The following is a 72,089-nucleotide window of genomic DNA, read 5'->3' as shown; positions in this document are numbered from 1 at the left end:
GCCATACGTAGATCATTTATCACTGACCTGGGAGTATCAAAATCAATATCCCAAGTAAAGAAGACACCAAGCCTATCGCCGACATCAGTGTGTGTGCTGTAAGCTGGATGTTCGGCTGTTGTAATAGGCGTTCAGTTAATAGTTCATCATCCGTGTATAACACCGGTCGACATGTTACGATCGTGAGTCTTTGTTCAATTGATTAGTTAGGGATAAAGAGGCTCCTGTAGACATTTCTGGTGCATGTTGCACACTGCGTGAACTAATTGATTAATCGCATGCAGAACGCGCGGATGCGGATGAACTTCCGGTTGTGCGATGCCTCGTAAAGTAGATCCCTACACGGCGAGAATGGCGGAGCGTGCGTTATTGTGAAGTAGAGTGTATGTACTGTTGATATAGAGGTGGAATAATTTGAAACAGGTTGTGAATCTGTCAGGCTACAACGCACCATTGGTTGCCATGCACAGGTTGTCAACAGGGTGAAGATGCACTAGGCACCGTGGTGCTATTTTTAGTGTTTTATAATATCAATCGTTTAATGTATCGATCACTGATTTTAAAATCGATCTATTGATACTACAAATACAATGTTATACATTTGTCGAAAGATGTCAGAAATGTTGCCTGCCTGCCTTGAATGTTAGAAATATGCGTCCTGTTTCAGGTCATCACGTTAGGGCTACTGTCTCGACAGAACATCATGTTAGGGCTACTGTCTCGACAGAACATCACGTTAGGGCTACTGTCTCGACAGAACATCATGTTAGGGCTACTGTCTCGACAGAACATCACGTCAGGGCTACTGTCTCGACAGAACATCACGTTAGGGCTACTGTCTCGACAGAACATCACATTAGGGCTACTGTCTCGACAGAACATCATGTTAGGGCTACTGTCTCGACAGAACATCACGTTAGGGCTACTGTCTCGACAGAACATCACGTTAGGGCTACTGTCTCGACAGAACATCACGTTAGGGCTACTGTCTCGACAGAACATCACGTTAGGGCTACTGTCTCGACAGAACATCACATTAGGGCTACTGTCTCGACAGAACATCATGTTAGGGCTACTGTCTCGACAGAACATCATGTTAGGGCTACTGTCTCGACAGAACATCACGTCAGGGCTACTGTCTCGACAGAACATCATGTTAGGGCTACTGTGTCGACAGATCACGTTAGTGCTAATGTGTCTTTAGGTCATCACGTTGGGGACTCGGTGACTTAAATGAAATGAGGGTAGGGAAAGTATGGAGGACAATTCAGCGTCCGTTCGACCAGCCTCTTGTTTCTCAGGCACAGCCATAAACAAATCCTAACGTTCAGAACATACATTCCCGACCATCCCACTACAGTCAGTCCGGTTGATGTAGACAGTCGGCTTCTGAGATAGGAAACCCCAAGACAGAGATGTGCTCCATCGCATTTCAAGTGATCACCTGTTGAGTTGATAGCGGATAGTGTTTCCCCAACAACAACTGTTAATAATGCCAGATCAGGAGGTATGTGACGACTTCCCTAACAACTGTTAATGTCGGAATGTCGATGTGAGGTGTCTGCGTGTCTGTGTAAGGGTGCCCAGGTGTTTGTGTGTGCGTAAGGGTGCCCGTGTGTGTGTGTGTGCGTATGTGTGTGCGTGTTTGTCTACGTGTGTATGCGTGTGAGTGTGTGTGCATGAGTGTGTGCGTGGGTATGTGTGTATGCATGTATTTGCTCCCCTGTGTGTGTGTGTGTGTGTGTGCGTGCGTGTTGCTGTATGTATGCGTGTGTACGTGCGTGCGTGGGCGTCCAGTGACAGTGACATCTCGACGCCTCAAATAACCACGCCCTTCTCGAGTCAGGGGTCGGGATCCTGACCTGCTCTGGGTGGGTGTGGCCAACTGGAATCGCTAAGGTGATCACGTTACTGCCCCCACTGTCCCCCTAGGCAATTCGCCCGATCTTTATATCTGGACTTGGTGCCTGGAGAATGTGCTTCTGTCAGGATTCATCTGCCGGTTTGTTTAATTGCTGATCACTCAGATCTGTTCTGAATTCACTGCGGAGACTTGTAAATATAATGCCTTGCCATAGTTGTGCCTGTTTGTCCTGACAACGTTTAATTTCCCCATGAACACTTCTTAACTGCGTTGTTACTGGTTTATTTCCCCACCACGTGAAATCCTACGTAATGCACGTGCACAAGCAAGCCATTGAAGTACGAAGTATGTGCGAGACCACCCAGTTTCTCTGTGATGTATGGAAGATGTATGAGGACATAAACTATATCCTGTCCGGCAGAAGCAAAGGTTTAGATTTTCGGCCTTCGGATAAACAAGGGCGAAATCTAAACTGACCACACGTGTAGGTGTGTGATCAGTCAGTGAAGGGGCTGCCAGCCAAAGTTAACGAGGTTTCCTTCCAGAATGCGCAACCTACATGGCACTTCATGTATATGTGAGGGCACGGGTGGCCCAGTCGTCTAAGGCGCCGCGATTCGCTGTGCAGAGTTGCGTCCCTTGGGCACGCCAGAAACCTATGATTGTGGGTTCGAATCACGGTTCGCCCCGATTATGTTTCTAGGTTTGTCAGCACCATACCCGTGCTCGTGGGTTTCACCGAAGTGGTAAACGTCTGAGACCTGCATCACTTCCGGCTTTCCTCCCACATTAAGCTGACACGCCGCGATATAACTGGAATACTGTTAAAAGCGGCGTAAAACCATACTCACTCACTCACTCATGTATATATTCATACAGAGTGTTGATATTTACATAATATCAAATCTTATTTTACAATTGACACTTAATACTTCTAATATGGATGGCGAATATGTATGCAATGTAATGTAATGTATACGTTGTGAAGTTGCCCAGACTGGGCACCCGTCTATATATCAGCGTGACTGGCGGGTGAGTTCCACCCTGACCAAGGTTGTTATCCAATAATCATAGATAATCATATACGACCTGCTGGGTAGCTCCCATGTGGGATTCCGGTGCTGGGTAGGTCTCCAATACTCCCTGCTTGTCTCCCTGTAGGGTTTCCGGTGCTGGTAGGTTTCCAATACTCCCTGCTTGTCTCCATGTAGGGATTCCGGTGCTGGTAGGTTTCCAATACTCCCTGCTTGTCTCCCTGTAGGGTTTCCGGTGCTGGGTAGGTCTCCAATACTCCTTGCTTGTCTCCATGTAGGGTTTCCAGTTCTTGGTAGGTCTCCAATACTCCTTGCTTGTCTGACTGTAGGGTTTCCAGTTCTTGGTAGGTCTCCAATACTCCCTGCTTGTGTGACTGTAGGATTTCCAGTTCTTGGTAGGTCTCCAATACTCCCTGCTTGTCTCCATGTAGGGATTCCGGTGTTGGGTAGGTCTCCAATACTCCCTGCTTGTCTCCCTGTAGGGTTTCCGGTCCTGGGTAGGTCTCTAATACTCCCTGCTTGTCTCCCTGTAGGGTTTCCGGTGCTGGGTGGGTCTCCAATACTCCCTGCTTGTCTCCCTGTAGGGTTTCCGGTGCTGGGTAGGTCTCCAATACTCCCTGCTTGTCTCCCTGTAGGGTTTCCGGTGCTGGGTAGGTCTCCAATACTCCTTGCTTGTCTCCCTGTAGGGTTTCCAGTTCTTGGTAGGTCTCCAATACTCCTTGCTTGTCTGACTGTAGGGTTTCCAGTTCTTGGTAGGTCTCCAATACTCCCTGCTTGTCTGACTGTAGGGTTTCCAGTTCTTGGTAGGTCTCCAATACTCCCTGCTTGTCTGACTGTAGGATTTCCAGTTCTTGGTAGGTTTTCAATACTCCCTGCTTGTCTCCATGTAGGGTTTCCGGTGCTGGGTAGGTCTCCAATACTCCCTGCTTGTCTGACTGTAGGATTTCCAGTTCTTGGTAGGTCTCCAATACTCCCTGCTTGTCTGACTGTAGGATTTCCAGTTCTTGGTAGGTTTTCAATACTCCCTGCTTGTCTCCATGTAGGGTTTCCGGTGCTGGGTAGGTCTCCAATACTCCCTGCTTATCTCCCTGTAGGGTTTCCGGTGCTGGTAGGTCTCCAATACTCCCTGCTTGTCTACCTGTAGGGTCTCCAATACTCCCTGCTTGTCTCCCTTTAGGGATTCCGTTGCTGGGTAGGTCTCCAATACTCCCTGCTTGTCTCCCTGTAGGGAATCCGGTGCCATGTTTCTGGTAAGTTAAAATAAGAATGGAACGGGTAATGTGTTATGTTGATGACGCTTGTGTCAACAAATGTGGCCCAGTTTGTTTGACATAGGTGGATCCAGCCTTCAACCTCAGTCGTCTAAGGCGCCGCGATTCGCTGTGAAGAGTTGCGTCCCTTGGGCACGCCAGAAACCTAATTATAACCTAATAATTGTGGGTTCGAATCCCGGTTCGCCCCGATTATGTTTCTAGGTTTGTCAGCACCATACCCGTGCTCGTGGGTTTGACCGAAGTGGTAAACGTCTGAGACCTGCATCACTTCGGGCTTTCCTCCTACATTAAGCTGACACGCTGTGATATAACTGTAATACTGTTAAAAGCGGCGTTAACAACAACTCACTCACACATTATTCCCGCATAGCGGAATCGAGTGGTCCGGCTCGCTGACTTAGTTGATGCATGTCATCGTATCCCAATTGAGTGAATCGATGCTCATGATGTCAATCACTGGATTGTCTGATCCAGACTCGATTATTTACAGACCGCCGTCATATGGCTAGAATGTTGTGGAGTGCGGCGTTAAGCAACAAACAACAACGACAACAACATGTAATAACGTCCAGTTTCAGAGACATGCGTATACAATGCAACTTGCGGCCTCGCATCTTCATCGCCGACAGAAATAGTAGGTATAAAATGGAAGCTTGTTCTGAAACCTATTCACAAAGTTGCATTGGCCGATCTTCTCTTTACACGTAACATAAAACTTGAGATTAAACTACATGTCTCGGAATGGTTGCTCTATTCAACATTTGATATTTAATGGTGGCATGCGTTGTGCGATGCACATTCCACGACATGCGATACAAACAATCCCGTGCTTCGCGAGTTTCCTCTGGGAGACAGCGGCGCTTATCTCGGCAGAGATTTGAAGCATGTGAAGGGTATTTTGTGGTTTACACTTGAGTTCAGTGTTGAGATCTTCATCTTCGACTAATGAGGCACAGCTGCCTGGATATGATAACGAGGCTAACCGCCTCACGCCGTCATCAGGTAACCAATCAGGAGCCAGTATAATGTAACCCGATTCAATTCTTTTAAAAAAACCGAAACATTCTTTGGTGTTTTTTAACACGAAATTACTTATAACAAGACACTTTCTGATACACAACTGTAATGTCATAAAACGTCCTTTGAATAGTGACATCACACAGGTGGAAAGTGTCAGCAAAGACCCTATAATAATAATATATAAATCTATTAAAATATTATGGTCTCTGCTGTCAGCTTCCCCTTGCTTCCCAAAAATCTTCAGCCTTGCTCTAAGGTTGTACTGAAAGAAAAATCCATGGGTGTGAAGGAATCGTATCCTCCAAAAAGGCAAGTCTAGATACGCGGAGAGCACTAAAGACTCCAGTCTCTTATAGGGACAACTTGTTATTATCATTTACATAATCTAGAAGTTAGGATTTCAACAAATAATTATTCCCTTAGAGACTTGCGCAAGTCTTGTGCACCACAGTGTGCGAGTGTGCGGCGGCCATATGCACCTCCTCACCGACAGAACACAGCGCTGGGAGGCAGACCCAGGCTAAACTTGACGGAAGTTCATTCATGTGTCGCTCTAAAGTTTGAGATGTATATATCTATTTTTAAGATTTTGCTAGTCATCATCGTGGAATGTTCCTGAAGAAAATATGAGGTGAGGTGAAATGGGGCTTAACGTCGCGTCCAAGATTATTGCACTTATATAGCGACGTGCATGCACGTATGTGTGTGGCTGCTTGTTCTAGTCAGGACTGATGCCGATTTATAGTGCTAGCCCACTGAGATACCATGCCGCATTTTAGCATGAATACCCCACTCAGACACACTATACTGACTCCGAGCCAACCAGTCGTTGTTTTAGCCCCTTAATGTCGAACGCCAGGCAGGGTAACAACAAGTACCATCTTTTAACGTATTTTGGTATGACGCGGGATCGAACCCCGGACCTTCCGCTCTCCTAGCGGATGCTCTACCACTAGACCACGCAGGCCATCCAAAGAAAATATGAAGTCATGCAAGTACATTAGACTCTAGATGTGTATGAACATACGTTAGTGAACACTGATATTAATATAATATTGTTCCCCTCACGTTAATCTGAGATTATATAACTATTATACTTTTCTTCTCGCATTAATCTGACATAATATTACTACAATACTGTTCGAAGCGGCGCTAAACACAACTCGCTTGAATTAGCTGCCGCATCCGTTGTCACGTGGCTTTTCACACGAACTTGTTCTTATACTCATTCTTATTTATATAGTCATGCGTCGCTCCAGTCTGAATCGCATTTCAACAAACCGACCGCATGGTGTTACAACGTGTTACATTGTGTAAAATGTCATATAAACAGAGTTCCGGCGTGATGACACTCCCTGCACATCTAGTGATTGACATCATGAGCATCGATCCACGTAATTGGTGTTGAAATATGTGTTGAAATTACAGAGAATATTATACTGAACCGCAAAAGAAACGTCACCATGAATAGATATATGAGAAACCTTAATTGTCCAAACACTGTAAACATACTTTGAGACATATTAAAAAGGTGAAACTTAGCAAAACTGATCATCAAGGTTGAAATTAAAGTGTCAAATGTTAAATGTTCTTAAAGTGAAACACAACACTAGTCTGTGAGAAAATGGCATCTCAATTCAGTATCTCGTGTGTCCGCCATGTGCATTGATGACTGCCGTGCAACGTCGATACATGGAATGGATGAGGCGGCAGGTGAAGGCCATAGGCACCTAAGTCCACACTCTGAGGAACGCCTGACGCAGTTCAGCTGCAGTTGTCGGCCTTGGTCGGACGTCATTCAGCCGTCTTTGAATCTCGTCCCACAGGTGCTCAATGGGATTTAAATCGGGACTGAGGGCAGGCCACTGCATGGTTCTGATTCCATTCTGCTGGAGGACGTCTCTTGTTGCTTTCGCAGTGTGGGTACGGGTGTTATCATGCTGAAACTCGTGGTTGCGGCGACGTGCCAAATGAGGTATGGCGTGTGGTCTCAAGACTTGATCAATGGACGGACCTGCTGAGACACCATTGCCTCTCCCTGGACCGATGTTCTGGAAGACCACAGGGCCGACCCTCTGCGCAAGACCAACCCCCCCCCCCCCCCCCCCCCCCCCCCCCCCACCACAACCATGATGCTCGGACCACCCCACGAGTCTCTCTCAACCACACAAGCACCCGAATAACGTTCCCCGCGGCGTCGCCAGACTCTCACTGCCATCTGCTGTTGAGATACAGTAGCGGCTCTCGTCTGAGAAGACCCTTCTCCACTGCTGGTGGCGCCATTGCTGCTGCTGTGTTGCCCACTGAAGATGGGTCCTCGGTGTGGCCTGTGACAGTGGAGGTGTCTGCTCGTCAATCGTCGACTCACGGTGTCCGCACTAATGTGTCGCTGGTGTGTCCCCATGGTCTGTCGAGCAGCTTCCGCATCAGTAACAAAGCGATCTTGAAGATGCTGTTTCACAATCTGACGATACTGACGTCGGGTCGTGACCCTTGGTCTTCTACTACATGGTCGGTCATCTGTATGTTAGTGGTTTTTTACCGTTGCTGGAGCTGAAATGCATTGGCTACTTGCCGGGCGGTTTGTCCAGCTTGCAATCGTCCAAGGGCTTGTGTCGCTGATTTCTTGTCAATCTTGGCATGTGGTAGCAATTCAATTACGAATGAATGTTATCCAATCTGGGTGGATTTTTATAGGGCAAGAAATGGGGCAACGCATGTACATTTCAATTTGCACGGAACTCACGTGCATCGGGTTACCATGGCCGTTGCCGTGATGCGTTTGGGCGATCGGTGTATTGTCTTCTGCTTTGTTTTTTTATTATCAAATTTCATTTTTCCTGACAAGGTAATGTTAAATTTTAGAAAGTATGACAAAAATCACCCAGATATTTACATCACAACTTTTCATGCAATGTTACTTGGGGTTACGTTTCTTTTGCGGTTCAGTATATATACTTGGGTCAGGCCACGGGAGCTAAATAAACATTCTAAATTATATAACCAAGTGTGAATATTGGAGTTTACGTTAGCATCCATCTTAATTAATTATTTTCTGGAGATCGTATAACATGTCTATTCCAAAAACCTATAATTCTCTCAGCTCCTCTGATATTCAGGGGGTTCTGCCTAATTCGCCATAGACCATAAAAGAAGGAGTAGACAAGTTTAACACGTGTCAACACATATCCCGAACTGCACGAGATTAGCACGGGTTGTTTGGTATCACTGCTGGCGTGTTTGTTTGGATGAAACGGTTTCTCCACGTCTTCCGCTGACAGATCGTGAAGTGATGTCACGCAAGTTAATGGGTTGTGATGTTATCCTAACAACAGGTCCTTATCACTATGTCTGCGTCTGCGGCTGTGCAGAAAGTGTCAACACGAGTAGTTAGCAGGAAGGCAGCATACTTACATGCACGTGCCTGTCATGTCGGACTGGGGCAATGCTGCAAATGTGTTGGTTTCCAAACACTTTTGAAATATACATTGTATATATACTAGTATATGCAAGTACTCAGAATGACTCTCAGTTAATCTTACAGGACACCTTGGAGTTTATCACATTGGAATGCTTGACTCAACAGGTGTGAGGGAGAGGGGGGAGAGAGAGAGGGGGAGAGGGACGAAAGAGAGGAGAGAGGGGGAGAGCGGAGAGGACAGACAGGGGGAGAGGGGAGGAGGAGAGTGAGGTGGATAGGGGAAGAGAGTGATGAGAGGGGGAAGAGTGATCAGAGGGGGGAGAAGGGGAAGGAGAGAGAGAGGGGGAGAGAGATAGAGAGAGGGAAAGGGAGGGGGGGGGGAGAGATCACATGCCTACTTGTCTACGACTACTTACACTTGAGCCTTGTTTACTAAATGTTTAGTAAATTTTCAAATACTATGGGACGTTTAACACAATACAAATAGTACATATCAGTTTTAATTCTAGTAACGTGATGTAAACAGCTGCAGTTGTTGATGCGCTAGAAAACATCCCCCCCACTGTCGCTCACTCATCTGTCCATTTAGTACGACGTACAATAACTGTCACTCGTCAAGAAGGGTGTACAGGATATATTGTATAACCTGCATCAACCCTTTGTCTGGGTTACAGCAGGTATGTGGGTATGTACTCGCCCAGCTGGGATCTCAAGGTGTGTGTCCCTTCAGGTAAATTAATTACAGGCTCCCAACTGACATTGATTGACAGCACCCTGTGATGAGTGACAGTATGTGTCTATATCACGACGACCTGCCGTATGTCGCCACGTGCCTGTGTGTCTGTGCCATGTGGATAGCATTAAACGGTGTGCATTTCACTCAGTAATAAACTTTATTGATTGTAATGTCAGCGCGCAATCTGAGGTTGATGGGGGACCAGCTTGGCAGCGAGCAACATGTTGTCATTAAATGATCGTGTGAGGCAATCTGTCTTACTTTTAATCAGTGTTCTAGACAGGGTCTTGCCCTACTTTGTCTTTAATCGTGTAATGATTAACTCGGGGTAGGTTTAATGTTAGAGGGGTTTACCTGTCATCTGATATCAGCGATCAGATAGGATCTCAACGATTTGGCGACTCTTTCTCTGACGGAGCGCGTGTGTAGAACAGAGATTTGATTGGTTTAGTTAGTTTGTTAGTTAGTCGCCTCTTACGACAAGTATGGTCGCCTTTTACGGTAAGCATGGGTTGCTGAAGACCTATTCTACCCCGGATCTTCACGGGTCGATTGGTTGAGAACGGGGCAATATTATTCACAGAAAGACAGATAGATATCACCACCTCCCTACTAAAGAATATATTGCTACCTCCCAGCTATTTTACATATCGGGCTTGTGATGTTTTGCAACATCACCCCCACCCCCACCCCACACCCCACACCCCACAGGATCCGCCCCTCACTATTAAGGTTGAGGCGACTGCTGTTGTTCCTTTCAGTGTTAAAGAGGTCGCCTTCTGCCTTTGCAATTTCGGCCCTTCTTTGGGACTCGCGTGTGTGAGTGGGGTACACATATCTATTGTGACTGCAGCGATAGACGACAGACTATATACATATATACCTGTGTGTACAATTTCGTCCCGTCTCCATGGGCCCCTGTTATGGCTGTGTTGATCTTAATGTAGTGGCCTGTCTCTTAACAATTAGGATCGGCGACATTTACTCCATGACATGCTCACTACGCTCAAATACCCCCCCCCCCCCCCCCCCCCGCACACATTCACACACACACACACACACACACACACACGCATACACACACACCACCCTATCCCCCACCACCTCACCTCTCTCTGCTGACAAGCCGCCTCGGGTGCAGGCAAGTTGTTACGTCACGTGACGACTGTGTCCTATCTGCCTGAGTGACTGAGTGAGTACGACAAGAATGTTGATGTTTGTGAAGTGTGTTTACTGCACCCAACACGTACACGGCAATATATTCCTTGTTTATGACAGTCCTCGTTTCGGTCATAAAGACATCCAACGGCATAGACGAGAGGTATTTCTCACAGCCCTGTGTCGTGTATCATGTCTAGAGTTATCAATATCCCGACTTTCAGAAAAGCACTTCAATCTCATTAAATCTTAGTTTACCGGTAGCGAGAACTGAGGTCTAATTCAAATGAGAATGCACTTTCCTATAAACATTTCTAGATCTATTAATATCACGAGCATCCTAGTGCAGTCCTGACGCCCGTGGTATTAATAGATCTAGAAATATTTGCGCAACGACACCAGGGCCTGTGGTATTTGTCTGGTATTCGAGCTACAACGCAGTCAGTTATCGACTCAAGTCAAGGATGCATCATAATACCATGTTTCATGTTCTGTTGATAAAGCCTAAAGTCAATTTTAACCTTGATTTCCAGGTGTTCAGTGAACCGGGACTGCACGTATTTAAGCCCCCTCATTATTTAACATATGCTTAAAAACGAAAATAAATAGAACGCTTTAAAGCCCATGGGCTTGAATTAAATTGAAAAATGATTGATCTCCTCTCATACACGCTTCTTTATGGCTGCTGTTCAACAATATTGCCCCTTCAACGCAGTTCTTGGTTTCCACAGGTACAAGGCCGGGGTAGAATAGGTCTTCAGTAACCCATGCTTGCCGTAAAAGGCGACAAAGCTTGTCGTAATAGGCGACTAACGGGATCGGGAGGTCAGGCTCGCTGCCTTGGTTTATGCATGTCATCGTATCCCAATGGCGTGGATGGTTGCTCATGATGTCAATCACTGGATTGTCTGGCCCAGACTCGATTATTTACAGACCGTCGTCATATAGCTGGACAATTGCTGATTGCGGCGTTAAACAACAAACAACAACATTTAAAACGCACATTGGCCCCTCAATGAAGGTGATTTTCTGGATATTCAGTGTCACATTAAACGCATATGGCAAACACGCATAACTGCGATTGTGGTTTGTTGTTGTTGTTTTGACAGGTAGCGATTCAAGATAGAAGGTGTTCTTGACTCATAATGTTCCAGTTGAAAAAGAAAATCATGTCTTATGTTAAAGTGTTGCTCCCTCATTCCATTTGTGAGAATTTTTGATTACACTTGGGATATTCATTCTACCTATCATTATTTCGTCCTTTTTTCTATTTTAAGCCTTTGGCATAAATTTGGCTAAAATGTTACTCAACTTAAAAAGGAAAATTCCGAAAGTAAGACCAGGGTTTAAAAACGTGCAGTCCCGGTTAGTTCGCATCAATGCTTCTGACTTCACAGACACTTGAGATACGACTTCGGAGGTACTGGCGACGCCGATGGCCCAGTCGTCTGAGGCGCAGTGATTCGCTGTGCAGAGTTTGGGTTATTTAGGCTGGTCAGGAACCTATGGTCGTGGTTCGAATCCCGGCTGATCTGGATGGTGTTTCTAGCTTTGTCTCACAATAAACGCGTGCTTGCGGGTTTCACCAGAGTGGTAGACACCCTTGCTTCGCTTCGGGCTTTCTCCGCATTAAGCTGACACGCCGTGATGTAGCGGGAATACTGTTCAAAGCGGCGTTAACTCCACGTCACTCACTCACTACTGACAACGCCCCCCCCCCCCCCCCCCCACGAGATAGATAAACAACTCGTCACGGAAGACTGGGTTTTCTAGTTCAGCACGCCACACACAGTGCACTCACTGATAAAGTATCAGTTAAGACGCACACAAGTTCATTTTCATTACTGTCCTCTAACGCCTTGGTTGAAAGGAGCTAAGTCGGCGGTATTGTGTACCCGGGTATAATAGCCATTTATATCCCTCCTGTTTACTTGTTTACTTGTTTACTGACTCATAATGGCAGAATGAATTCCAGTGTCAATTCAATTCAATAACTTGTATAACCATACACACCTATCCCTTTCTGCACTGCTTGATTGTTGAGTATACTTTGTATCACAATAACTGTATCTATGTTGCTGTTCACTGAAGTGCTAATGGTGTATAAGTGCTCATTCTGTTTGGCAATCACACAAAGCAGGGCACTCAAAGACTTGATCGATCAATAACTGGTGTAGGTACATTCGACAGTTATCTGCAGTGAGTGTCCCGGACGGGTGCGGGACGATCCCTGACCCCCGTCATTATCCCCGTGAACCTGTTCACCATCATGGCTTTATAAGCATTGTGGTGCACGGGCTGTGTGGCAGTGTTAGGCGCGAGTAGGGGATAGAGGCTTATATCGTACAGTCACAACCGGACCCGTCCTCCGTGCGGCAGACATGTGAGTATATGCCATATTATTTAAATGTGTGTGTATATAGCTGAGATGAGCGTGATACTATGTTACCGAGATGTTACAGCTGATGTGTATATACTTCATAGCTGACGTACATGTATATGTAGTGAAGGACCTTGCTGTGTAGTACTAGGTAACGTGCTTGTTTGAAGGGCATCGATCCACCGATGAAACACTTGACGATTAGCCAAGACTATTGTTAGAGAAGGAGACCACAACGCTTTAAGATCTCTATACAGACAGTTGGATATCAGACGTCGTCCAACATGACAACTGACACCCTCACCCAGGATATACACGACCGTGGACGCAAACGAAGAATTGAACGCACGGCAGCAGTTACCTGGCTGTGATATCTATAATGCTGGCTCCACCCTTATTCGCCCCACCCCCACCCCACCCCACCCCACCACCCGCTCATGGAAATTCGTGGACACAATAGATCCCTCGCACCAATTCTCGTTTACCCTCGTGGAATCCTTAGTTACCACAGCCATTGCTGGTCGTAAGATCTTAGTAAAGGATCGGGGGGTCAGACTTGGTGACTTGACGGATAAGATGTCAGGGGTCGGTGCTCGTGATGGAAATCACTGGATTGTCTTGTTCAGACTTATAGTTACATATCGCTGGAATATTTCGGCGTTACAGAAGACACAACTATTACCGGTTGTTGTGCCACGCTCCACCGAGTCAATGATTCGAATCATGAAGTTGATTAGCCTCTACCGTATTGACAACAATTAGGTGAATCAGCAGACGATTAGCTTCGTATTACTGAGGTATAATTAGTTACTGGGACAATAGTCCTACATTAACTGTGCACAGCGCCGAGCTACGAGACACAAGCATTACCGATATTAGTCATCAAGCTCGACAGTATAAGACGATTTTCCACATCTGTGGATACTGTAATTACTGCCACACTCATACACCTGGGCAACACATACCGTACTACTATCTCAACTACTTATTATGGTGCCTAGTGACCGTCAAACGGTCGGGGCCGTGTGTGGCTGCATGAGAGGTCACTCGGTGTATACAGGTGTATTATCTAACAGGCTGTACAAATATCGCGGCTTTATACGGGAGCTTGCAGATTTATTGAATTACTTATATTTGGGCTGTCGATATTACAGTCTTCACCGATATGAACAGATCCGAGCGATAAGAAATATAACAATGCTATACTTCTTGACGACCTTTTGGCAATAACGCATTTGGTATTAAAAAATTGCAATACTTATATATAGTTACAAGCGTAGAAGTTGCCCTGCTGACGCTGATTTTCACTTGTATACCGTGTTGTTCACTATGAAGACGCCAGATGTATTGAGGATACGGTATTGTTCGCTGCACATGCTCTTTGACATTACAGTGCTGTTTGCTATTAGTAATCTATCACATTACAGTACTGATCGCTATCAGTAATCTATCACATTACAGTACTGTTCGCTATTAGTAATCTATCACAGTACAGTATTGTTCGCTATTAGAAATCTATCACATTACAGTATTGTTCGCGATAAGTAATCTATCACATTGCAGTATTGCTCGCTATTAGTAATCTATCACATTACAGTATTGTTTAGCTATTATAAATCTATCATAGTACAGTATTGTTCGCGATAAGTAATCTATCACATGACAGTATTGTTCGCTATTAGTAATCTATCACATTACAGTACTGTTCGCGATAAGTAATCTATCACATTACAGTATTGTTCGCTATTAGTAATCTATCACATGACAGTATTGTTCGCTGTTAGTAATCTATCACATTACAGTATTGTTCACTTTTAGTAAACTATGAGATTACAGTATTGTTCGCTATTAGTAATCTATCACATTACAGTATTGCTCGCTATTAGTAATCTATCATATTACAGTATTGTTCGCTATTAGTAATCTATCACATGACAGTATTGTTCGCTGCATGGGCTCTATCACATTACATTATTGTTCGCTATTAGTAATCTATCACATTACAGTATTGTTCGCTATTGGTAATCTATCACATTACAGTACTGTTCGATATTAGAAATCTATCACATGACAGTATTGTTCGCTATTAGAAATCTATGATATACCAGTATTGTTCGCTGCAGGTGCTCTATCACATTGCAGTATTGTTCGCTGCATGGGCTCTATCACATTACATTATTGTTCGCTATTAGTAATCTATCACATTACAGTATTGTTCGCTATTAGTAATCTATCACATTACAGTATTGTTCGCTATTAGTAATCTATCACATTACAGCATTGTTCGCTATTAGTAATCTATCACATTACAGCATTGTTCGCTATTAGTAATCTATCACATGACAGTATTGTTCGTTGCAGGGGCTCTATGACATTACGATGCTATTCGCCTTTATACAGCTGGAATATTGATGGGTGCGGCGTTAAACAAGAAACAAACAAGCAATACTATTCACTATATGTGTTCTATGACATTGCAAAATATTGATAGCAATGAGTGATATTTGACATGAAAATATTGTTCACTGCTGATGCTCTTTGACATTAAAATATTGTCGTTCTCTATGCCATATCCAGATATACCACCGTAACTTATCTAGCACGCCCCTGTGCTCACTGACCCACGCCTATGAGATGATCAGACTGTGGATTATTATTTTTTTTAGTAATTATTTTTACTAAAAGCCTCGGCACGTTTAATTAAAACTAACCAAGTCTAGATAGCTTTATTCCACGTATGAAAACAGCAGAAGAGGAAAGGTTCTTCCAAAGAAAAAAGAACAGAAATATCTTAAAGACATGTTTTCATTAACTAAGTGTTAGTCACTATGCACTGCACCCCGGCACTAGCTATTTCTCATGTCGCTTTATTATAAAATAATAAATATGAAAGAAATTTCTTATTATCGTGACTATCAGTTTGTCTGCCAACATGTTACATCTCGTGCGTGGCACTGCTGGTCCTTTGTCTCAGGAGCTGGATGCATAGCCTTGCTCCAAGGCTGTACTGAAAGATAAGTTCATGGATGTGTAGTAATTCTATTCTCCTAATAGGCAAGTCTAGAAGAGATAAAATAATATTTATTGCAGAAACATTCCATTACGGAACAGATGCAATTAAATTAAATAACAAAACATTATGATTCATATATACAGACATACAATAGTCATACATTCCTGTAAACACAAAAACCAATATTTTTCAAAATCAATATTACATATTTTATCATACATAAGATATGTCTAGATGTGTGGACAGTAAGAACTCCAGTCTCTTATAGGGACAACTTGTTCTCATGATCATTATTCATATAATCTAGAAATTATTTTTAGCGATTATTGCCTTAGAGACTTGTGCAAGTCTAAAACATGCCTTGTAGCACTCGGGAAGCTTCATTTGCCTGGTTTTGTCAATTTCGTGTCGGTCTCATGCCTACATCTCGTCGTGGCTGCATCTGACATGCATGGAACTCCCCACCGGAACCATGGAGGTCAAGTGGACGGTATTTATAGAACAGAGACTGTTGAGCATTAAACATTACTAATGTGCAGATTATAAGCTTTACACGCACAGCCGGGAATGGGGGTACTCGCACGTTTGTGGAATTACGTATAGATCTATATGGTGGACATAGATCAGGGTTGGTATTTAGACATAGATAGGCACGATTTGCACGTGTAGCAGTAGAGGTAGTACTGTCTGTTGTTAGATATATATCTCCATCCCGTGTCAGCAGCCTCCGTATCCGAGCCAGATAGACTGGTTCTATTTATATACAAGGCGTCAGTGTTTGGTGGCAGACGGGAGATGAGGTCAGGGCGGAGTGATATCCATGTGCTGCACGTGCTCTGACCTTCTCACCGTGGCAGATGAAGGTGATCGTACACCTTGGGTCAACTCCCGAATTACTTGTGATATTTGTCGGGGATAATAATACATGACATATCAATTACATCGTATCCCTCCGCCAGGCGAATGAACACACGTCATTCATTCTGTGTTCTTGCGCGGCGTTGTGAAGTGCTCTAAATGCAGGCTATATTTCCAGTGATGGTTCCGGGGATGGCCAGTATGCCAAGGGGGCGGTCGGCTAGCCTAGTGGTTAAAGCGTTCGCTCATCAGGCCGCACCCAGTTTCGAATCCCGACATGGGTGGTACAACGTGTGAAGCCCATTTCTGGTGTACCCCGCCACGATATTGCTGGAATATTGCTAAAAGCGGCGTAAAGCCACACCAGTAGCACTCGGGGCTAATGGCGGATCATTTTGTCATTAATTATTCATTATACACACTAATTATTCATAATACACAGTGGTTGTGAACTTATGACATTTGGTTGTATGAATATTTCAGTCTTGGTTGTTATACGTCATATTGATGTGGAGTCTGACACAGCTTGAATAGCCCGGGGGATACCAGATGATTGATGTAGACTGGGACACTTGCTAGATGATTGATGTAGACTGGGGCACATGCTAGATGATTGATGTAGACTGGGACACGTACTAGATGATTGATGTAAACTGGGACACGTACTAGATGATTGATGTAAACAGAGAATGTACTAGATGATTGATGTAGACTGGGAAACGTACTAGATGATTGATGTAGACTGGGACACGTACTAGATGATTGATGTAGACTGGGACACATACTATATGATTGATGTAGACTGAGTCACGTGCTAGTTGAATGATGTAGACTGAGACACGTGCTAGTTGATTGATGTAGACTGAGACACGTACTAGATGATTGATGTAGACTGAGACACGTACTAGATGATTGATGTAGACTGAGACACGTACTAGATGCTTGTTGTAGACTGAGACAAGGTATTTGGAAGTCCCCATTTGTGTAGTGAGATGAACACGACGCCAGCGTATCACTCAGGGTGTATTGTACTTTACTCGGTCTCACGGGAAATATGAACGTTCGCCTCCTTGCTTCAGACTAACGCTTATTCTCTAAACAATTTCCTAAGCATCTCCATTCTATGGAAAAGGCGACACCGAGAGATGGCCAAAGCCCGACAGTCAGGGTTGGGCGGAAGGGAAGTAATACTCCCTTGCTTGTGTATTCCGAGATGGGAGCGCGAAGCATGTACTGGTTGAAGCGTCGTAAAATCTTTAAATAATAATCGGAATAAAAGCGACGCAATATCCATAAGCACCCTCTGTCAAAGACAGGGGCGATTGTGCGATTCTGACTTTGTCATGTGAGTATGAGTTTATGAATCACTATCACATAGTGATGATACCAGGTGTTCGCGAAAAAGTCAGCGTGTCCCGCCCCATCAATGGCACCCGTCGCAAACACATGCTAAGGCAAGTCAGATTTTCACCTAAAAACAATCCCACGGGAACATATGGTACAAGTAGGTAGGGAATTGCATCGGACATAAGTTTTGTCACTGATGCGTAAAGTGTGGATATATTATCCACATGTCTAACATACAACGTTTAGAAAGATTTACTGAGGCCTTGAATGTTGTAACCTTGATCAAACAACTTCTGAGCAAGAGTCGTGTGAGGTTCTTTGAAATCTCTGGGGAAAGAACGTGCTCGCTCGTACTTCAAATGTTGTGAAATGTAGACACCAAGGGCTGGAGCTGCTGGAATATTGCTTGACAAAGGGGAAGTTGACTGCTGGAAAATTGAAGTCATGTCTGTCTGACATTTTCAGTGGACTCTCCTCTCCATATCACGGTTTGAAGGAATGTCTGCCGTTCACTTTGAACACATATCTTTTACTGTCTGTGGTGTGGCTCGTACAGTGGGTCCTGTGGAGTTAGATGGTACAGGCGAGCGTGTGGTGGTTACGTTTGCATTACGGGAATTGTAGATGAATCACATGTAAGTCTGTACAGATTCATGTGGGTGTGATTTGATAACGCCCCCTAGAGCTAAAGTGTATTGATAACACGCCTAAGAACTACAGAGTCTTGATAACACCTAGAGCTACACGATATTGATAAAACGCAGACCTAACACCTCTTAGAGCGAGTTTTTTTTTATAAGACCTAGATCTACAGTGTATTGGTAACACTTATATCTACAGTGTATTGATAATAACTAGATCTAAACTCTTTTTGTTAGATCTCATGATTAATGAAAGAAGAAAAATGTCCACTGAAAAGAGGTTATGCCCAATATGTCATTCAGCTATAGAAAATGAAAGTCATTTTACCTTTGTATGTCCTTATTATTGAGATCTAAGAAACACGTTTATACCAGAACGCAATCTGTCAAACCATCCTGTACCTGCTTTTATTTCTCTTCTTTCTTCAAAAGATGCTGCTGTCATATTAAAACTGGCTATATATGTTAAAAATGCAATTTCCCCCAGAAACAAATTGTTCAACATGAGTATATATCCAAATATGTAAAACTCCTTACTTGAAACTCTTTTGTATATGACCCGGAGGCCTTACATGCAATACATATCTTTGACCCCTTGCTTGATCCAGTGTATTGTTAACAACTCCAGCCGCGAGTGTATTGACATATAATCTTCTACACAGAGGGGATGAATGTATTAACGCGCTCTCTCCATGTTTCAGGTACTGACGAGCCCCGTGCAACGATATGGCAACACGGATCCCCATCACAAAGGACTCGTTTGGATTTGAAGACCGTCAGGACGACATTTGGCAGAAGATGGAGCACGACATGGAGCGCAGGAGGAAAGAGTGGGAGAATGAGATTGAGAAGATGTCCACGGACTTCTTCTCCATGAGGCCGGACCGGACACAACGCAGCTTCGACCCCATACAGGACAGGATCGGCATCGCCGAGAGCCACGACGACGGCAAGAGCGTCATCGAGAAGAACGAGCATGGCCAACCCGTGTTCAAGGCCAGGTTCAATGTCAAGGACTATAAACCGGAAGAGGTCAATGTCAAGATGGACGCCAATAAGATCATCGTCCAGGCCAAGCATGAAGAAAACAGTGGAGGGGCGTCTGTGAGTCGGGAATACTGCCGTGAGGTCAACATTCCGAAAGAGATCGACCCCTTGGCATTGCAGTGCAGCATCTCGCCCGAGGGGAAATTGACGGTAGAAGCACCTGTCCCCGTTCCCGACTATCAGAAGGATGCGCCCGTACCAGCCCCCGACTATCAGAGGGAGGCACCCGTACCAGCCCCCGATTATCAGAGGGAGGCGCCCGTACCAGCCCCCGACTATCAGAGGGAGGCCCATGTACCAGCCCCCGACTATCAGAGAGAAGCACCGGGTACGCCAACTAAGATTAGCATCAGCCAATCATCTAACGCTTCTCACTCCCCATATCATTCAGGGACGTCTTCCCCAGCATCGTTCCAACATCCACAACAGCAGCAAAGAGTTTCTACACCGCCTTATAAGCCCCAGCCTACACAATTCACACCACCACCTGTCAATCAAGCCCAGCAATTCCAGTCTCCCCCCTCGTCAGGTCAGTTCCAACAGCCATCTTCTGGCTCATCGTATGGTCAATATCCGTCACATCCGGGATCTTCTGGGCAGTTCCAAGTTCCTCCCTATGAAGGACAGAGCCATTCTAAAACACCTCAAGCTTTCAACACATCTGTCGTCAATTCCTCTTCAACACAACGCACAGCATCCCCCGTGGGCTTCCCAGAGAAGAAGTTCAAGGTCGAAGCCGACATTGAGGATTTCAACCCGGAAGATCTTACCGTGAAGACCCAGGATAAGAAGATCGTTATCACAGCCCGGAAAGAGGTCAAAACGGGCAATAGGACGTCAACCCGCGAGATGAGCCGAGAGTTCGCCATCCCTGAGAACGTGGACCCATACACCGTCAAGGCCTTTTTCACCGAGGGCGGGAAACTCATCCTGGAGGCTCCGTACAGGCAGACGACTTCCGGTCAGTATTCCAATGGCGGGGGAATCCACTCCAGTTCGCCCATGACTGGCAGGTAAACATGTGTTGCCTGGAAACTTTGTTAAAGAGAAGGATATTGTTTTCCGAAGGACGAATGACTTGTGGACAACATTCTGGGGGTTTGAACCAGGTGTTAGGTGACGTTGACGGGTGGACACAGGAAGCAGGACCGCCGTGCCATGGTGCTTGTGTATGTGCAATCAAGATTTCAGAGATTCCAGATCGCCCTGTTGATCACGTGGTACCAATAACTTTCACTGCAGATGATATTTTTTGATGCAACCGAATAACCAAAGCAATCACGAGTTATTGCCCTTTGACCATTAGTGATGTAGTTGATGTTGTACCGTTGTGCATTGCTTCTTGCTGTTCCTTCAAGAGTAATGTCCCTTGATCGAACATAATTTTGTGGCACCGCAGATCATATTTTGTTGATACCTTTAAAACATTTGCTATGACTCCATATAAATTATACATACGATAACTTATTTAGACAGACAACACAAAGGTCAGTGACCTCATGTGATCAGTAGCCAAGTATTAAGTCATCATGGTTCGGACACATTGCTATGGTGAACATATAATATTGTCCGTGTATTAGACATTGTATTTTTATTACCGTGTTTAGTCAGTCCTGTTTGTATCCCTTGATTTTTTTGTAGCCCTAGACTCAGAAGGATGAGTGTGCACGTGTTCACGTGGAAATCACGTGACATCCACGCAGACTTGTAAACACATAAAATATGTTCAATGTCTGCAGATTATGATATGATAGAATAGTTGTTTTAGGAAAATATTAATCCAGCCGAGAAAGACACATGCATACATTTTTCGCCTTGGTTTCGACACCATGCTTGCTTTCAAAGAATTTCCAATAGAAAGTGATAGATCTAATATATCTGTCACGACGTATCTGCTACTACTCGCCTGAAAAGGTTAGATCTGTTGATATGAGCTCTAGGTCTGTTACTGGCTGGGTTTCTGAAGTACAGGCTTTATTATGTTAGGTCTATGGAGATTAGATCTGTTCATTACTGCTTCGGAGTCAGGTACTGCTAGACCATTCACTATAGACCTGACACTGCTAGGTAGAAGATCTGCTGCTACTGCTGCTATTGACACTGCTAGGTATTAGATCTGTTACTGTGAGACCGTTAATGTTGACACTGCCAGAGATGAGATCTGACAATACTATTGATTAGAACCGTGCGACTCCCGGATTCCGGACGTGTACAGGGTGTGTCATGTGGGGGCTGCAGCCGAGGTGTCACGTGCTCGCTGCTGGGACAGGTGGCAGCACTCAGACAATATCTTATGCATTTCGTTATTTAGTTTACGTCCAACTGCAGATGCCTTTATTATATTATTTGATACATCTATTGTCACCTTTTGTAAATAAAGTATGTATTCCATGTGTCACGTGTGTCTGTGATGGTGCGGGGCTCTGATGCCAGGGGAGAGCAGACGACCAGTAGACGATCAGCAGACGACCAGCAGACGACCAGCAGACGACCAGCAGACGACCAACAGACGACCAGCAGACGACCAGCAGAAGACCAACAGACGACCAGCAGACGACCAACAGACGACCAGCAGACGACCAGCAGACGACCAACAGACGACCAGCAGACGACCAGCAGACGACCAACAGACGACCAGCAGACGACCAGCAGACGACCAGCAGACGACAGCACACGACCAGCAGACGACCAGCAGACGACCAGCAGAAGACCAACAGACGACCAGCAGACGACCAGCAGACGACCAGCAGACGACCAGCAGACGACCAGCAGACGACCAACAGACGACCAGCAGACGACCAGCAGACGACCAACAGACGACCAGCACACGACCAGCAGACGACCAGCAGACGCCCAGCAGATGACCAACAGACGACCAGCAGACGACCAGCAGACGACCAACAGACGACCAGCAGACGACCAGCAGACGACCAGCAGACGACAGCACACGACCAGCAGACGACCAGCAGACGACCAACAGACGACCAGCAGACGACCAGCAGACGACCAGCACACGACCAACAGACGACCAGCACACGACCAGCAGACGACCAGCAGAAGACCAGCACACGACCAGCAGAAGACCAGCACACGACCAGCAGACGACCAGCAGACGACCAACAGACGACCAGCACACGACCAGCAGACGACCAGCAGACGACCAGCAGATGACCACTTCAGGCAGATATGATCGTTACACTACAGGAAGATATGATCGTTACACTACAGGAAGATATGTCCGTTACACTCCAGGCAGATATGACCGTTACACTCCAGGCAGATATGATCGTTACACTACAGGAAGATATGTCCGTTACACTCCAGGCAGATATGACCGTTACACTCCAGGCAGATATGATCGTTACACTACAGGAAGATATGTCCGTTACACTCCAGGCAGATATGACCGTTACACTACAGGAAGATATGTCCGTTACACTCCAGGCAGATATGACCGTTACACTCCAGGCAGATATGATCGTTACACTACAGGAAGATATGTCCGTTACTCTCCAGGCAGATATGACCGTTACACTACAGGAAGATATGACCGTTACTCTCCAGGCAGATATGTCCGTTACACTCCAGGCAGATAGGATCGTTACACTACAGGCAGATATGTCCGTTACACTCCAGGCAGATATGACCGTTACACTACAGGAAGGTATGACCGTTACACTACAGGAAGATATGACCGTTACACTAAAGGAAGATATGTCCGTTACACTTCAGGCAGGTATGAGTGAGTGGGTTGGGTTTTACGCCGCTTTTAACAGTATTCCAGTTATATCACAGCGTGTCAGCTTAATGTGGGAGGAATGCCCGAAGTGATGCAAGTCTCAGACGTTTACCACTTCGGTGAAACCCACGAGCACGGGTATGGTGCTGACAAACCTAGAAACATAATCGGGGCCAACCGGGATTCGAACCCACAATCATCGGTTTCTGGCGTGTCCAAGGGACGCAACTCTGCACAGCGAATCGCGGCGCCTCAGACGACTGGGCCACCCGTGCCCCCCTCAGCAACCGCCGCCGCTGCACCCCAGGCCTAGCAACCGCACATCACACTGTGTGGTCAGTCGATGGGAACACGTTGTTAACACTCGTCACACTACTTAAAACACACATGCAGATACTTACTTAGATTTCAGCTACATGTATGTAACGGCTGCTTTATCGGGACAATGTGTGCATCATACAAATAATTTTACGGACGTTTGTAACTGGTGGCCATGTTCGACGATCGTTTTAAAGCAACTGTTTGAGGCGTCAGTAAAATACGTTTCGTCAAGAAGAATACTGTTATTGCGTTGTTTCTTTGTTGTTTAACAGATTCCATGTACTGTACAACACGCGGTGGTAAACAGACTCCATGTTCTGTACAACACAGACTCCATGTAGTGTACAACACAGACTCCATGTACTGTACAACACAGACTACCATGCAGTGTACAACACCCGGTGGTACACAGACTCCATGTAGTGTACAACAACCGGTGGTACACAGACTCCATGTAGTGTACAACACAGACTCCATGTACTGTACAACACAGACCCCATGTACTGTAAAACACAGACTCCATGTAGTGTACAACACAGACTCCATGTACTGTACAACACAGACTACCATGCAGTGTACAACACAGACTCCATGTACTGTACAACACAGACTCCATGTAGTGTACAACACAGACTCCATGTACTGTACAACACAGACTCCATGTACTGTACAACACAGACTCCATGTACTGTACAACACAGACTCCATGTACTGTACAACACAGACTCCATGTACTGTACAACACAGACTCCATGTACTGTACAACACTCGGTGGTACACAGACCCCATGTACTGTACAACACCCGGTGATACACAGACTCCATGTACTGTACAACACAGACTCCATGTACTGTACAACACCAGGTGGTACACAGACTCCATGTACTGTACAACACAGACTCCATGTACTGTACAACACAGACTCCATGTACTGTACGACACCCGGTGGTACACAGACTCCATGTACTGTACAACACAGACTCCATGTACTGTACATTACAGACTCCATGTACTGTACAACACCCGGTGGTACACAGACTCTATGTACTGTACAACACCCGGTGATACACAGACTCCATGTACTGTACAACACAGACTCCATGTACTGTACAACACAGACTCCATGTACTGTACATTACAGACTCCATGTACTGTACAACACCCGGTGGTACACAGACTCTATGTACTGTACGACACCCGGTGGTACACAGACTCCATGTACTGTACAACACAGACTCCATGTAGTGTACAACACAGACTCCATGTACTGTACAACACAGACTCCATGTAGTGTACAACACAGACTCCATGTACTGTACAACACAGACTCCATGTACTGTACAACACAGACTCCATGTACTGTACAACACAGACTCCATGTACTGTACAACACCCGGTGGTACACAGACTCCATGTACTGAACAACACAGACTCCATGTAGTGTACAACACAGACTCCATGTACTGTACAACACAGACTCCATGTAGTGTACAACACAGACTCCATGTACTGTACAACACAGACTCCATGTATGTTGATGTTGACGCTGTGCAGTATGGTAATGATGGTTTTCAAGTTATCACACGTACAGATCTGGCTGATGCTTTTATTCTGATGTGGACTACCTCTGAGTGACGTATACACACCTTCACATGGAAGTATACATATGGATGCCTCAGTCGGTCAGCAAAATGGCCAACATGTCACGAACAACAACTGGGAGTCACTGACCCTAATGTTACCATTGGTTTTGTTTTCTGTTCATGTTTTTCAGATTGACAGCTGCCAACACGACCCGAGTCTCAGCAACAAAACTACACCCTACACAACAAACATCTATGCACAATACATTACAGCTAAAAACAACACACACCAGCTACACACAACAAACTACAGCTATTCACAACACACACCAGCTATACACACCACACCACAGCTATTCACAACACACTACAGCTATACACAACACACTACAGCTATACACAATACTACTGCTATACACAACACACTAAAGATATACACAACACACTACAGCTATACACAATACTACAGCTATACACACCACACCACAGCTATTCACAACACACTACAGCTATACACAACACATTAGGGCCATACACAACACACCACAGCTACACATAACACACTACAGCTATACACAACACACTACAGCTATACACAATACTACAGCTATACACAACACACTACAGCTATACACAACACACTACAGCTATACACAACACACTACAGCTATACACAACACACCACAGCTACACATAACACACTACAGCTATACACAACACACTACAGCTATACACAATACTACAGCTATACACATCACACTACAGCTATACACAACACACTACAGCTATACACAACACACTACAGCTATACACAATACTACTGCTATACACAACACACTACAGCTATATACAATACACTACAGCTACACACAACACACTACAGCTATACACAACACACTACAGCTATACACATCACACTACAGCTATACACAACACACTACAGCTATACACAACACACTACAGCTATACACAACACACTACAGCTATACACAACACACCACAGCTATACACAACACACTACAGCTATACACAATACTACTGCTATACACAACACACTAAAGATATACATAACACACACCAGCTACACATAACACACTACAGCTATACACAACACACTACAGCTATACACAATACTACTGCTATACACAACACACTAAAGATATACACAACACACTACAGCTATACACATCACACTACAGCTATACACATCACACTACAGCTATACACAATACACTACAGCTATACACAACACACTACAGCTATACACAATACTACAGCTATACACAACACACTACAGCTATACACAACACACTACAGCTATACACAACACACTACAGCTATACACAACACACTACAGCTATACACAACACACCACAGCTACACATAACACACTACAGCTATACACAACACACTACAGCTATACACAATACTACAGCTATACACAACACACTACAGCTATACACAACACACTACAGCTATACACATCACACTACAGCTATACACAACACACTACAGCTATACACAACACACTACAGCTATACACAATACTACTGCTATACACAACACACTACAGCTATATACAATACACTACAGCTACACACAACACACTACAGCTATACACAACACACTACAGCTATACACATCACACTACAGCTATACACAACACACTACAGCTATACACAACACACTACAGCTATACACAACACACTACAGCTATACACAACACACCACAGCTATACACAACACACTACAGCTATACACAATACTACTGCTATACACAACACACTAAAGATATACATAACACACACCAGCTACACATAACACACTACAGCTATACACAACACACTACAGCTATACACAATACTACTGCTATACACAACACACTAAAGATATACACAACACACTACAGCTATACACATCACACTACAGCTATACACAACACACTACAGCTATACACAACACACTACAGCTATACACAACACACTACAGCTATACACAACACACCACAGCTATACACAACACACTACAGCTATACACAATACTACTGCTATACACAACACACTAAAGATATACATAACACACACCAGCTACACATAACACACTACAGCTATACACAACACACTACAGCTATACACAATACTACTGCTATACACAACACACTAAAGATATACACAACACACTACAGCTATACACATCACACTACAGCTATACACATCACACTACAGCTATACACAATACACTACAGCTATACACAACACACTACAGCTATACACAACACACTACAGCTATACACAACACACTACAGCTATACACAACACACTACAGCTACACACAATACTACAGCTACACACAACAGATTAGAGCTACACACAACACACTAGAGCTATACACAACACACTACAGCTAAACACAACACACTACAGCTATACATAACACATTATAGCCATACACAACACACCACAGCTATACACAACACACCACAGCTTTACACAACACACTACAGCTATACACAATACACTACAGCTATACACAATACACTACAGCTATACACAATACTACAGCTATACACAACACACCACAGCTATACACAACACACCACAGCTATACACAACACACCACAGCTTTACACAACACACTACAGCTATACACAATACACTACAGCTACACTAAACACTTCAGCTATACACAATACACTACAGCTACACTAAACACACTTCAGTTATACACAATACACTACAGCTACACTAAACTGACTAGTTTCTTGCACAAAAACCCTCTGCTAAAACACACGAGCTGCACTACACACACAGATTGATTGACGTACCTCAAGCTATGTTCTTCACCCACTGTCATGCATCGCAACATTCAACACACGGGAACACGTTTGGTACATCTTTTTTCCACTGCAATATCGTCTAGTAGACATAACGCCAACAGAAGCGGTAAGTTTGAGTTTGTAAAAAAATGAAAGATTATTTCAAAAATAAAATGATCTCAACTGCCTTAAGTTGAAGAGGAAAACAGAGCCACATGTTGAAGTTGTTGCCGACTGAAGGCGGGTTGCGTGCCATCACGTGTCGGAATAAAGTAGACACGTAGAGCCAGCTCATACACAAGCATTGATTGATAAGTTCTACGCATCCCACAGAAGGACTTGCGTTATAGTGAAACCATTGTTGTGGACATGATGTCATGGCGGTATATCCTTAAACACTTGTGTCACTTCAGCACATTGTTTCGCTGAGACAAGTCAGTAAAATAAACAGGGGTCTGAAAGTGTCTCTATACTTGATCACTGCACGTTCCCAAAGTTTGTAGCCTAGTGGATTAAACGTTAAAGCATTCGCCAGTCACGCCGAAGAACCGGGCTCTATTCCCTACTTAGGTTTCTGGTGTCCCCCGCCGTGATATTGCTGGAATAACCATACTCACTCACTCCTCAAGTTTGTCCATTTTCCAAAGCTCAACATCAGTTGGAAAACCTTGGGCACGTGCACAGAGGACCCCGACCCCTACTACAGCCCGTGCTGTTGTGTGCTTGCAATGTGGTAACGATGGGGCAAAGTGTTGAGTTTGATCCGCAATTCCCGGATGTTTAGTTAGTATTACCCAATGCTATCAACTCAGCGTCTCGTGTGGCTCACATGTCCGTCCAGGCAGGTGGGCACTGCGATGTTTAATAAATCCAATGAAGATGGGAAGAACAGTTGCCTGTTATAATGTCACTAAACCACCTCTTACAAGATCACTGACCCACTGCTTACAAGATCACTGAACCACCTCTTACAAGATCACTGACCCACTTCTTACAAGGTCACTAAACCACCTCTTACAAGGTCACTGACCCACTTCTTACAAGATCACTGAACCACCTCTTACAAGGTCATTAAACCACCTCTTACAAGGTCACTGACCCACTTCTTACAAGATCACTGACCACCTCTTACAAGATCACTGACCCACTTCTTACAAGATCACTGACCCACCTCTTACAAGATCACTGACCCACTTCTTACAAGATCACTAAACCACCTCTTACAAGATCACTGAACCACCTCTTACAAGATCACTGACCCACCTCTTACAAGATCACTGACCCACCTCTTACAAGATCACTGACCCACCTCTTACAAGATCACTGAACCACCTCTTACAAGATCACTGAACCACCTCTTACAAGATCACTGACCCACTTCTTACAAGGTCACTAAACCACCTCTTACAAGGTCACTGAGCCACCTCTTACAAGATCACTGAACCACCTCTTACAAGATCACTGAACCACTTCTTACAAGATCACTGAACCACCTCTTACAAGATCACTGACCCACTTCTTACAAGGTCACTAAACCACCTCTTACAAGGTCACTGAGCCACTTCTTACAAGATCACTGAACCACCTCTTACAAGGTCATTAAACCACCTCTTACAAGGTCACTGACCCACTTCTTACAAGATCACTGACCACCTCTTACAAGATCACTGACCCACTTCTTACAAGATCACTGACCCACCTCTTACAAGATCACTGACCCACTTCTTACAAGATCACTAAACCACCTCTTACAAGATCACTGACCCACCTCTTACAAGATCACTAAACCACCTCTTACAAGATCACTGAGCCACCTCTTACAAGATCACTGAACCACCTGTTACAAGATCACTGAACCACCTCTTACAAGATCACTGAACCACCTGTTACAAGATCACTGAACCACCTCTTACAAGATCACTGAACCACCTCTTACAAGGTCACTAAACCACCTCTTACAAGATCACTGACCCACCTCTTACAAGATCACTTAACCAACTCTTACAAGATCACTGACCCACCTCTTACAAGATCACTTAACCAACTCTTACAAGATCACTGACCCACCTCTTACAAGATCACTGAACCACCTCTTACAAGATCACTGAACTACCTGGGGATGGTGTGGGGATGGTTGTTCACCCTATCGACCACTCTGCTGGTTACTTCCGGTTAATACACTCGGACACGTGAAGATCCGGGGTAGAATAGTTCTTCAGAAACCCATACTTGCCGTAAAAGGCGACAATGCTTGTCGTAATAGGCGACTAACGGGATCGGGTGGTCAGGCACGCTGACTTTGTTGATGCCTGTCATCATATCCCAATTGCGTGAATCGATGCTCATGATATCAGCCATTAGATTGTCTGGTCCAGACTCGATTATTTACAGACCGCCGTCATATAGCTGGAATATTGCTGAGAGTGGCGTTAAACAACGAACAAAAGAAAACAAACAAACATATAATTTAAATCTGAACGACTGCAAGCTCCCCACACGGACGAGGATGTCCAGGAGTTATGGGACTGTTTCTGCCAGGTAAAGACATGTGTTAACAGTCTGGGGAACAAAAACTCCGATCTGGCCAACACATCTCCACAATTAAGTTTATTTTCGTATCACCTCTACCGACAAATCTATCTCAAACACAAAGATACGTAGCGAGCAAGTCGAGATGCGATAATAAAGATACCGGTGCTGTGGGCGCAGTGTGGAGCTCCAGCTGGGAGATGTAGGGAGCTTAACCCTCATCGTTCTGCCGGCGGAAAGCGCAGCAGAATAAAGTGTTATCAAGAGAGCAGTTAGATAATGCCTTCAACAAAACCCACCTGAATCCGGTCAAATACGTGGCCACAGAACACGTCGTTAGTACGCATTCCCGAAACATGTTCCCGTACAAAGCAATGCATAAAATCAGACCATTTAACGTGTGCAGGGGGACCGGGTGGCCCAGTCGTCTAAGGCGCCGCGATTCGCTGTGCAGAGTTGCGTCCCTTGGGCACGCCAGAAACCTATGATTGTGGGTTCGAATCCCGGTTCGCCCCGATTATGTTTCTAGGTTTGTCATCACCATACCCGTGCTCGTGGGTTTCACCGAAGTGGTAAACGTCTAAGACCTGCATCACTTCGGGCTTTCCTCCCACATTAAGCTGACACGCCGCGATATAACTGGAATACTGTTAAAAGCGGCGTTAAACCCAACTCACTCACTCATTCACTATCAATGAAATAGATTAATTAAGGCCAAAGGTCAAGCCAGAATCTGATGACCGCCTGTACTAACGAGACGATAAAGGTTGGATCAGCAAGGTAAACAACCGACTCACCGCGCCCCCTGGCGAAAGGTCAACTACGGGAGATAACTCCATGTATATTAGTGTGCGGTATCTTTTAAGTGGAAGCACAAACAAACTCAGTCTCGACAGCGGGACTCGTGTCAGAACGAGGCGGAGCTGTGTACTGCGGCTGTGTCTGTCATCCCGATCTTGTTCGTTCTCACATCAAACGCCTGGCGTCAAAAAATCAATCTACACATTTAGCGGCTCTGAGTTGAAATGTTTTGATCAAACCGTGTGTTATCTCCCTTGCCCATTCAGTCTTTGCTGTGTGATTACGTCTTTACTCCCTAATGCACTGACTTAATTAAACAGATGACTGGTCGCCCTGTATAATCCATACAATCAGAATATGACATCTGCTGGAATTGCAGGATGCCAGAAAACCAAGCTTGCCCGGATGTAAGATGGCATTCTCTTTGGCTCAGAGCATTGCTACGATATCACCATTCGTCACGGTTCAAATTTCCTGTCCGAGAGTACCCAATAGTTACGTGCTGTCACCATGGAAACTGGGATGCTGAGAACTGGTGTGGAGTAGGCGAGAGCGGGGTGGAGTGAGAGCTCGCCTCCCCACTGAGGGCGCATATGTTTGTGTGCTGGGGCGTGGCTGTTGATACAGACGTCCACGTATAGAGCAAGTAAAAATACTAACCGTAGCCGGAAACTGAAACTGAAAATTCACTTTCTGAAATATAAAGTGAAGTTTTTAAGTTAATAAATTAAGATTGTAATAATGATTACAGATTAAAACATTGCCATTGTGTAGCAACACGTACAAAGAATATAGGTAATATTTAATGCTGACTGTTACTTATCAACAATCCTGCCAAGCCAACACAGCAACAACCACCAGGCTATATGCTACTTCAAGAGTTCCAGCAACGTGTATCAATCTTCAGAACCATTTACTTATCTGCTTACTCAAATTTAACTGTCAATATCTTCAGTTTTCACGTGAATCACCCGGATAGAGCCATGGCTACACACTACAGCGCCACCTGGAGCTAGACACATGCTGTAATTGCGACGTGACTGTGGATGATGTCTCGCGTGGCTGTGCGGGAGATGTTGTGCGTGCAGATGTCTTGAGGCTCAACCCTACACACTTGCACGTGAGATGGGTGAACTCTCCCGGTGTGCGAGGAGAGCAGACATCATCAACATCTCCAGCAAAGGGGATACAGGCTCCCGACTGGTTCACAGGACTCTTAAATAGTTACAGTCAGGTAGGACGTCAGTTATGGGTATAGGTATAGTCAGGTAGGATGTCAGTAATGGGTATAGTTACAGTCAGGTAGGATGTCAGTAATGGGTACAGTTACAGTCAGGTAAGGCGTCAGTAATAGGTATAGTTACAGTCAGGTAGGATGTCAGTAATAGGTATAGTTACAGTCAGGTAGGACGTCAGTAATGGGTATAGTTACAGTCAGGTAGGATGTCAGTAATGGGTATAGTTACAGTCAGGTAAGGCGTCAGTAATAGGTATAGTTACAGTCAGGTAGGATGTCAGTAATGGGTACAGTTACAGTCAGGTAAGGCGTCAGTAATAGGTATAGTTACAGTCAGGTAGGATGTCAGTAATAGGTATAGTTACAGTCAGGTAGGACGTCAGTAATGGGTATAGTTACAGTCAGGTAGGATGTCAGTAAAGGGTATAGTTACAGTCAGGTAGGATGTCAGTAATGGGTATAGTTACAGTCAGGTAGGATGTCAGTAAAGGGTATAGTTACAGTCAGGTAGGATGTCAGTAAAGGGTATAGTTACAGTCAGGTAGGATGTCAGTAATGGGTATAGTTACAGTCAGGTAGGACGTCAGTAATGGCTATAGTTACAGTCAGGTAGGACGTCAGTAATGGCTATAGTTACAGTCAGGTAGGACGTCAGTAATGGGTATAGTTACAGTTAGGTAGGACACCAGTAATGGGTATAGTTACAGTCAGGTAGGATGTCAGTAATGGCTATAGTTACAGTCACGTAGGACGTGAGTAATGGGTACAGTTAAAGTCAGGTAGGACGTCAGTAATGGCTATAGGTACAGTCAGGTAGGACGTCAGTAATGGCTATAGTTACAGTCAGGTAGGACGTCAGTAATGGCTATAGTTACAGTCAGGTAGGACACCAGTAATGGATAAAGTTACAGTCAGGTAGGACGTCAGTAATGGGTATAGTTACAGTCTGGTAGGACGTCAGCAATGGGTACAGTTACAGTCAGGTAGGACGTCAGTAATGGGTATAGTTACAGTCAGGTAGGACGTGAGTAATGACTATAGTTACAGTCAGGTAGGACTTGAGTAATGGCTATAGTTACAGTCAGGTAGGACGTCAGTAATGGGTACAGTTACAGTCAGGTAGGACGTCACTAATGGGTATAGTTACAGTCAGGTAGGACGTCAGTAATGACTATAGTTACAGTCAGGTACGACGTCAGTAATGACTATAGTTACAGTCAGACTTGACCTCAGTAATGGGTATAGTTACAGTCAGGTAGGACGTCAGCAGTGACTATAGTTACAGTCAGACTTGACCTCAGTAATGGGTATAGTTACAGTCAGGTAGGACGTCAGCAGTGACTATTGTTACAGTCAGACTTGACCTCAGTAATGGCTATAGGTCGAAGAAGGACGTACCCAATTGTCAGTTTGAAATGCCAGCCACCACTTGGCATACCCTAAGTTCCTACCTTATGAAACATGGCAAGAGTGTGTTAAAGTGACACTGTGTCACTTCTCCGTGGTCTGAATGCTGTTAACTAACATTAATCCTTGTCACTCATCGTCCTACCTCGATTGTCCAGGGTACTACATACATTATGATAAACATCCTGTACCCATTCAGCATCGAAGTGACGGCACCATCTCTCTGATCACTAACTGTACATATAATTGTTGTCGCCATCAGTGTAATTTGATTGGCCGGCAATTCTTAGCGTTTGTCATTTGAATTAGGCTTAAAATGAAGCCAAGCTAAAACATTTTGCGCAATTACGATTTCAAGCACTCCCGTTCATTTTCAGATAGGAGTGGCATAACGTTTACGAGGTGTGGCCGTCAACAACGTTGCATTTCAAAGTTAAACATTTCTTCAATCTAATCTGAGTTTGAATTGACTGTTCGCCGTGCACTTTGGATGTGGGACGAATTTCTTACTCATGGGATTTTTTTGCATGCAATGACCGAGATGCACGTGCAGTTTCTGGGTCATCATTGGTAACCATGACAAAGCGTTTGCACATGTGATTATCATGCACGGTTCTCAAAAATAACCATTTTGTTATATCAGAGACCATATAATCTTTTATATGGTCTCTGGTTATATTGTGCATAGGAACTTTCTCCGCCAGTATAGAATGGATCCAGCTGTAGTACCCTGGATACTGGAGAACGCAACTCGTCCTCACACCGGTTTAGAATGAAACCGGTTGTACTCATGTGACCATCACGTGACTACGGGGTCAACTAACAGATAAATACCTCCTCCGGGATCACCTGCACGTGGAATTACAATAACAGTATGCACTATAACACTGTGTTTACATACTATGTATACACGGCTGTGCTGCACGTGTCGGACACATGATGTGACCACGTGGGAATGTGCGGGTGCCCCCACCATTCATACTTCTCTGTCTGTCTGTCTGTCTGTCTGCACCCCACTGGCGACACCTAAATGAGGGCAGGGTGGGTGTAGGATGGGTACTGTGGACTGTGTGGTGACCCAGGTGGGGGTGGAGGTGTGTGAGTGTCGGGGGGTGGGGGTGGGTTTGGGATCGAGGAGGTGGTCGGGTGGGATGGGATGGGATGCGGCGGGATGGGGTGGGATGCGGCAGGATGGGATCTGGACGAACCAGGGGACTTGACGCGTACGTGACATCTTCACCTGCAGAATGTATGACAGCACGTGTGCACTTTGTGCCAAGGAAGAGACACAGGTATGTTTCTCAATTACTGATCTCGGAGGAAAATACGTTTGTGATGTCATGATTTCATGATGTCCAGTCACACACGTGTCATGTGTCCTTCACACACGTCTCCTGGTGTCCTATCCCACACGTCTCCTGGTGTCCTATCACACACGTGTCCTGTGTCCTGGTACACACGTGTCCTGTGCCCTGTCACACACGTGTCCTGTTATCCAGCCACGCACGTTTTATTCGTGTCCTAGCTCGTGTCTTACATCCCATCTCCTGCTGTTCTGGACCCGTGAAGATCCGGGGTAGAATAGGTCTTCGCAGCAACCCATGCTTGCCGTAAAAGGGATCGGGTGGTCAGGCTCGCTGACTTGGTTGGTCATCGATCCCAATTGCGTGGATCGAGCCTCATACTCATCGATTATTTACAGACCGCCGTCATACAGCTGGAATATTGCTGAGTGCGGCGTTAAACAACAAACCAACCAACCAACCTGCTGTTCTGTGATATCCCAGTCTCTATCTCTTCCAGCCACAAGACAGCGAGGACACCAACAGTCTCTGTTTAATTCTTCCAGACACAAGACGGCAAGGACACCAACAGTCTCTGTTTATACTCTCCCAGCCACAAGACGGTGAGGACACCAACAGTCTCTGTTTATACTCTTCCAGACACAAGACGGCAAGGACACCAACAGTCTCTGTTTATACTCTTCCAGCCACAAGACGGTGAGGACACCAACAGTCTCTGTTTATACTCTCCCAGCCACAAGACGGCGAGGACACCAACAGTCTCTGTTTATACTCTTCCAGCCACAAGACGGTGAGGACACCAACAGTCTCTGTTTATACTCTCCCAGCCACAAGACGGCGAGGACACCAACAGTCTCTGTTTATACTCTTCCAGCCACAAGACGGCGAGGACACCAACAGTCTCTGTTTATAGTCTTCCAGCCACAAGACGGCGAGGACACAAATAGGCTCTGTTTATACTCTTCCAGCCACAAGACAGTGAGGGTACCAACAGTTTCTGTTTATACTCTTCCAGCCACAAGACAGCGAGGGCACCAACAGTCTCTGTTTATACTCTTCCAGCCACAAGACAGTGAGGGTACCAACAGTTTCTGTTTATACTCTCCCAGCCACAAGACGGCGAGGACACCAACAGTTTCTGTTTATACTCTTCCAGCCACAAGACGGCGAGGACACCAACAGTCTCTGTTTATACTCTTCCAGCCACAAGACGGCAAGGACACCAACAGTCTCTGTTTATACTCTCCCAGCCACAAGACGGCGAGGACACCAACAGTCTCTGTTTATACTCTCCCAGCCACAAGACGGCGAGGACACCAACAGTCTCTGTTTATACTCTCCCAGCCACAAGACGGCGAGGACACCAACAGTCTCTGTTTATACTCTTCCAGCCACAAGACGGCGAGGACACAAACCGTCTCTGTTTAAACTCTTCCAGCCACAAGACAGTGAGGGCACCAACAGTTTCTGTTTATACTCTTCCAGCCACAAGACGGCGATGACACCAACAGTCTCTATTTAAACTCTTCCAGCCACAAGACAGTGAGGGCACAAACAGTCTCTGTTTATACTCTTCCAGCCACAAGACGGCGAGGACACCAACAGTTTCTGTTTATACTCTTCCAGCCACAAGACGGCGAGGACACAAACAGTCTCTGTTTATACTCTTCCAGCCACAAGACGGCGAGGACATCAACAGTCTCTGTTTATACTCTTCCAGCCACAAGACGGCGAGGACACAAACAGTCTCTGTTTATACTCTTCCAGCCACAAGACGGCGAGGACACCAACAGTCTCTGTTTAATTCTTCCAGCCACAAGACGGCGAGGACACCAACAGTCTCTGTTTATACTCTTCCAGCCACAAGACGGCGAGGACATCAACAGTCTCTGTTTATACTCTTCCAGCCACAAGACGGCAATGACACCAACAGTCTCTATTTAAACTCTTCCAGCCACAAGACGGCGAGGACATCAACAGTCTCTGTTTATACTCTTCCAGCCACAAGACGGCGAGGACATCAACAGTCTCTGTTTATACTCTTCCAGCCACAAGACGGCGAGGACACAAACAGTCTCTGTTTATACTCTTCCAGCCACAAGACGGCGAGGACACCAACAGTCTCTGTTTAATTCTTCCAGCCACAAGACGGCGAGGACACAAACAGTCTCTGTTTATACTCTTCCAGCCACAAGACGGCGAGGACATCAACAGTCTCTGTTTATACTCTTCCAGACACAAGACGGCAATGACACCAACAGTCTCTATTTCAACCCTTCCAGCCACAAGACAGTGAGGGCACAAACAGTCTCTGTTTATACTCTTCCAGCCACAAGACAGTGAGGGTACCAACAGTTTCTGTTTATACTCTTCCAGCCACAAGACGGCGATGACACCAACAGTCTCTATTTCAACCCTTCCAGCCACAAGACAGTGAGGGCACAAACAGTCTCTGTTTATACTCTTCCAGCCCCAAGACAGCGAGGGCACCAAGAGATGGAGTCCACCTATTATACCCCCTTGGTCTACGGTGTGACGAACTGGTGCTTGAGTGCATAGGGTGAAGGGTATCGGGAAACTCATTTTCAGTAATTTCCCCTGAGAAATATTATAATGTATTAGTTGTTTACCGCCCCATGTTTGGTTTGATTGTTTGTAAATGCGACGATAAAAAAGTGCATTGTTACAAATAATTCAATAATATGATATGACCATGTTCGGGGAGGACATTGATTGAATAACTGAGACAGATAATCCGGAAATTGTCAAGCCAGTACATTAAAGTCCATTTATATACAAACAACATACTCCAACAGTATTCATGGCTTCTTATGCCCCAGCTTGCTTTGTCTGTCACTCACTCACTCACTCACTCATTCACTCTTTCACTCACTCACTCAAAGCCCTATCCCTCTATGGTCGATCTCGCGACAAACTGCTGTGCAGAGTTGCGTCCCTTTGAAGCCAGGATCTGCTGGCAAATGTCAGATATGACCCTGGTTTCATAAATAAGCTAATGCGCACGACCTTAGGCTTCTTGCGAATTTAACATTCAGACGACACGTTTGAAACATATATTATCTTCTATATTTGAGATAAGATTAAATGGCTCAAGCTTCTTTTATCTAAATCAGTCCAATCAGCAATTTGGATTCAACGATCAGCGTATATGTTGGTGCAATATTTGTGGAGGCGTTCAACAAGCGGGATACACGCCAGAATTCTCAGCATTTCTGAGATTACTATATCCTTGATGATATCACAAATGCGTGTCATTATCAACATAAGCGCCCAATTTATTCCCCACAAGGGCAGGCTGGGAGGTCGGCGTCGAAACCTTTACCATCTCTGGTTGATGGTTGTCTATATATACAACATGCAGTTTTCTCCTCTAGGGCAGGTACTATCAGTGGCTGAAACCGCTCGGGGGCAGCTTTATCTATCTGAACGCTGAGAACGCATACAACCCTGTATAGCCCGCTCTCATCCTCTCTCCCCTTCTGCACTCTTTCACACATTCCCTTTTCTCTTTCTTTCTCTCTCTGTGCCTCGGACCTATATACTTCCCTGGACCTAGGCTTCCTCGGACCTATGCTTTCCCGGACCTATTCTCCCCGTACCTATGCTTCCTCAGACCTATGCTTTCCCGGACCTATTCTTCCCGGACCTATGCTTCCTCAGACCTATGCTTTCCCAGACCTATTCTTCCCGGACCTATGCTTCCTCAGACCTATGCTTTCTCGGACATATTTTTCACAGACCTATGCTTCCTCAGACCTATGCTTCCTCGGACCTATGCTTCCCCAGACCTATTCTTTCCGAACCTATGCTTCCTCGCACCTATGCTTCCCCAGACCTATTCTTCCCGGACCTAAGCTTCCCCAGACCTATTCTTCCCGGATCTATGCTTTCTCAGACCTTTGCTTTATCGGACCTATTCTTCCCGGACCTATGCTTCCTCAGACCTATGCTTTACCGGACCTATTCTTTCCGAACCTATACTTCCTCAGACCTATGCTTTACCGGACCTATTCTTTCCGAACCTATACTTCCTCAGACCTATGCTCTCCCGGACCTATGCTTCCCCAGACCTATTCTTCCCGGACCTATGCTTCCTCGGACCTATGCTTTCCCGGACCTATGCTTTCCCAGCCCTATGCTTCCTCAGACTTATGTTTCCCCAGACCTATTCTTCCCGGACCTATTCTTCCTCAGACCTTTGCTTTACCGGACTTATTCTTCTCGCAGTCTCAAAGAAGCTCCCTGTGGTAATTATGGTAAAGATACTAAGTCAAGATGGCATTTCAAAACAGCCAGTCTTATCTAAACACATGTGACAAGACGAAATGATTGTCCATTTCAAATTACAAATTGTCCGTTGCAAATGTTATATGTTCTGATTGCTCATCACATCCGACATTTTCTGTTTCTTCAATTTGTTCTTTCGATCTCCGGCCGTGTCATACCAAAAGAGGTTAAAAGATGGTACTTGTTGTTACCCTGCCTGGCGCTCGGCAATAAGGGGTTGAAACAAGGACTAGTCGGCTCGGATCAGTATACTGTGTCTGAGTGGGGTATTCATGTTAAACTGCGGCATGCATCTCAGTGACCTAGCACTATAAATCGGCATCAGTCCGGACTTGTACAAGCAGCCACACACACACACACACACGTGCATGTACGTCGCTATATAAGTGCAATAATCTTGGACGCGACGTTAAACACCATTCCATTTCACATCATTTTGTCCTACCCAAAGGTGGTACTAATGCTTACTAATTACTGACCTTTTTCCATCATTTAATCTTGTTTGATAGAGTGATGACGGGCAAAAACAGTCCCCTTCTGTACTTCTGGGTCACTCAAAGATGAACATGTCACGTTATCGCCTTCAGCAGCAGATCACAGCAGACGACAACCACACCATGTTCACGCCATATGTGCACTAGCTTCGTCCACGAACACAACGTAGAAATAAATTATGAAATATAAATATATTTCACTATATGTCAAAATTACTCGTTTAATTTATTTATGCAAATCACCTTTATTATGACGTCACGATCAGTATAAAGCGTATTGTGTTCAGGTCCTACCCATATATCGTCTGCCCCCGCACGTGCCGGCCGCCATCTTGGATGGGTGCAGCGGTAGCGGCTGTTTCGCAGAGAGTAGTGACAGATATCAAAAACGCGAGAATTATTCAGCATTGCTCAGATTCCACGTAGGGAGGATCCCAAACCACATCCCTCACCCCCTACTTTTACAAATAGACTGGCCTAGCTAGCGGTTGCACCCAGCAAAATACGAGTAGGAATCGGTCGTCTGCTAGCGCCCCAACAGGTTTACATTTTACTGGATTTTTCTCGGATTGGATTGTATCGACACCGACAAGGAATACCCTACAGGTAAGAATCTCTCGGTCGTCTCCGCGTCTTTGAGTGACATGATTCTAGCGCTTAGGAACAGGCGTTGATTTCACGCCTGCCAAATAACATTGGTTCCGATCAGATGCTGTTATCGATTTTATGGCTGTCACGTGACTGTGATGCGAGCTCGTATAGCCCGTTTTTCAGATCGGTGGACAACAAGACTATCATTTGATGGGAAGGTTGAAGGTGATTTGACCGCAATTTCTCTTTATGCAGCAATAATGGTTAAATGACATAAGATCATGTACTTTTGTTGAGCATTTAACCACATGATCATGTAACTAATAATGATAATGAACAAACTCGCAGACGAGCCCGAACCAGCAGATAAATAAATCAGTTTCACAGACATGCGAAATGTTCTTTATCGACTGAAGAATTCAAGACGCATTACATCACGTAGAGAAGCTGTATATCGCCACAGTCGTACTAGTTTACTGTCTGCTGTCAGTATTTGTTATATCGGAAACTAAAGAATAACTTCGAGTATCAAATAATATTCCCATTTTCCCAGGATTCCTCGACATGCAACAGACTTGCATCCATACTTAGCTTATCGTTATCGGGTGTTCCAGTGTTCCAGGGTCAGAACATAAAGCATGTTTACAGATACTGTTTCTGTCAGTGGCGACATTTCCCGGACAGTTTTCACGCACTGCATTGTTTCGAGTGTGCTGGCTGCTGCGGGCGGTTTAGTCCGCCTGAGAGAGGGTGTGCAGTGGGTCAGTGAGAGATATCTATTCTCATCTCTCCTGGGCGTGATACTCGACAAACACGGAACCAGCCCCTCGCTGTGATAACGGCGAAGTGGGATGCAGCAGGCACGTTATCTGTCTTTTTTACATTTTTTATCTTGTCTATAAAAACTCAGGACTCTTTAGGCATTTCCTTGGGGTATGGAAAACTGGTAAAAATATATTCCTCCTTTATGTACAGGTTAGGTGAAAAAAAATAAAAACATAGATGAATGTCACAATTACAAGGTTTTGTCACCTGTTTAATAGTTTGATGTCAGCTCCACTTCCGTACCTGCGCAGTGATGCATATTGCCTGGCGAGAAGATAAACTACGGGATACCCTTCGTAGTGAAGAAATTCGGATTAAATAATGCTGATCTTTGGCCAAAGTTAAACAATCTGCTGAAAAACAATTCGCCTTCGAGTGGGGGTATACTATTACCGACTCTGGAAATTGTTTATTGTTTATCTGTCATGCCGTGGCAGATTAACCATACTGATATGAGTGAGCATTGTTTTACGTCGTTTTTAGCAATGTTCCAGCAAGATCACAGCGGGGGACACCAGAAATGCACTTCACACGTTATACCCATGTCGGGAATCGAACCCAGACATTCGGCGTGACTAGCGAACGCTTTAACCACTAGGCTATCACTGCCCCTTACAGTAATATGAAAGAATCGGGTGTTCTTTAATTTCTCTTGAGTAGTGTGTTTCGGAAATTAGCTCCTTTGTACGCATGTTGAAAAAGCTTCATTGTGTTTTTACGCGTGCTGTTTTTACACATTTGAGTTCTTCATTTAATACATACGTTTCTGTACGCAAGTTAATTAAAAGTAATTGGGTTTGAATATTTTTCTGGGGGTATTTAACGCAAATACGCTGCTTATCTGTAGCTCTGACTGGTGGTGTTCAATGCCTATGTGTACCCGCAGTGATGGTGTGTTTCTGCAATGCCAGTATATTACCACGCACCTGTTGTGTGGGGAGCTGTCGGCCGACTGTCTCCCGGCTGGGGGGGAGACGTACCTATGTTCCGTGTGTCTTTATTAGGCAGGATGGAGTTACCCAGAGTCCTTGGAGACATGATCAGGAAGTTTCAGTGACAGCGAGATGTCGGTGGGGTCGGAGATGGTGGAATGAGTGGTTTGCCAAGGGCGGTGTTTAGGGGTGGGTAGTTCGGGGCGGTGTTTAGGGGTTGGTTTTTTATAGGATGGGTAGTTCAGGGTGATGTTTAGGGGTGGGTAGTTTAGGGCGGTGTTTAGGGGTGGACAGTTTAGGGTGGGGGGTTCAGGGTGGTGTTTAGGGGGTGGGTAGTTTAGGGTGGTGTTTAGGGGTGGGTAGTTTAGGGCGGTGTTTAGGGGTGGGTAGTTCAGGGTAGTGTCGTGAGGTGGGTAGTTTAGGACAGTGTTGAGGGGTGAGTAGTTCAGGTCGGTGTCGAGAGGTGGGTAGGTTAGGGCGGGGCGGTGTTTAGGGATGGATAGTTGAGGGTGGTGTTTAGGAGTGGGTAGTTTAGGGTGGGTAGTTTAGCGTGATGATTAGGGGTGGGTAGTTCAGGGCGGTGTTTAGGGGTGGGTAGTTCAGGGCGGTGTTTAGGGGTGGGTAGTTCAGGGTGGTGTTTAGGGGCGCGTAGTTGAAGGCCATTTTATAAAATATATAGGAGCCAAGAGACTTTCTTCATTTTCTGATACTGCAGTAATCTAGACTTGCCAAACATTTTAGATTTCTATGGGTTGTATTTGTTTCAGGGTCTGTATTGCAAACAAGTGAAACATATTCCGGTCCTGTGTAGTAAGTCCCTGAACACGACGGTAGTCCTTATTCTGAGTGTGAAGTCACGTGTCAGGTCACCGAAGTCACGTGTCAGTGGCAGCGGTCTCTCGATGTTGACCACGACCTTTTTGTTTCGTCGGCTACCATGACATAACCAACAGTCACCGAGCCTGACCACCCGACCCTTTTAGTTGTCTTACGACCAGCATGGTAAGGAGCCATCCCCGTCCCGGAATCTCAGGGGTTTGAACAATAGCTCTGTTTTAACACAGCGTGTCTGTTTCTTGTGGGAGGGAAGCATGGAGTAACATGGATGAAACCGGGAGCCTGGACGTGGTGATGACGACATCACGGCCGGGATGAACCATAACTTCAAACCATCACAGCAAGTCCCTGTGTTACATGGAGAAACACAATGGCCGCGCTTATATTAACACTTTCTATTTTGAAAAACATTACACTGCTGAAGCTGTGTCCATGACTTGCCGCTGACTCGAAGGCTGTATGCTTTAGTTACTGAGAGGGGATGGAACTATTGGCTATTTCTCATCAACTGCTGGGGCTGTGATGGCCGGCCACTGTAGGCTGTTCTAGACGGTTCAGAGTCGATTGCTTTTCCCTTGATTATGTAGTTTGTTAACAGGGTTCAGCCGACTGAGTAGAATGGAAATACTAACGTCATTGATTACTCGCGGAATGTACGGTAGCCTGTTCGGACCAACTGGTAAACCTGTGCAAACAATCTCTAAATACATTGAAAAAATCTTCAGTGTTGTTCGGTTGAGCACGGACTTGTATAGGTCCGTGGTTTCAGCTAAGCTTCACTAGCTCATATACACGAGGAAAAACTCATTGATTAATCTGAGTGAAGTATGGAAGCCCAATTGGGGCATCTCTGTGTGTGATGCCCGTCAGTTCGAAATGCTACCGTGTTTTTTAATACTGTCTATACAATGTCGATTTTAGCCAATTACCCGAAAAGCGATAAAATTCCTCAAAACCAACAACAGCGTTGCGTGCATACCAATTTCAAGCAGATTTCAATTCCAAAATCAATCTCAAATTATTTGACATAAAACTGGTTTATCGGAAACGGTTCTGTAGATCGTATCAGAATATTTATAAGCCTGTCTTTTGTACCCTGGAAGTATTGGCGGCCGCTGGGGGGATGTGATTGTGTGTTGGGGAAACATGGCTGTGTGGAGTTCCCGGCCTATGTGGGCCAGGGGTGATTGATCGGGAGCGACAAATTTGTATGGATGTCCGTGTGGACTTGAAATATTTTTCTTCCTTATTCGCTTGCACTATCGGGTGGTACGCCATGATGGTTGTCTGCCGCCATCCGTATACACATGGTCCACTGGAAGTATGGAAGAACAACCATCGTGCTTTCCATCACAAGGTGCGCGTCATGTTAGATCATAGAGACGCATGGTACGTCACGTTAGATCTCAAAGACCCATGGAACGCCATGTAAGATTTTGCAAAACACGCTAGAATATGCAATCATATGTCGTAATCAATGTAAGTATGATTAAAATGACACGCTGCACATCACGTCAGATCATAGAGACGCATGGTACGTCACGTTGGATAATAGAGAGACAAGGTACGTCATATTGGATCATAGAGAGACAAGGTACTTCACGTTAGGACATAGAGACACATGGTAGATCACATTAGGTCTGGAGAGATATGGTACGTCACGTTAGGTCATAGACACACTGCACACCACGTTAGATCATAGAGACGCATGGTACGTCACGTTGGATCATAGAGACGCATGGTACGTCACGTGAGGTCTGGAGAGACATGGTACGTCACGTTGGATCGTAGAGAGACATGGTACGTCACGCTGGATCGTAGAGAGACATGGTACGTCACGTGAGGTCTGGAGAGACATGGTATGTCACGTTAATTCATGGACACAGTGCACACCAAGGTAGAACATAGAGACGCATGTTACGTCACGTTGGATCATAGAGAGACACGGTACGTCACGTTAGGTCATCGAGACACAGTACGTCCCGATGGATCATAGAGACACGGCACGTCACGATAGGTCATAATCGTAACCATGTAATCAATGCTAGTATGTATGAGGAACATATTGGAACGTCCCGTTAATAAAAAAATTACACGCTGTACATCACATTAGGTCCTAGAGAGACATTATAGGTCATAAAGACACATGGTACGTCACGTTAGGTCATAGAGATCCTAGGCGGGTCACGTTGGATTGTGAAGAGACGTGGTTCGTCTAGGTCTCTTCACTAGAAGGGCTAGTGACAAGTCACGTTTCATTATAAAGAGTAGTATGAAATCAAACACGGATTTGAAGTCACGTGGGAATAAAACACGGGGTACGTCACATTAGACGTACATTGACAACGATTCGTTAGATAAAACAGGAACATCCACAGCGTCGATTTTGTAATTATGAAACCTCGAAAAAATTAGCACGGTTTATTCCGAACGCCAGTTACGGGCTTCGCGACTGAATCCGTCCAAATCATCGTCCGTCTCTTGCTTCAGTGTGATAAACATTCGAAGGGAAGAGACTGCCATACAGCCTAGGCCACCTCTTAGACATTCCAGAAAGTTCTTTTATACAGTTTACAAATTTTGAATCGAAAATATGTCAAAATATTTTTCAAAGCGCTGTTGCCACTTGGAAACTAGTGCTGTGGAGCTCGAGAAAGCTGCTTTTTGATTGGCTTATGTCATTGGTCGATCAAAGTTCGCAAAAGGTCGTTCTGACATGACCTGTAATTATCTTTGTTTTGCCGTAGTGAGAACTAAGATCTGATTTTAATGAGAATGCATCATTACTCCTTGGCTATACATACGGCAACCAGTACAGCAGTTTCTCCAGCATCTTGCTGATGTCAAGTAATAGTGACATTTCTGACCCGCTGGGAAGCACTGCTGGATCCGCTACACTGAAGTCTGCAGGATCCGCTACACTGAAGACTGCAGGATCCGCTACACTGAAGTCTGCAGGATCCGCTACACTGGAGTCTGCAGGATCCACCACAATGTAGTCTGCAGGATCCGCTACACTGTAGTCTGCAGGATCCGCTACACTGTAGTCTGCAGGATCCGCTACACTGGAGTCTGCAGGATCCACCATACTGAAGTCTGCAGGATCCGCTACACTGTAGTCTGCAGGATCCGCTACACTGTAGTCTGCAGGATCCTCTACACTGTAGTCTGCAGGATCCGCTACACTGAAGTCTGCAGGATCCACCACACTGAAGTCTGCAGGATCCGCTACATAGGAGTCTGCAGGATCCGCTACACTGGAGTCTGCAGGATCCGCTACATTGGAATCTGCAGGATCCGCTACACTGAAGTCTGCAGGATCCGCTACATTGGAGTCTACAGGATCCCCCACACGGAAGTCTGCAGGATCCGCTATACTGGAGTCTACAGGATCCGCTACACTGGAGTCTTCAGGATCCGCTACACTGGAGTCTTCAGGATCCGCCAGTTTGATAAGATGTGTAGATACTCACACAGATAGACACTGTCTGCTGCAAATCCCGTGGCTGGTGATGTAGGGAAGGGGGAAACCACATCGATCTGCGCCTAACCCCACTCCCCGCATCCCCCGGGACGTGAATACAACGGCTCCTGGGTCGTCAACGAGGGCAGGGCGGGGAGGCGATCAATGGAATTGGATAACTGGCAGGCACTGATTTAATGGTTTAGTGCCCTTGAAGGATCCGACCCATTTCATCACAGACTTGACGGCGTTAACTCAAGTGGCTCCAACCCACTCCACTCAGTGCTTCATCTTCTACGTCATTAAGTCTACAGATTACTCCCCATCATCACACGTGACGTCAACCACGACACTACCCCTGTCGTCAGATCTGATGCCGGGATGTAAATTATATAATTACTCACAACTCAAGACCTACTCGATGTCCGAGGGTAGGGTCTTATGATTAACGCCAGGCAGTACGTTACCGCTATAGAACTGTCTCTGGTTGAAGAGAGGATATAACAGATTTAACGGTGGCCTTATTACCACATTCAGTAACATTTAGGTCCAATCGATGTCGTAACGCCCCACTTTGAACATGCCTTTAAGATGAGATGTTTCACAGAGGGGGGTGAACGTCTACTGCAGGGAGGGGATTACTGCCGTCTGATTGGGGCCTATTGAATGGGTAACGCTCATCTGGTAAAATGCCTTGCCCACAGAAGGTGAAATGGACTGAATATGATTGCCCAGCTCTGGAATTTATTGCTTTGCCGGAATTAAGATACGGTACATTTAAGTAAAGGGAGTGCTTTTGAGAAGGACGTTTATTCGCTGACTATTGCCTCACAGCAGAACGTTGATGTTTACAGATTTGATCGAGCCATTGATTTGAGATGGCGATTGCGGCAGAGTGTTTGCTCAGTGGAGGAAGTCTGTAGTCAGACAGTCAGGTCGAACCAGAAGCTGATGAACAGAGGGACTGGGAGCTCATCATGCTGTGCACGCTCTGTGTACATGGCTGTCAGGCTCCCGTGGCTGAAACACACTGCGTGCCCCTTCTCCATCCTTGAAGACGCCACTCTCTGGTAGAAATGATTGTGGTCAAACATACAGTCATATCGTCATTCAACCGTGGTCATACTGACATTTTAAACCATGGTCATAACGACATTTTAAACCCTGGTTCTACTGACATTTTTAACCATGGTCATGTCGACATTTTAAAGCTTGGTCATACCTACATTTTAAACCGGGGTCATACTGACATTTTTAACCATGGTCATATCGACAGTATAAACCACTGTCATACCATCATTATAAACCATGGTCATACCGTCATTATAAACCATGGTCATACCGTCATTATAAACCATGGTCATATCGACAATATAAACCACTGTCATACCGTCATTATAAACAATGGTCATACCGTCATTATAAACCATGGTCATACCGTCTTTATAAACCATAGTCATACCAACATAATAAAAAAACAATGGTCACAATGACAGCCGGTCATCTTCATATTCCATGGTAATAACAGCCATGGTGATATCATCTCTAGTAGTCGTCGCCGTTATTAAAGATGATGGAAATACGATCTTTAAAGTCACCGTGTCTCCACCTCAGCATTGCGGTGCAGTGCTTCAGTATATGTTTTTTACGCAGATCAATTGCCCTCTTATGTCTTGTATACAACAATGAAATGTTAACAAGAACAGCGTCGTGTGTGTGTAACAGCGTTGTAGTGTTTTGTGTGTTGTGGCATTGTGTGTTTAACGGTGTTGTAGTCTTAATGTGTGTGTAGCATTGTGTGTAACGTTGTAGTGTAACGACGCTGTAGTCTTGTGTGTGTAACGACGTTGTAGTCTTGTGTGTGTAACGTTGTAGTCTTGTGTGTGTAACGTTGTAGTCTTGTGTGTGTAACGTTGTAGTCTTGTGTGTGTAACGTAGTTGTCTTGTGTGTGTAACGTTGTAGTCTTGTGTGTGTAACGTTGTAGCCTTGTGTGTGTAACGTTGTAGTGTAACGACCCTGTAGTCTTGTGTGTGTAACGTTGTAGTCTTATGTGTGTAACGTTGTAGTCTTGTGTGTGTTGCGTTGTTGATATGACTGTGTTCTTCTGGAACCTTCGTGTATAGCAGGGTGGCAACTGTTTTTGTTTCGCCTCAGGAGGCTGGCCGGAGATGGGTCCATCTTTAAGTCATCTTCATCGTTAATAGGTCGTCTTTCAAGCACAGCTTGGACATATATCCTTCAGCTGATGTGCAGTTAGTGTCGGCTATGTCCTCGTTACTGTGGCGGGGCGTGATATGGACAATAGTTTCCTAATCAGATACACCTGGACATCCCGCCTGGCTCACATTGGGTGGCTGGACCGGTTCACCAGGCAACTTGGCAGTCAGTTCACCTTTCACGACCTCCAGACGTCTTCATACGTCGGATGTTAACCTACATCACCAAGCAATACCAACTCACAGCGCCCCCTGCAACGTCACAGCAACCTCTATACTCCTCACCACGCCCTATTCACACCTCACAGCGCCCCCTGTAAAAGCGCATCTCACAGCGTCTCCTATACTCCTCACCGCGCCGTCTTCACGCCTCACAGCGCCCCCATGCATCTCACAGCGCCCCGTATGCTCCTCACCGCGCCATCTTCACACCTCACAGCGCCCCCTACGCATCTCACAGCGCTCCTATACACCTATACCTACATGCCATACCCAATCACCCACAAATGTATCAAATCATTCACACATCCTATAAAGGGGCGATTGGATAGATTAGTGGTTAAAGCTTTCGCTCGTCACGCAAAATACCCGGGTTCGATTCCCCACATGGGTACAATGTGTGAAGGCCATTTCTTGTGTCCCCCGCCCTGATATTGCTGGAATATTGCTAAAAGCGGCATAAAACCATACTCACTGCTCCCTTACAAATGATTAGGTTGAGAAAAACGGGTCTTAGGAATATTTTATGCTCTTTAAGAGTGAAAAACATGGGCCTGGCATAACAGCCACATTGATTGGACGATTTCTCCCTAAATGCAGGCATGATGTTTATGTCCTAACGTGATAAGAGAGACGTGAGTGGTTCCTGATCGATTGTTTCGCTTGTGGTTGATGTACAGCAGGTTTATGTGCGCGCCAATCAATTGCTCCCCCTGTTGAGCCATGCCATAACACATTCTAATCACCAGCTCGTTGTTAAAACAGCGTATGATCAACGGTCGGTTATTCCTGGGTGCTTGGCGAGATGACCTGTATTGTAAGAAGGGGCATGTTCCTGTAAAGACTTATCGATTCCCTCAAGTCAACGTCTTGTGATACCCCCTCCCAGGACACCTTGAACGGGGCTGGAGAATCGTTTCCAAACCAGCAGGTACTTGCCACATTGCTCGGTTTGCTGCCATTAAGGATTAACTCACCATTTCCACATGGTAATCATATTACTGAACAGCATCGCTCGGGTGAATCTAGACTTGCTGCAAGGTCGTGTTTGTCGCTCCCGGGGGATTAACCGTTATTATATTTCGTTATGATTAAAACTTATGAACATTATGTTTTATGGTCCAGGGTAAAATAACGCTTCGCTTCATTCCACTGAGAAGCGCTGGAAGAGGTGTCGAGTTTCAATTTATTCCTTGATACGAGATAGGTGGCCCATGCTTCTGCTGACGTAATGTAGGATGAAAGGTAAGTCTCACCTCAGTGGCAGACCTCAATAACATGTTTCACTAGTGGGTTTCACCTCAGTGGATGACCTCAACAGCCTGCTTCATTCGTTGGTTTCAACTCAGTGGCAGACCTCAACAATCTGCTTCATTCACGGGTTTCACCTTAGTGGCAGACCTCAATAACCTGCTTCAATCACGGGTTTCACCTTAGTGGCAGACCTCAACAAACTGTTTCATTCGTGGGTTTCACCTTAGTGGCAGACCTCAACAACATGTTTCACTTGTTGGTTTCACCTTAGTGGCAGACCTCAACAACCTGTTTCATTCGTGGGTTTCACCTCAGTGACTGACCTCAACAACCTGTTTCATTCGTGGGTTTCACCTTAGTGGCAGACCTCAACAACATGTTTCACTAGTGGGTTTCACCTCAGTGGCAGACCTCAACAACCTGATTCATTCATGGGTTTCACCTAAGTGGCAGACCTCAACAACATGTTTCACTAGTGGGTTTCACCTCAGTGGCAGACCTCAACAACCTGCTTCATTCGGGGGTTTCACCTAACTGGCAGACCTCAACAACCTGCTTCACTTGTGGGTTTCATCCTAAGCGGCAGATCTCAACAATCTGCTTCATTCGGGGGCTTCACCTAACTGGCAGATCTCAATAATGTGCTTCAGTTTCACTCACTCTCTCCCTCACTCACCCCAACCAACCAACGACTCACTCACTCACTCACTCTCTCACTCACCTGTATATCTACACAGTTTCCTTCGCCTCATGTAAAGATATTCAAGCGGGGGCCTGTGTAAGTCTAGTCTTGAGGGAATCTCCCCTAGCTGAGGTGTCCGTGAGGTCGGTAGAGCGGCTAGGATAGACGTCGCTGGTCGTCGTCCAAGTCGGTCCGGGCGGTGTTTGTGTTGGCTGCGTCTGCCGTTACTGTCACGTCACACACCTGGAGTGTAACTTACCTGCTGATTTACCTGTCAGGTACCATCGACAGGCGGCGTTCTTTGATCTGTCAGTTGGTCAGGACACGATGAGCATGGGAATCACTATCAAGGAAATGTTGGGTCGGGGTAAGTTTTTTCTTCTCTTTGATAATCAGATGTAGTGTAACCGGGTAACAGAATACCGTACAGTAGTTACATTGTTGACAGAGGTATAGTCGTCACAGATGTGGCTCAGTTAGTGATGTTACCAAAAAGATATACTTTCGTGCTACACAAATTGACACGATCAAATTTTGTGACCTCATAATATATTTTAATACTTTTCAACGGTAGTATTTCACATCTCATACTATGTGGGTCATTTGTGACGTCATACCAGGAACCACGACATGGGACGGGTCGCTGTTGAAACATGCACCTGGATTTCGAAATCGGTGCCACGACAGTGAAATAGACAACCGCGTGCATCGGAGTATATCCGTCAATCATATATCTGTCAATCATGTGTCGGTTCAACCTCGGATCACTTACTGTAGGTATAATACTTATATCACGCCGAGTGATAACATCCATATCATGTCTAGATCTTGTGTCGCTTATGTCGTCTTACGTCAGTCGACGTATCGGGAATAAACATGTCGACAGTGATCGATGTACAGATGTGTCACTTGTTAAATTCTATACCATATGTCGCAAGGGTCGTTACTCGTTTCAATGCATACTCTGATAAGGCCGTTACTTCCTAACAGTGTTGAACAACACTCGGCTATAGTCGTCTGTGTATTAAACCTATTCTGTATGACATGGCGGTGGGACATTCACGTTGTATATTAATGCTTCATGTAATGTTATTGACAATAACAGGAATACACCCACAACGTATTTGTGATGTGAACGATTTACTACATAGTAAGGACTAGTACAGTAGAAATAGCCACCTCGCTATGTCAATATCTGACGCGGGCACGGAGGAATGTTGAGTCTATTTACGGTCGATTTGAAACGCGCGGCACACGCCCACGAATATAGGTGACCCTGACAATGTGACGCATTGACAATTGGTAGCCTGCTGTAGGCGACATGAATCGCCCCAGTATGGATGTAGGGAGCCTGACACATGGCGCAGCATCTTCCTCTAACTCAGCAGTTGATGCAGATACAGATGAACATGGCTGGCTGTGTACAAGCAACAGAAGCAACTGTTCGGTGTGGGCGATATTGATCCGGTTTCTGCACCTGGTTGAGTTTATATGAATATTGATAAACAAGGAAAGGTTTTTCACGGTGAATGAGGAAAATGTTTTTATCTGCCGCGGAAGGGTAGTAATGGGTCAACAAGAGATACGATTATGCGGTATAAAACGTCCTAGGGGGGTGGGGGTGGGGGTGGGGAGGGGACAAGGGTCCTCCTGATCCTTTTATGTTTGTGTGAGTGAGTATGGTTTTACGCCGCTTTTTGCAATATTCCAGCAATATCACGGCTGGGGGCACCAGAAATGGCTTCAAACATATCGGGAATCGAACCCGGGTCTTCGGCATGACGAGTGAACGCCGTAACCACTAGGCTACCCGACTGCCCCTAATATATATGAAATACGTGACAATGAACTTTGTAATAATACAATGCCAATCTATTATTGGACCGGTTTACCGCTTTCGCAGTCCCCTGATACTTCCTTAAGTATTGTGTGAAGAGGAAACTTTGCCGAGATTATCCGTGGGACCTTGTTAATCTGTGCTATTACTGGGGTTGTGTTTGTTAGGGTCTGGTTAAAACAGTGGAGTGTTTGTTCAGTGACTCGTGTTTGCCAGTGTTAATTATGCTGTGTCAGCAGTCGATGTTATTGAGGCGAACTCGGGGACGTTTAACTGTGTTGACAATGAAGGAGTGGACGTCAACACATCGAATCGCTATGGAATACTCTCCGGGACATCTTATTTAAAACGGGATATTTGTATACGTCGGACAATGACAAACTTGTCGAGATATTGTATTTATAACAATATGATTTGTACGTCGAACTATGGCAGATCTAGCGGGACATTGTTTCGGTATAAAATAATGACGTGTCCGTGGAACTATGGCAGATCTGTCGGGACATCTTCGGGTTTTTTAGATAATGATGTGTACGTCCAACTGTGGCACATCTGTGGGGACATATTTTTGTTATAAAATTATGACGTGTACGTCGAAATATGGCAGATATGTAGAGACATCTTCTTCTCTTTAAATAATGATGTGTACGTCCAACTATGGCAAATCTGTCGGGACATCATATTTGTGACAATATGTGTTCTTCAAATTATGGGGGGCGGTCGGGAAGACCCGGATTCGATTCCCGACATGGGTACAATGTGTGAAGCCCATTTCTGGTGTCCCCCGCCGTGATATTGCTGGAATAATGCTAAATGCCCGTAAAACCATACTCACTCACTCACTCCCATCCCCCACCCCCCACTCCCCACCCCCCTCCGTGATATTGCTGGAATATTGCTAAAAGCGCGTAAAACCATACTCACTCACTCCACGTTTATGAGTGTGGCGTGCGGTGTACATTACCTCACCTTGTTACAGTCGATGTAGTCTTCCCATCTCTGACACGGCTCTCACACGTATCGCGATACCGAGATAAATGATCGTTTTTCCCCTCATTTACTCATTACGAGACCATAAATAGCCATCAGCTTCAACAAGTGCCCTGAAAATACCACGGTAACACTTGAGACTATTTCTGTGCGGCTTCAAAGTCAAACACGTCACTTCCGGTGCCTCCACAGATCTGCCTGTCGTGTACAATTCGGTGGGATTCACTCCCATGGTCAGATCTCGTCGCTCACATCTTGGCCACAACTGTCTGGCCACATCAATGGTCCGTTCTGGAATTGATGTCGACTTTTGTTCTTGTTTCCCGGAGTGTAGATGGGATGAACTCAGTGTACACTGTCACATCTCGTTTCGCGTGTTCTAGGTTTGGTTGGATGGTTTGTTGTTTAACGCCGCACTCAGCAATATTCCAGCTATATGACGGCGGTCTGTAAATAATCGAGTCTGGACCAGACAATCCAGTGATTGATATCATGAGCATCGATCCACGCAATTGGGATCGATGATCGTGCATCAACCAAGTCAGCGAGCCTGACCGCCCGATCCCGTTAGTCGCCTATTACGACAAGTATAGTCGCTATTTACGGCAAGCATGGGTTGCTGAAGACCTATTCACGGGTTCGTTTCTAGGGTACATAGCTGCTTGAATGGTAGGAGTAAGAGGCAGTGAGTGAATTGAGTTTAACGCCGCTTTGAACAGTGTTTCAAATATATCAGGTGAGGTGAGATGAGATGAATTGGGGTAACAGGTGGTGAGGTAACGTCTTTTGGTAAGACGCGCCCGGGGATGGAACATCGGACCTCCCGCTCTCTGGTATGACGTAAAAGATGGTACTTGTTGTTACCCTGCCTGGCGCTCGGTAATAAGGGGCTAAAAAAGGACTGGTCGGCTTGGAGTCAGTATACTGTGTCTGAGTGGGGTATTCATGTTAAACTGCGGCACGGTATCTCAGTGAGCTAGCAATATAAATAGGCATCAGTCCGGACTAGTACGAACAGCCACACACACACACACACACACGTGGCTATATAAGTGCAATAATCTTTGACGCGACGTTAAACCCCATTTCACCTCACCTCACCTCACCTCACCTCACCTGGGTGGATGCTCTACCACCAGACAACGGAGGTGGTCTTCAGTTATATCAGCTTGATGTGAATTAAATGCCCGAGTTGACGCAGCAGGTTCTAACCCAAACGCATGGATATGGTGCCCATAAACCAAGATCAAGGGATTCGAACCCCTGATTATGTCCCGGGACGTGCGACTTGAGACTGTGTGAGGGTGTTGCAAAACTGTTAACGTCGATCAGTACCGAGCCCCGTTCCCAAAGCGATCCAAGCGCACCGACTACCGTAAGCCTATGTTACGGTATTGGAGTTAGAACTGTACACCTGAGAGTTTACACCTGAGAGTTTACACCTAATATTGTACACCTAAGACTGCACACCTGAGACTGTACACCTGAGACTGTACACCTGAGAGCTTACACCTCAGACTGTACACCTAAGAGTGTACACCTGAGTTAACACCTAAGACTGTACATCTAAGACTGTACACCTGAGACTGTACACCTGAGAGTTTACACCGAATATTGTACACCTAAGACTGTACACCTAAGACTGTATACCTGAGAGTTTACACCTGAGACTGTACACCTAAGATTACACCTGAGTCTCTATACCTAAGACTGTACACCTGAGAGTTTACACCTAATATTGTACACCTAAGACTGTATACCTGAGAGTTTACACCTAAGACTGTACACCTACGACTACACCTGAGTCTGTACTCATGAAATTGAACACATGGTATAGAAGGTGTAGACTATACCCATGAGGTTGCACGGTGTGGATGTAGACCCGCTACCACCACTGTCAACGTCAGGTTTTTGTGTGTTAGTGTGTGTGTGTGTTAGTGTGTGTGTGTGTGTGTGTGTGTGTGTGTGTGTTAGTGTGTGTGTGTGTGTGTGTGTGTGTGTGTGTTTGTGCAAGACCATGTTTTACATGTGAGTTTTTACATCAACAAGTGCGTCCGTGTCCTATGTCCGTGTTCACACAGCATCCCCTGGTCCTGGGAGACGGGCACCCCTGCTTCCCCCATCAGCCTCTGTGTGAGGTTCATAGCAAGACGCGGTGTTTACCGCCACGTGAAGATCGAAGCTCTCAATCCCGGGGTCTTATCACGTCTGGATGTGAGCGGTTTATCGATAAAGCAGAAACCCTAGAAAATGTTTCATGCCTATGCAATTTGCTATAAATAAATATTGTAAGAATTTCAACGTCAGCGTGTGTCTGTTAAAAGAATGCAGCAATGGCCGTGTTGAATTGCACTCTTACGAACACAGTAGGGATGGGGTGTGTGTGCGTGCGCGCGTGCGTGAGTAATGTATATTCTGGACACGTGTCCCGTGAAGATCCGGCGTAGAATAGGTCTTCAGCAACCTATACTTGCCGTAAAAGGCGACTAGGCTTGTCGTAAGAGGCGACTTACGGGATCGGGTGGTCAGGCTCACTGGCTTGGATCGTGGATCGATGCTCATAACGTCAGTCACTGGATTGTCTGCTGCAGACTCAATTATTTACATACCGCCGTCATATAGCTGGAATACCGCGGCGTTAAACATTAAACAAACAAGAAAACACCAAACTGGACACGTCAGTCTAGTCCCCATTGTCATGTATCTGCTGGACACGTCAGTCTGGTCCCCAATGTCATGCATGACACGTCAGTTGTATGGTCGGTCGTGTCAGAGCATTCTAATCTGATGTACCCGGAGAGACACTCGCGCGCCTAAGAGCCTGGAATCCGTGCACAAGGCCGTGAATCCGTGACATTTGCCGAATTCACCCGACTTGTTCCGAGAATCCCAGGCTGGGCGGCACACCAACTTAATGTTTGTGTTTCCTTTGAACGTACATTACATCCGGGGCACGAGGAGACGGGATCGTGTACTCTCCGGGCCCGAAGGGACATAGGTTCCGACGAGAACATACTGCACGTGCCAACAACTGTTATGACCTTGGATACACGCGCTGCGCATTTGTAACACAGTAATGTTCGGATTATATAACGATATGAGGCCATATCCCCTGCTGGTTTGTAAAGTACAACCAACAGGCCTTGGAGGGGGAGGGCTGGATGTGGAGGGGGGGGGGGGGGAGGATTCAGTACATCCGTATCCTCAGGAACATCCTCAAGTGTCTACCTCTTATGTCGTATGAATAGCACTCAAGCTGATCCCTGAAGCACATGCGAGTCCGGTAGTAACTTTACAGAGCTACCTTTCTTTCCTATGTATGTAGTGTTGCGACCCCGCCATTGTGGCTGAGTGGGCTGGAGTGTTATAGGGTACAACCCATCTACCTCAAAGCCCCAGTAGTACCGGCACACAACCTTGCAGTATTTGCTAGACAATGACTGACAATCAGCGTACTTTGAAGATGTAAAGTGTGGTAAGGCCCATCTGATCTTGTGAGGAAGAGCACGGTATGAATAGACGTTTAGAGCACAGAATGCCCTCATTGGACAGGGTCCAAGCATACAATAATGCATTATATTTTGACATGTTTTATGTGAAAGAAAGAGAGAGAGTGGATGTTTGTTTGTTGTTTAACGTCACACTTACTCATTAACACTCCAGCCATATGACGGCGGTCTGTAAATAATCGAGTCTGGACCAGACAATCTAGTGATTGGCATCATGAGCATCGACTTACGCAATTGGTATACTATTACTTGCATCAACCAAATCGATCACCTGACCACCCGATCCCGTTAGTCGCCTCTTATTTAAGCAATATTCAAGCCATATAACGGTGTAGGACACCAGGAAGTGACGTCACACAATATCCCCCCATGTAGGAAGTCTTCTGATAACGCCCCAGAGGAACACGAGCCGTGATAATATGGAGAGAAACAGATCGTGGGAGAGAGTTGGTCGGGTGGGGGGACCTGGAGGAATCTGCCCCCTGTTGTACACACCACCCGGAACCTCGTTATTCAGCTCCGTTCGGTGTGGAGGTGCCGACTGACAGGGTCACGGTATAGGGAGGTAGCAGTGTCAGGTCACGTGGTTCCGCCATCATGGCGTTACCTGTATCCCTGGTGCAATTATCGCGTACTTCATGCATTGTTTATTTACCTTCCAGTGGGAATGTTTAGAAAATAAGCTGCTGAATAGCCATGTACGATGTTGAAGCTGATAACGACAGCACTGTAACGGCAGATGGAAACACGGCCGTCCATGCTGCATCCATCTCCGACATGCCAGCGTTCAATTATCTTACCATCTGACTGAGATCCCCCAAGGATAAGGAACGATCGAAACCTGCTGGTGGGTTTAACACAAAGTTGGCAAGTTGGCAAACTAAGAGAGCGTTTAAGTATTTCCCCGGCAGTGAATTCCAGAGGGATCTCTGGGTTACAGTAACCTCCGACTGGAATACTCTCGTCTCCGTGATGTTACAATGTTGAGATGTAGTTGCAGTGATCAAGGTCGCCAAAGACGTAGCGTTCACGGTCACTTATGTCAAAGAGTTAGTCAACAGAAAGAAGTTGGATATTGATGCCAACGTCAGACAGTAGACTGGGAATATATAACCTGTTTTATCTTTGTAATTGTTGTAAACTCGGGGAATGTATTCTTTTGTTTATATCAGGATAAACCTATTTGAATTGCAATAATATTTGTTTCAACAAAATGGCTGTCTCGTGTTGCATGAATGAGACACGTTGCTTAGCTCTTCTCGCTACTACAGTTATTGCCAGGCTATGCAATCACATGTTATTCTTGGTATGTCATGTGTCATGTGTCATGTGTCATGTGTATGTCAGGAGGATAGAGGTATGTGGCCTGGTCCTGGAGAGGTAGTCCAGTGGTATGAGCGTGTCAGGTGACCGGGTTCGACTCCCCACGTGTGTACACCATGCAGACCCCTTTCAGCACCACATGCCTTCGTATCAAGACCCTCTAATCTTATGAAAAGGGAAACTCACTCACTCACTCACTCACCGTATCATTCACCTACAATCCTCCAAGTTATGTGATCTTCCTCCAATCCTCTGTGACTTGGTTGAGTCGATGGCCGACGGCGGGATCGATGCTCATAACATCAATCACTGGACTGTCTGGCCCCGATTCAATTATTTACAGACGTAGTACAGCTGGGATGTTGCTGAATGCGGCGTAACATTCACCTTTCCATCCACTCACCCACTCACCTACTCACCTGGTCCGTGAAGATCCGGGGTAGACTAGGTCATCAACAACCCACGCTTGCCGTAAAAGGCGACTATGCTTGTCGTAAGAAGCGACTAACGGGATCCGGTGGTCAGGCTCGCTGACTTGGTTGATGCATGTCATCCATCCAAATTGTGTGGATCGATGCTCATGTTGTCAATCACTGGATTGTCAGGTCCAGACTCGATTATTTACAGACTGCCGTCATATAGCTGAAATATTGCTGACTGCGGCATGAAACAAAAAACAAACAAACAAAACAAAACCTACTCACATGCTCACACTATGATGAGGTGATACAACTGTTCTTCTGTTTCAGGTGACTCGACCCCTCCCCCAGCAAGCTACAATGGCGAGATTCCGATCTGAGCTCCACATTCCGATAAAGAGAGATGATTTGAACTTCCAGGACCGCCAGATCAGTCTGTGGACGGACATGGAGAGCAGGATGGAGCAGCGGAGGAAGGAATGGGAAAATGAGTTCGAGAAGATGCGGCATGACTTCTTCACCCTTAAACCCTCAGAAAAGAGGTCTAGCATCATTCAAATGGACAATAACAAAACTATGTTTGAAACAGACAGTGAGGGACGACAAAAGTTCAAGGTCAGATTTGACGTCAGCGAGTTCAAGGCTGAGGAGATACAGGTCAAAGTTCAGCAATCAAAGATCATCGTGAACGCTCGCCACGAGGAGAAGACCTCCAACTCGACGGTGAGTCGCGAGTACAGCCGACAGGTGGACATTCCCAGCCACGTCGACCCCGACAAGCTGCAGTGTCTCCTCAGCAAGGACGGCATACTCAGTATAGAGGGACCAGTGCAGAACTTGCTGCAAAGGGAGGTAATGCTTCCTATCCAGAGCGACACTACATCAAAGCCACTAGGAGTCGCTACACCCGTGAAGAATCCAATCATAACGGAAGCGGACGGGTCGAGGAGACTTCGGCTTCAGGTGGACGTTGGGGAGTTTAATCCCGAGGACATTGTCGTCAAAACTATGGACAAGAAGTTGATCGTCCACGCAGAGAGGCAGGAGAAGATGACGAACCGAACGCTACATAAGGAATTTAATAAAGAGTACGATCTTCCGGACAGTGTCGACCCTACAACCATCACGGCCTACATAGCAGAGGACAAACAGCTGACAATAGAAGCGCCCCTGAAGCCACTTCAGACGCAGCGCAAGTCATATGCCGTGACCCAGAGCTCTAATGTCAGGAAAGTATCTGTTACCAAGGATTCGGCCGTCACCATCACAGATAGCCAAGACAGGCCCATGGTCACCATCAGCGTGCACAGGAGATAGGCGTGTCACGTGACACGCACACTTTGATGACGTTTACACATTTACGGTTCTGCTGTTCAGCTATGGATATATCGTCTGTAGACCCCTGGTGGTGTAGATGTTTCCAAGGTGATGACGTCATGGCGCTTTCATCTCATCACGTGATGTCGTCACGCGAGTTGTCATGGAAACAATGTTGACATGTTCACGACTGCTTCCGATGCATGTTCGATATCACCAGAGAAGCTTTCCGATTCAACCCGAGGGTGGCCGATTTAAACAATATTGGTCTTCGGTGTATTTCGGAAAATGGAACGTGCTAATTCTGTGCATACGGAGCCCATATATTCGTCGAGTAGAGAGAAGGCAGGGGTATGGGCGGTGTCCAGGACGGGAATCGGCCGATTTCAGTCAATGTGCTTATGTGAGAGTTACGTCCCGTGTGTGCCCCTGAGTGGCCCCGTGCAATATGGTCACGTGACACCAGGCCATGTGTACAAGTATGACATCCGCAATTCTAATGAATTTCCCATAATTCCAAGTGTGGCTAAGGAGTACTGCTTCCGGTAACAGCAGCAGCAACAGCGGGTCGCGTGCTTGTGATGCGACAACGTTTCAGGATGTAGATAGTTTGTCCACGCTATCCCTAGACACGAAGACAAGATGTCTGTCCAGCAGTGATCTATGGTATAGCGGTTGGTAACACTCTAGCTTTAGATATCGCCGTTTGTGTACTAGATTGTATATAGAGACAGGCTATTTATTCCACTTGTTTAAGCATATTTTGTTGAATTTTAGAACTGTGATAGTTTCTAGTCTATGTATATTTGAAGCACACAGGTATAATGTTTTCAATGGTGCTTGCAATATCGCCAATCTATATAATATAAACTGTATGCTTTATGTTATCAGGGGATATCTGTTCTTTAACTGATGTGTCTGTCTGTCCGTCCCTGCGTCTGTTACAACCCCTGCTAAGGTGTATAAGGGGAGCGTTTAGAACGTTCGTTGCAGGACAGACCCCAGTCTCCACGTCTGGTCATCCATCAGTTCTGAGTTGTTTATTCTGTAATGTGCCTGAATCTAGAAAAGGTCCTCGTCGCTTTTTGTCCCAACGTAAATTATCTGTAAAAAAGAAAAGAAATCCAAACTGTACACGAGTAACGGCATGTGTCGACTGATATCCAGGACGAATATATGATTGACCTCAAACAGTGAACAAACTTAATGTGCAGTTTTTTCATCTTAGGCTGGTGGTAGTATTAAGGTATAGGTACTAGATCGTTGTTTAGGCGGGTACGAAACCTCAAGACTAGAGAAGCAATGACTCCCCAGATATGCCAGGAATCTCGCCCTCATCGCTGAATGAAAGATGGATACAACCCAGGGCCAAAATAGAAATTCATCTGTTTCAAGTTTATTTAGCTTGTTAAGCATGAAATCTTTCCCTCTGGCAACAACGCTTGAGCCGCGCAGATGATCTATTTCTGTTAAACTTATCAGTTATGTACGGAGGGTGGCATGTTTGGGGATCAGTACTATCTCTACTGGGATGGAGGAGGGGGGGTGGGGGGGGTGGGGGGGGGGGGAGGATGAGGGGGATTACGCCATAACATCTGCCGGGGGATATCTCGTGAATGAATCATTCACAATATGCAGAAATATCTTTCACCTTCAGTGCAGGATTCCATATAGACACCGGCGTATATTTGAGCAGGGGGATTCCAGTCTAAGAAACACCTTGGCTCCACCCTCCCTCGTTCAGTTGATGTCACTATCAGAATTGAACCTACCCACCCCCCACCCCCACCCCCACCCCCACCCATACCCCACCCACCCCACCTTGTCTTTATAGGCACCCTGCCCGTACAGCCTTTTCAGTACGAGTTATTGTATCTATGCTATTGAATATATCAACAACAAATATCAAATATTATTCATGTGATGAGTTGTGTCATCTTTATCACTAATAATTAACTGGTACTATCCCCCGCCAGGGGATTGTAGGTCACAAGTTCTTCGTTATTCGTTCTCAGGATACAGAGTAAAGTTTGTTTTTGAAATCTCAACTTTTTTCGAAAACTGAAACATGTTGATATTTTCATATTGCGATGGTTGAGAGTGACTTTAATATTGAATGTCTGTTGTTTATTTATTTATTTTATTCATTAGTCGATAGATGTTGGTTTCCTTGCAACCTATCTCAGTACCTGATAGATAAATGGGTATATTTACAACGTATTTTAAAACCTGGTGTGGTTTCCTGACAACTTTTCTCAGTACCTGATAGACCTGGTTTTCCTAACGGCATATTTCAGAATCTGGTGGATTTGCATCTCAGAATCTGATAGATGTTGGTTTCGCAACTTATTTCAGTATTATATCGGGGCCGACCCAACATTCAGTGTTATATCGGGGCGACCCAAACATTCAGTGTTATATCGGGGCCGACCCAACATTCAGTGTTATATCGGGGCCGACCCAACATTCAGTGTTATATCGGGGCGACCCAAACATTCAGTGTTATATCGGGACCGATCCAACATTCAGTGTTATATCGGGGCCGACCCAACACTCAGTGTTATATCGGGGACGACTCCCTCATTCAGTGTTATATCAGGGCCGACCCAGCATTCAGTGTTATATCGGGGCCGACCCAACATTCAGTGTTATATCGGGGCCGACCCAAACATTCAGTGGTATATCGGGGACGACCCCAACATTCAGTGTTACATCGGGGACGACTCCGACAGCTTTGTCAACTGCCACCATCGTTGCTGTTTCTGTTAAGTCAGCCATCTTGGTTCTGCAACCCTTGCTATAGTTTTCAATCTTATTTTGTTTTCTGCAATATTGTATTCTATTTACGTGGATCTAATGTTTGTTTCACGTCCATGAAAGTTGTCGTTTCAGGTATCAATCTTGTTGTTGGCAAACGGTTGGATGTATAATACTATATACGTTGAAACAAAGAACATGTTATAGTTCTCAGCTATATTACCAGTTACTCCGTTCCTCGTCATTATATCAGGGGGTTATCTCCCCTTGAGATCCATTGCCGCATGAATATACCTGCTCTTGTCATTCGTCACCACTCGCCCCTTTCCGTAACTTGCAGGAAGACTCGTCCCCCTATCGATGAATGTTATGTGCGAAAATACGACAAACCAATCAGAATGCGCGTATGATTTCAAGTTCTTCATCAAAGAAACGCTCAGAAATAATTTTTGATTTTATATACGTCCTGCATCTAAAAATATACCCAAGACACAGTTAAATGTGCTCAGTCATACTATATAATTCCGCGCGTCCCGATGTGCTTAAAATTGCATCTGAAATATATATAATATATGGGGGAAATGTGTGAACCATTACGCAACGAGTTGATAATATTTAGGTATGGCCGTTTGCGCTAAGACGGAACCCGGTCGCAAAAAATGGCCATGAGAGGGGCACGAGTCGCTCTTCGCTTGTCCCGGAATAACACGAGTTGGTTACGAATGTGCTCTAGTGGGCGAATGTTAACACGTGACTGTGGTTGAGTCGTGGCATGTGTATGTCAAACTGAGACATGTTACACAGTTGAATTTCAGAGGCAATGCTCTTATCACGGGGAGATAACTCTCCATACACTTCCGTTACGTATGTTATTCCTTCGTAAAACGTTAATAAATGATTCAACAGGTTCGTGTTCGTCCTTGTTGTCTGCTTCTTATGTTGGGGTTGTGTACAGTTAAGCCTCGTTATACAGCAAAACCCCGTTATACAGCGAAACCCTGTTAGTCAGGAAACAACACAAGCCCGACAGCATGTGGTAGATATGTAAACACGCGACCATTCATCCATACCCATGATTACCCCGGGAACTGAATAGTCTGCGTTAACGGGGTTAACTACATGCTACGGAAGGTGTGGTTCTGCACCATGACTGTGGAATATATATATATTACTAAAAGCCTAATCTAGTCTATATCAAACAAGTCTAGTTTCCTTGAAAACAGCAGAAGAGGAAAGGTTCTTTTGAAGAGAAACGTATATGATTATTTTAAAGATAGACTAAGTGTTAGAGCAAAAGCAAATACTTTAGTCCAATAGATGGTCACTATTTTGATCAGGTGGAGTACATTTATATGATCATAAAGTACTGTTAAGTAGGCAGTCTATATGGGCTTGAAACCACGTGCTCCATGAAACTTGTACACTTCAGCATGACAGGCCTTAAACAACAAACAATGGGTTCATGTATTTATTAACACCAATAACAGGTGAGGTGAAATGGGGTTTAACGTCGCGTCCAAGATTATTGCACTTATATAGCGACGTGCAGGTACGTGTGTGTATTTGTGTGGCTGCTTGTACTAGTCCGGACTGATGCCGATTTATAGTGCTAGCTCACTGAGATACCATGCCGCAGTTTAACATGAATACCCCACTCAGACAGTATACTGACTCCGAGCCGACCAGTCCTTGTTTTAGCCCCTTAATGCCGAGCACCAGACAGGGTAACAACAAGTACCATCTTTTAACATCTTTTGGTATGACGCGGTCGGGTATCGAACCCCGGACCTTCCGCTCTCCGGGCAGACGCTCTACCAATAGACCACGGAGGCGCTCCAACACCAATAACAACCTTTTGTAATTCATTTAATAAATTCTGCTGGCATAAGTTCTATTCCATAGCAATCTGGATTTTTGCTTAAAAATACTGAAACTGTCCTTTTCCTGGACTTGATTCGTCATGACAGAGAGACAGTTTTGATTCCTCAAACTGAAAATTCAAAATACAATCTCGAAAATTGTCCCTTATAGACCTCAATTGAGCGCACACTTTCTGATAAAGAGGCGTGGGGCTAGCGTTCTGCATAGAAAGACTGAAGCCAATGGTTTACGGAAGCCTTTTAAAGCCATTTGTTTGTTTTTTGTTTTTTTCTTGAAATTTCAAGATACTAAGTTAAAATTTCAAGCTACAGTTTTAAAGTTTCAACTTATTTTCTTGAAAGATCATTATCTTGAAATTTCAAGAATAAATAAAAAGATAAAGGCGTCCGTACTTCTTTGATTCCATCAGATCTTAATAGAAGTAGATAGTGGTATCAGGTCTTTGAAAGAGGCATTTAGGAGTTGTTTGTTTGTTTGTTGTTTAACGCCGCACTCAGCAATATTCCAGGTATATTACGGCGGTCTGTAATTAATCGAGTCTGGACCAGTCAATCCAGTGATTGACATCATGAACATCGATCCACGCAATTGGGAAACGATGACATGCATCAACCAAGTCAGCGAGCCTGTCCACCTGATCCCGTTAGTCGCCTCTTACGACAAGCATGGGTTGCTGAAGACCTATTCTACCCCGGATCTTCACGGCTCTCATTTGGAAGTGATACACATAAGGAAGAGAGTTAAATTCTCTTCCTCAGATAGAGGTAATAGAAAATTTAATATAAGTTAACTATTCATGTTGAGTCGCGGACTTGCTCAGCCTTAGATACAAAATATCGGCCTTATTTTAGCCGCTGTCGTAGCGGGAACCCACAGCGTGCACGTGAGTGAGTGAGTGAGTGAGTGAAGGCACGAAGTGGTGAAACCCACGAGCACGGGTGTAGTACCGACCGACAGACCTAGAGACAAGTGGCTACGCTCAGGCCCAGAGTGGATCATAGTTGTCGGCATCGTGGTATGTAATTGTGGCCGAAGTGTCTGGTATGCTAACAGCATCACGGGGCGAACTGGAACACCTACAGCAGGAGTGGGTTACCTGTGTGTCATGTGGGCTTTGATCGCGATGCACAGCCTGAGTACCCATGTGTGCGAGGCCCGTCTTGTATTCCTAGACACTGACTGTGTGTGCGGGGGGTAAGGTGTTGGGCAGGCTAAGTGTACCTCGGGAAGGTGTTTAGAGCGCTTTCAAGTTTCACGCGAAAAAACAAAATGATGTTATCATGAAAAAGTTATATTTGAAGAATATATTTTTAAGTATTTTATTATGATTTGGGTCAGCCTCTACAACCACCCCTACCCCTACAACCACTCCTACCCCTACAACCACCCCTACCCCTACAACCACTCCTACCCCTACAACCACCCCTACCCCTACAACCACTCCTACCCCTACAACCACCCCTACCCCTACAACCACTCCTACCCCTACAACCACCCCTACCCCTACAACCACTCCTACAACCACCCCTACCCCTACAACCACTCTTACTCCTACAACCACTCCTACCCCTACAACCACTCCTACAACCACTCCTACAACCACTCTTACCCCTACAACCACTCTTACCCCTACAACCACTCTTACCCCTACAACCACTCTTACCCCTACAACCACTCCTACAACCACTCCTACAACCACTCTTACCCCTACAACCACTCTTACCCCTACAACCACTCTTACCCCTACAACCACTCCTACCCCTACAACCACCCCTACCCCTACAACAACTCCTACCCCTACAACCACTCCTACCCCTACAACCACTCCTACAACCACTCCTACCCCTACAACCACTCCTACCCCTACAACCACTCCTACCCCTACAACCACTCCTACCCCTACAATCACTCCTACCCATACAACCACCCCTACCCCTACAACCACTCCTACCCCTACAACCACTCCTACAACCACTCCTACCCCTACAACCACCCCTACAACCACTCCTACCCCTACAACCACTCCTACCCCTACAACCACTCCTACAACCACTCCTACCCCTACAACCACCCCTACCCCTACAACCACCCCTACCCCTACAACCACTCCTACCCCTACCCCTACAACCACTCCTACCCCTACAACCACCCCTACCCCTACAACCACTCTTACCCCTACAACCACTCCTACCCCTACAACCACCCCTACCCCTACAACCACTCCTACCCCTACAACCACTCCTACCCCTACAACCACCCCTACAACCACCCCTACAACCACTCCTACCCCTACAACCACTCCTACCCCTACAACCACCCCTACCCCTACAACCACTCCTACCCCTACAACCACTCCTACCCCTACAACCACCCCTACCCCTACAACCACTCCTACACCTACAACCACTCCTACCCCTACAACCACTCCTACAACCACCCCTACCCTTACAACCACCCCTACCCCTACAACCACCCCTACCCCTACAACCACTCTTACCCCTACAACCACTCCTACCCCTACAACCACCCCTACCCCTACAACCACCCCTACCCCTACAACCACTCTTACCCCTACAACCACTCTTACCCCTACAACCACCCCTACCCCTACAACCACCCCTACCCCTACAACCACTCTTACCCCTACAACCACTCCTACCCCTACAACCACCCCTACCCCTACAACCACCCCTACCCCTACAACAACTCCTACCCCTAAAACCACTCCTACCCCTACAACCACCCCCACCCCTACAACCACTCTTACCCCTACAACCACTCCTACCCCTACAACCACCCCTACCCCTACAACCACCCCAATCCCTACAACCACTCCTACCCCTACAACCACCCCTACCCCTACAACAACTCCTACCCCTAAAACCACTCCTACCCCTACAACCACCCCACCCCTACAACCACTCTTACCCATACAACCACTCCTACCCATACAACCACCCCTACCCCTACAACCACCCCTACAACCACTCCTACCCCTACAACCACCCTCATCCCTACAACCACCCCTACCCCTACAACCACTCCTACAACCACTCCTACCCCTACAACCACCCCTACCCCTACAACCACTCCTACAACCACTCCTGCCCCTACAACCACTCCTACCCCTACAACCACTCCTACCCCTACAACCACTCCTACCCCTACAACCACTCCTACCCCTTCAACCACTCCTGCCCCTACAACCACTCCTACCCCTACAACCACCCCTACCCCTACAACCACTCCTACAACCACTCCTGCCCCTACAACCACTCCTACCCCTACCCCTACAACCACTCCTACCCCTACCCCTACAACCACTCCTACCCCTACAACCACTCCTACCCCTACAACCACTCCTACAACCACCCCTACAACCACTCCTATCCCTACAACCACTCCTACCCCTACAACCACTCCTACCCCTACAACCACTCCTACAACCACCCCTACAACCACCCCCATCCGTACAACCACCCCTACCCCTACAACCACTCCTACCCCTACAACCACTCCTACACCTACAACCACTCCTACCCCTACAACCACTCCTACAACCACCCCTACCCCTACAACCACTCCTACCCCTACAACCACTCCTACACCTACAACCACTCCTACAACCACCCCTACCCCTACAACCACTCCTACCCCTACAACCACTCTTACCCCTACCACCACTCCTACCCCTACAACCACCCCAATCCCTACAACCACCCCCACCCCTACAACCACTCTTACCCCTACAACCACTCCTACCCCTACAACCACCCCTACCCCTACAACCACTCCTACCCCTACAACCACTCCTACCCCTACAACCACCCCTACCCCTACAACCACCCCTACCCCTACAACCACCCCACCCCTACAACCACTCTTACCCATACAACCACTCCTACCCATACAACCACCCCTACCCCTACAACCACCCTCACTCCTCCATCCCCACTCCCACGTGGCTTGAGTACCCCCAACCCCTCATACAGCGACCTTGTGAGGGTGACCCCAAACAAATCCCAGTGCCATTACTTCATTTGGTTTTCTCGTAACTCCCCTCGCAAGATGAGCTGCTTATGGTGCGATGTCTCTTAGGTTTTCGGTGAATTTGGGAGGTTTTCCAACAAGTTTGAGTGTAATTGTGTAGCTGTGCCAACCAGGGGAGGCATGTTGGTGTCTCTGCGAGTGTCGATGGTGGGGGCGAGACTACCGGTGACTAACAGAGGGTGAATGCTGGTTTAAAATAACGGTATATTTCGGGCACAACTGCCGCTATATCCAGACATGGCCATTATTTAACAATGTGTCTCGCGGTGGAGGAAATGTTTTATGTATAACGGTACAGTAACCAGGTACATTTATCCACTGAAACAGGAGCATGCGATATCAGAGTTTCTAGTTTTCATGTCAATCAGTATATTTGAGAACAGGAATACATGGTACATGCTTTATGTATGATAGCTTCGAATCCTGTGTTCCTACAACTTATTTTACTCAAAGAGTTCATTATTTAGCCACAGATGCACACATACCTCTCAATGAAACATATACTCTGTACCAGGACGGCCGATCCGTTGAGTGAGGGACGTTCACAGGTCTTGATTCTGATTCTGATTCTGACACAACTCCCTGTTACATGTTTTTAAAAAGTGAAAATTAACAGATACTAAATCATTAACAAAGATAGTATCACGTTTTGCACGACGCAATCAGTCGGCTGTTGGTGTCGTCACCTGGTGAACACACGTGGCTGTTGACGTCGTCTGATGAACACGCGGCTGTTGACGTCGTCTGATGAACACGTGGCTGTTGACGTCGTCTGATGAACACACGTGGCTGTTGGCGTCGTCTGATGAACACACGTGGCTGTTGACGTCGTTTGATGAACACACGCGGCTGTTGACGTCGCCTGGTAAACACACGCGGCTGTTGACGTCGTCTGATGAACACACGCTGCTGTTGACGTCGTCTGATGAACACACGCGGCTGTTGACGTCGTCTGGTGAACACACGCTGCTGTTGACGTCGTCTGATGAACACACGTGGCTGTTGACGTCGTCTGATGAACACACGTGGCTGTTGACGTCGTCTGGTGAACACACGCTGCTGTTGACGTCGTCTGGTGAACACACGCGGCTGTTGACGTCGTATGATGAACACGCGTGGCTGTTGACGTCGATTGATGAACACGCGTGGCTGTTGACGTCGTCTGATGAACACACGTGGCTGTTGACGTCGTCTGGTGAACACACGTGGCTGTTGACGTCGTCTGATGAACACACGTGGTTGTTGACGTCGTCTGATGAACACACGTGGCTGTTGACGTCGTCTGCTGAACACGCGTGGCTGTTGACGTCGTCTGCTGAACACACGTGGCTGTTGACGTCGTCTGGTGAACACACGCGGCTGTTGACGTCGTCTGATGAACACACGATAATGTTGTTGACGCCGTACACACCTGTGTGAGTGAGTGAGTGAGTGAGTTGGAGTTAACGCCGCTTTTAACATTATTTCAGTTCTATCACGACGTGTCAGCTTAATGTGGGAGGAAAGCTCGAAGTGATGCAGGTCTCAGACGTTTACCACTTCGGTGAAACCCACGAGCACGGGTATGGTGCTGCCAAACCTAGAAACATAATCGGGGCGAACCGGGATTCGAACCCACAATCATAGGTTTCCTTGCACAGCGAATCGCGGCGCCTAAGACGACTGGACCCCCCGTGCCCCAACACGTGTGTAATTCAGCAAGTGATTAATGAAGATTCTCTGGCATCAGGCTTTTATTTAAGACTAATACTACGTGAATCGCTCGTGTATCTCTAAAGCCAGACCACCTTCACGGTCGTCGTAAATCCCTAGCTAATAAATATGCGTATAATACCATATTGGTGTCATATTGCTTGCTGTGCTACTCAAGGTAATTAACTACCATCTAACAATGTACACAATGCACGCCCAAAGATAAATAACGGCTACATCGGAGAACCGATCTGTGTGGCGTACAGCTGGCATGACGCCAGCATCTCACGGCAGCGACAGGGACGTGTGTCAAGTGACCTGGACGCCTTCCAACGACATCACGGCAGGTGCTGCTGGTATTCTACGAAGGGCTGTAAACACGGAAGTGAAGGTTGTGTGACGAGATGCAGACAGACGCAGATGTGTAATGGGATATGCTGCAGTCTTTGGCAACGTTTCCGAGGCGACATCAAGGTTTGAAGACAGAGGACAGGAACGTCAGAAGTGTTGTCAATGTCAATGTTTGGCTCACGTGTACATTCTTGTGAATATGTCGACATCTCTTGTCCTCTGTCACCCGCTGCAGCCAGTGAAGCAGGACTGTTATGTGGGCTAAAGATGGGCACACAACTCTACAATTCCACTGACACAGATTCTAATTGTTCTAGCCTTTGGACATTGCGTGGACGTGAGGGTGTAGCGCATGTTTAAACACGTGTAGCACACAGAGCTCTATAGATTGTCTTTGTATGTCAACAAGTTGTGGACAGTCAACAGACTACAGACTCACACTGCAGGCTCTATCTTACTACAGTCTCTATCACAATACAGACTCTATCACACTACAGACTCTATCACACTACAGGCTCTATCTTACTACAGTCTCTATCACACTACAGTCTCTATCACACTACAGACGCTATCACATTACAGGCTCTATCTTACTACAGTCTCTATCACACT

At 45.9% G+C, this 72,089-nt stretch overlaps 6 protein-coding genes across 7 annotated transcripts in view; 3 read left to right on the top strand and 3 right to left on the bottom strand.

The window, feature by feature from the left end:
- The window catches only part of LOC139466815 (uncharacterized), a 34,155-nt gene extending 11,969 nt beyond the window's left edge, over nucleotides 1–22,186 (top strand). Inside the window, exon 2 of the mRNA XM_071248512.1 lies at nucleotides 19,448–22,186. Within this exon, the coding sequence (XP_071104613.1) occupies nucleotides 19,473–20,810 (1,338 nt within the window). The 5' untranslated portion in view covers nucleotides 19,448–19,472 and the 3' untranslated portion in view covers nucleotides 20,811–22,186. The remainder of the gene's footprint in view (nucleotides 1–19,447) is intronic.
- On the bottom strand, nucleotides 664–1,155 carry LOC139466623 (LWamide neuropeptides-like). Its single transcript, XM_071248211.1, has one exon. It carries the CDS (start codon nucleotides 1,153–1,155, stop codon nucleotides 664–666), a length of 492 nt encoding a protein of 163 aa, XP_071104312.1.
- A 17-nt stretch (nucleotides 22,187–22,203) lies between the features above and the next one.
- On the top strand, nucleotides 22,204–22,983 carry LOC139466622 (salivary glue protein Sgs-3-like). The gene has a single exon (XM_071248210.1). The coding sequence runs from the start codon at nucleotides 22,204–22,206 to the stop codon at nucleotides 22,981–22,983; it is 780 nt and encodes a 259-aa protein (XP_071104311.1).
- A 17,786-nt stretch (nucleotides 22,984–40,769) lies between these two features.
- On the top strand, nucleotides 40,770–61,869 carry LOC139466813 (small heat shock protein p36-like). Of its 2 annotated transcripts, none has more exons than XM_071248510.1 (2): nucleotides 40,770–40,937; nucleotides 59,760–61,869. In XM_071248510.1, exon 2 carries the CDS (start codon nucleotides 59,790–59,792, stop codon nucleotides 60,744–60,746), a length of 957 nt encoding a protein of 318 aa, XP_071104611.1. In that variant the 5' UTR covers nucleotides 40,770–40,937; nucleotides 59,760–59,789; the 3' UTR covers nucleotides 60,747–61,869. The 2 variants fall into 2 exon arrangements, with proteins under 2 accessions (XP_071104611.1, XP_071104612.1); XM_071248511.1 differs by lacking the exon at nucleotides 40,770–40,937 and adding an exon at nucleotides 51,500–51,718.
- LOC139466621 (resuscitation-promoting factor RpfA-like) lies at nucleotides 46,311–56,322 on the bottom strand. Its single transcript, XM_071248207.1, has 2 exons — nucleotides 56,256–56,322; nucleotides 46,311–46,948 (listed from the first exon to the last, which is right to left on the bottom strand). Exons 1-2 carry the CDS (start codon nucleotides 56,320–56,322, stop codon nucleotides 46,311–46,313), a joined length of 705 nt encoding a protein of 234 aa, XP_071104308.1.
- Nucleotides 61,870–70,096: 8,227 nt separating the features above from the next.
- LOC139466620 (uncharacterized) lies at nucleotides 70,097–71,686 on the bottom strand. The gene is made up of 2 exons (XM_071248206.1): nucleotides 71,659–71,686; nucleotides 70,097–70,806 (listed from the first exon to the last, which is right to left on the bottom strand). The coding sequence occupies exons 1-2, from the start codon at nucleotides 71,684–71,686 to the stop codon at nucleotides 70,097–70,099; spliced, it is 738 nt and encodes a 245-aa protein (XP_071104307.1).
- Nucleotides 71,687–72,089: the final 403 nt, after the last annotated feature.

Source organism: Haliotis cracherodii, unplaced genomic scaffold, assembly GCF_022045235.1.
Source record: "Haliotis cracherodii isolate W230 unplaced genomic scaffold, xgHalCrac1.p SCAF_19, whole genome shotgun sequence".
Classification (NCBI taxonomy): Eukaryota; Metazoa; Mollusca; class Gastropoda; order Lepetellida; family Haliotidae; genus Haliotis; species Haliotis cracherodii.
This window is presented reverse-complemented; position numbering and strand designations above follow the sequence as displayed.

Coding starts and splice junctions, on each gene's coding strand:
- LOC139466623 (XM_071248211.1), bottom strand. CDS start 1,155: ATGATGTTCTGTCGAGACAGTAGCCCTGACGTGATGTTCTGTCGAGAC.
- LOC139466622 (XM_071248210.1), top strand. CDS start 22,204: ATGGTGCGGGGCTCTGATGCCAGGGGAGAGCAGACGACCAGTAGACGA.
- LOC139466621 (XM_071248207.1), bottom strand. CDS start 56,322: ATGAACCTCACACAGAGGCTGATGGGGGAAGCAGGGGTGCCCGTCTCC. Junction 46,949..56,255: donor CCAGGACCAGGGGATGCTGT/GTGAACACGGAC, acceptor CGGATCCTGAAG/ACTCCAGTGTAGCGGATCCT.
- LOC139466813 (XM_071248510.1), top strand. CDS start 59,790: ATGGCGAGATTCCGATCTGAGCTCCACATTCCGATAAAGAGAGATGAT.
- LOC139466620 (XM_071248206.1), bottom strand. CDS start 71,686: ATGTCGACATATTCACAAGAATGTACAC. Junction 70,807..71,658: donor ATATTCACAAGAATGTACAC/GTGAGCCAAACA, acceptor TGTGTTCATCAG/ACGACGTCAACAGCCGCGTG.